Source organism: Pseudorasbora parva, chromosome 22 (genome assembly GCF_024679245.1).
Source record: "Pseudorasbora parva isolate DD20220531a chromosome 22, ASM2467924v1, whole genome shotgun sequence".
Classification (NCBI taxonomy): domain Eukaryota; kingdom Metazoa; phylum Chordata; class Actinopteri; order Cypriniformes; family Gobionidae; genus Pseudorasbora; species Pseudorasbora parva.
The window spans coordinates 2,302,624-2,374,712 of NC_090193.1; the positions used below are offsets into that span (position 1 = coordinate 2,302,624).

General features: G+C 40.9%; 2 protein-coding genes and 1 pseudogene across 3 annotated transcripts; all 3 read left to right on the top strand.

Moving 5' to 3' along the window:
* Positions 1 to 1,063: 1,063 nt before the first annotated feature.
* Positions 1,064 to 1,697, top strand: LOC137058850 (uncharacterized protein C1orf50 homolog pseudogene; annotated as a pseudogene).
* Positions 1,698 to 2,358: 661 nt separating this feature from the next.
* Positions 2,359 to 20,920, top strand: cdk4 (cyclin dependent kinase 4). Its single transcript, XM_067431588.1, has 8 exons — positions 2,359 to 2,574; positions 5,141 to 5,361; positions 9,668 to 9,803; positions 14,230 to 14,397; positions 14,472 to 14,581; positions 17,022 to 17,072; positions 17,152 to 17,287; positions 20,343 to 20,920. Exons 2-8 carry the CDS (start codon positions 5,144 to 5,146, stop codon positions 20,415 to 20,417), a joined length of 894 nt encoding a protein of 297 aa, XP_067287689.1. The 5' UTR covers positions 2,359 to 2,574; positions 5,141 to 5,143; the 3' UTR covers positions 20,418 to 20,920.
* A 15,733-nt stretch (positions 20,921 to 36,653) lies between these two features.
* Positions 36,654 to 46,215, top strand: LOC137057863 (uncharacterized). Of its 2 annotated transcripts, XM_067430959.1 has the most exons (8): positions 36,654 to 36,869; positions 39,001 to 39,058; positions 39,169 to 39,221; positions 39,662 to 39,795; positions 42,597 to 42,822; positions 43,418 to 43,552; positions 44,956 to 45,060; positions 45,166 to 45,297. In XM_067430959.1, the coding sequence occupies exons 1-7, from the start codon at positions 36,741 to 36,743 to the stop codon at positions 44,974 to 44,976; spliced, it is 756 nt and encodes a 251-aa protein (XP_067287060.1). In that variant the 5' UTR covers positions 36,654 to 36,740; the 3' UTR covers positions 44,977 to 45,060; positions 45,166 to 45,297. The 2 variants fall into 2 exon arrangements, with proteins under 2 accessions (XP_067287060.1, XP_067287061.1); XM_067430960.1 differs by lacking the exons at positions 36,654 to 36,869; positions 39,001 to 39,058; positions 39,169 to 39,221; ... (1 more) ...; positions 42,597 to 42,822; positions 43,418 to 43,552 and adding exons at positions 43,731 to 43,890; positions 45,417 to 45,601; positions 45,708 to 45,777; positions 45,877 to 46,215 and having other exon boundaries at positions 45,166 to 45,310.
* The last annotated feature ends 25,874 nt before the right edge of the window (positions 46,216 to 72,089 follow it).

Genomic DNA, 72,089 nt, shown 5'->3' on the forward strand with positions numbered 1-72,089 from the left:
CGGAGGCAGTGTGATGCTTTGGCCAATGTTCTGCTGGGAAACCTTGGGTCCTCCATCCATGTGGATGTTACTTTGACACGCTCCACCTACCTAAGCATTGCTGAGACCATGTTCAGCCTTTGATGGAAACGGTATTCTGGTGGCTGTGGCTCTTCCAGCAGGATAATGCTCCTGACACAAAGCACAAATGCTTCAGGAATGGTTTGAGGAGCACAACAACCAGTTTGAGGCGTCGACTCGGCCTCCAGATTCCCCAGATCTCAATCCAATCGAGCATCTGTGGGATGAGCTGAACAAACAAGTCCGATCCATGGAGGCCCCACCTCACAACTTACAGGACTTAAAGGATATGTTGCTTACATCTTCAGGGGTCTAGTGGAGTCCATCAGAGGTGGGTCAGCAAAAGAGGGACCAACACAATATTAGGAATAATGTTATGCCTAAAAAACTTTCAATATCAAATTGACTGACCCAGCAAATGTATAAAACCCAACAAGCTGGGTAAAAACAACTCAGCAAGTGTTCTGTCCAATATTTACCCAGCATTGGGTTGCCAATAAAAAGGTTTTTTTAACCCAGCATTTTTTTGGAGTGTATGAATGGAAGTCTTATTGGTTTGGAACGAGATGAAGGCCAGTAAATGATGACACAATTTTCATAAACTACTACAAAGCCTTTAAAGTCAGCATGAAATGGATGAACAAATTCAAACAAGAACAAATGTAGGGCGGGGCTTGATTTGGTCTGTGGGGAATTGATTGGATGGTTGTGGTTTGCCATTGGTGGATCTCATGTGAGTGACAGGTGGCCCCGCCCTCATCATCAGAGACGAGATGAGATGTCGCCGCAAGTTATTTGGATTCAAGATTACATGAATTTGAAGAACATGAAATATGATGAATTTATTATAAAATACTGCAATATTCCAATAAAAAAGAATAGAGTGGTGCAGGGATGATGTAAGTTTAAATGGGTTGGTGTTGTGCTAGACTATGTTTGGTAACACCGGTGAGATTACGTCTTGTGTTCATTTACTGAGAGTTGAGAAATAGTTTATTACAGAATGGATAAAACTGTCATTCTGCCACACCAACCCAACAAAACCACCACGGCAACATTGGTGAAAACCATCAGTAACCCAAGTGGAATAATGCTGGTGAGTCCCTACCAAACCAACCGGGTTGGCGATCCCATGGATCTAGTTTGTCTGGCACAGCAAGTACAGAAGGGAGATGACTTTATCAGAGCCAATGCTTGCAACAAACTTACAGTCATTGCTGACCAGATAAGATACCTTCAGGAGCAAGCAAGAAAGGCTTTGGAAGATGCCAAGAAAGATGCTGAGCTTCATCACGCCGCCTGCAATGAAACCAGGAAACATGTATTATCTTTACATGCGTGAATCTGCTCAGCAATACTTCTTGAATCTGTCTCCGCAGGAATGGGGTGCTAGTTGCCCTCACAAGTTCCTTGGCGGATACAAACTCCAACATGACATGTCTTGGACACAACAAGAGGAGGTTGAAAAGCGGGACACTGAAATTGGCATTATGGACAAACTGTTGAACAGGCAAATTGCTCTATCAGCCTGAACAGAGCCCCGACTTAGAGGGTATTCCACAATGAAAGGACACAGCTCACTCATGGACGGCCTTACTGAACTGGTCTTAAAATATACTAGGCTAATTGTTTGTTAGCATAAAGTGTAAATTGAATTAAAGTTTTGCAGACTATATTGCCTTGTCAGTACTGCTGAAACTTTAGGGTCAAATTTTCTATTTTAAGTGCTGCTTTCTCAAATCTTATCTTTTTGCCTTTTGGTTTTCATTAAATCATTCATTCAGTTATTCTGTGCCTTGAATTGATTTTGCATAAAGCAGCAACAAAGCACTGCTTACTGTCCATGAAACAGCATGACATGAGTTTATATATACTTTATTAAACACACAAGTTTAAATGGCTATCCGTAAGTTAGCATCACACGGATCCTGCTACCAAAACACAATGGGACTTTTTCATAAGCTTTTGGATTATCGCAAAAATAAATAAATAAAGTTCTGTGATCAACAAAAGTTTATGATACTATCATGTCTTGTCCATCAATATAATGTTCACTAATGAACACACCTTTTATGTTTTTTATTATTATATATTTTTTAAATCTTAAAAATATGCAGAGTAGAGAGAACAAAACTTGATGTGGCTATGCCTAAATGTTTTGCATTTAAAGTGTCAATAAACCGCAGAAGTTTCATGTTAAAGTCTGTTATTATTGAGTGATTTTAAGGATAAAGGAGTGATTTGATGGTTAAAGTGTGCGGTATTGGTTAAAGTGTGTGTGATGGGTCTGATCATGTCGCTCCGCCCTGAGATCAGACAGGAAGTGAATTGAAACAGACTGAGACCAGGCCAGAGTTTCACACACACTTTCATGAAATAAACTCATGAAACATCTCTGAACAACACACACATCTGACGCGCCGCAGACGTAGGAAACTCCGCGCGTGAGATGAGATGAGATGCTCGGACTCTTCTGAACTAGTTTAACCAGCTGTGCACACGAGGAGAAACGTGGTGAGTGTGTGTGTGTGTGTGTGTGTGTGTGTGTGTGTTTCATGAAGTGTGTGTTTGTGCGTGCGCTTCGTGTGATGTTCGATTTGAGGATGTGTTGTTTCTGACTGTAAGTTTAGTTAAACTCATAATGACTGGTGAGAGTGACGGATATCCTGAGAGAATGTGACTCAAACATTTACTCTATTTTACCATGGTAAGTCACTTTAGACAGCAGTACTAACAGTGTGACAAGTATAAAAGCATGGTCTTTAAGTTCCTAATCAGTGGACAATTATACCAGCACTTTTTTGTTGTTGTTGTTGTTGATGCAACTGATTTACTTCCTAAAATATAAAGCATGCTAAAGACTTACACTATCTTTAATATTAAAAGGTTCTAATCTGTCTATTAAGTGAACACTGTTTTATGTTATCTCTTAAAAGAATAAAAAAATAGTGTCTTTGTTACACACTATATGTAATTTCTATAGTAATTAATTACTATACATTATTTGTGGATAATTACATGCAAATACCCCTAACCCAAACCTAATCCTATAGTACATGTAGTTCATTAATATTAATATAATACTTGCATGAATAATTACACTGTAAAGAGGACACCATAGGGTTACAATGTATTTTGCAGTGTCCTTGTTACACATGTTACATATACTTACCATATTATACATAATTAATCCTTTAGTAAGTACATGCTGTTACTAAATATTGTATAATATTGTATACTATAAGGTTAAGTAACATGCTGTTACTTAACCTTATACTAAGTACATGCTGTTACTAAATATTACTCTGTACTTAAATATATAAATACACTATAACAACGACACCTTCAAATAAAGTGTAACCCACTATTTTAAGGTGTCCATGTTACAGTGTAACTACATGTACTTACTATAAGATAAGGGTTTGTTGCATGTAATATTGCAATAATTATGCATAATTTACAAAGTACATGTAACAAGGTCACTGTAAAATACAGTGTAACCGGATGCAGTCCCATTTTTATATTGTCTTTAACTACTACGTGAATTTGAATATTTGAATGAATCATTTGAGACAATGCACTTATTGTGTACATGCATGTTTTTAAACTATACGTGCTGTGTTTAAACTACATATCCACTGATGTGAACACTTTGGCCACTACTGATAACCTATAATTCTTTATATTTGATAACCGATATATTGGCTGATAAATCTAAATCCAAATTTGTATATAATTTTTGCGAGGCTGATTATAAAAACAAAAGTCCCACCATTAAATACATGTCCCACACACACATTTATGATGTTCTCATTATAATATTATGTAGCCAATATGACTATATGACCCTATATTTTTCTTTTTAAAGTGATTTCAATCATATTTCAAGCGATTTATAACCATAGTGGTGAACAGTGCACATCTGAAGGAAATAGTGCATTATTATCGGCTTTAATATATCGTGACGATTGTACTGTATTTAAAACTGTAAATAGTTTCTGTAATGAAATCTTTAATCCCACTGTTGACCCCTTAACCCACCTTTAAACCTGTCCTAAGCGTACCCGTATCCACCTCAATAGTGTTTTACTAAACATCTACAACACAATAAGTATTATTATTTTGATTTAAGTACACCAGACTGAATAATTAGAGATTTCATCTTTTTGAAACTGTTTAGAAAGGTTAAAGGGTTAGTTCACCCAAAAATGAAATGTCTGTCATTAACTCCTCTCCCTAATGTCGCTCCACACCCGTAAGACCTCCGTTCATCTTCACACACAGTTTAAGATATTTTATATTTAGTCCGAGAGCGTATGCAAGTGTATGCACACTATACTGTCCATGTCCAGAAAGGGAATAAAAACATCATCACAGTAGTCCATATGAGACATCAGTGGGTTTATTAGAGTCTCTTGAAGCATCCAAAATACATTTGGGTCCAAAAATAACAAAAACTACGACTTTATTCAGCATTGGCTTCTCTTCTGCGTTTGTTTTCACAACAAATAAAGTTTTTATGAGTTTTCAAACCTCAAATAAAGATTTGAACGGTTATGAATCAGCGTATTGATTCATGATTCGGATCGCGTGTAAAACTGCTGAAATCACGTGACATTGGCGATCCGAATCAATCAGTACGCTAATTCATAACCGTTCAAATCTTAAAACAAACCCGAAAGAGAAGCCAATGCTGAATAAAGTCGTAGTTTTTGTTATTTTTGGACCCAAATGTATTTTGGATGCTTCAAGAGACTCTAATTAACCCACTGATGTCTCATATGGACTACTGTGATGATGTTTTTATTCCCTTTCTGGACATGGACAGTATAGTGTGCATACACTTGCATACGCTCTCGGACTAAATATAAAATATCTTAAACTGTGTGTGAAGATGAACGGAGGTCTTACGGGTGTGGAGTGACATTAGGGCGAGGAGTTCATGACAGACATTTCATTTTTGGGTGAACTAACCAATGTCCCATTGTTCAATTGTTATTTTTTAACATTTACAGTAGAGAGCCAATCACAGTGGAGTTCTCCAGAGAGGCGTGTCCTAATAACACTCGGTTTTCTGCAGGTGATGGAGCAGGGGAGCGTGGTGCAGTACGAGCCGGTGGCGGAGATCGGCGGAGGCGCTTACGGTACGGTTTACAAGGCTCGGGATCGAGACAGCGGGCAGTTTGTGGCTCTGAAGAGTGTGAGAGTGCAGACCAATCAGGACGGCCTTCCTCTGTCCACGGTTCGAGAGGTGGCGCTGCTCAAGCGACTGGAGCAGTTTGACCATCCCAACATCGTCAGGTATTTGAACACGCATGTGCATGCTGACGTTATTTGCTATGCGAAACGGACCTCGGGTTCGGGCTTAACATGTGAATGTAATAGTCGGGTCGGGTTAAATGATCTCCGGTATGGACCGGGTTCAGGCTTCAGTTTAAAGCCCGTGCAGACCTCTAGAACACGCATGTGTATGCTGATCGACAGTCATGGCTGCTTTCAGGCATTAAAGGTGCAGTGAGCAATTTCTGACAAGCGCTGTTAAAAGTCGATGGGACCGAGTGCTACAACAAACTTGTAGCCAATCAGCCATAGAGGGCATGTCCATTAATGATGGGGAAGGAGAGAAAGAGAGAGTGAGCGAGAGGCAGATTTGAAGAAAGACTGTAGAAAGAGAGATGGCTGAGAGACATTACAAATGAGAAGCTCAGGGAAATATCAGAAGTGTTATGATCAGGCAAGAGCTTTAGGAGCCACATCAGTCTGAACTTCTGATATGTGGTTTCTCTGAGTGCACACACACACACACACACACCTGAAGCACACGCACAGAAAGCTGGACGTCAGACGGAGCGTCTGTGAGCATTAAACTAAGTTCTCTTTCACATCTTAATGCGCTTAAACTGTCAAACACACACAGTTCACATAAACACAGTCGGTTATGTCTGTGAATGTAAAGAAATGGCATGTGTGTATTAGATCTGTGTGTTAAAGTGACATCAGTGCAATGTACAGTACCTGCTGCTATATCTGCTGTTGATATGAATAGGGGAACGATCAGACAGTGCACTATATAGGGGATAGGGAATGATCAGACGGTGAACTATATAGGGGATAGGGAACAATCAGACAGTTCTCTATATAGGGGATAGGGAACGATCAGACAGTTCTCTATATAGGGGATAGGGAACGACCAGACAGGGCTCTATATAGGGGATAGGGAACGATCAGACAGTGCTCTATATAGGGGATAGGGAACGACCAGACAGTGCTCTATATAGGGGATAGGGAACGATCAGACAGTGCTCTATATAGGGGATAGGGAATGATCAGACGGTGAACTATATAGGGGATAGGGAACGACCAGACAGTGCTCTATATAGGGGATAGGGAACGATCAGACGGTGAACTATATAGGGGATAGGGAACGATCAGACAGGGCTCTATATAGGGGATAGGGAACGACCAGACAGTGCTCTATATAGGGGATAGGGAACGATCAGACAGTGCACTATATAGGGGATAGGGAACGACCAGACAGTGCTCTATATAGGGGATAGGGAACGACCAGACAGTGCACTATATAGGGGATAGGGAACGACCAGACAGTGCACTATATAGGGGATAGGGAACGACCAGACAGTGCTCTATATAGGGGATAGGGAACGATCAGACGGTGAACTATATAGGGGATAGGGAACGATCAGACAGGGCTCTATATAGGGGATAGGGAACGACCAGACAGTGCTCTATATAGGGGATAGGGAACGATCAGACAGTGCACTATATAGGGGATAGGGAACAATCAGACAGTGAATAGGGAACAATCAGACAGTGCCCTATATAGGGGATAGGGAACGATCAGACAGTGCACTATATAGGGGATAGGGAACGATCAGACAGTGCTCTATATAGGGGATAGGGAATGATCAGACAGTGCTCTATATAGGGGATAGGGAACGATCAGACAGTGCTCTATATAGGGGATAGGGAACGATCAGACAGTGCACTATATAGGGGATAGGGAACGATCAGACAGTGCACTATATAGGGGATAGGGAACGATCAGACAGTGCTCTATATAGGGGATAGGGAACGATCAGACAGTGCTCTATATAGGGGATAGGGAACGATCAGACAGTGCTCTATATAGGGGATAGGGAACGATAAGACAGTGCTCTATATAGGGGATAGGGAACGATCAGACAGTGCTCTATATAGGGGATAGGGAACGATCAGACAGTGCTCTATATAGGGGATAGGGAACGATCAGACAGTGCTCTATATAGGGGATAGGGAACGATCAGACAGTGCTCTATATAGGGGATAGGGAACGATCAGACAGTGCTCTATATAGGGGATAGGGAACGATCAGACAGTGCACTATATAGGGGATAGGGAACAATCAGACAGTGGATAGGGAACAATCAGACAGTGCCCTATATAGGGGATAGGGAACGATCAGACAGTGCACTATATAGGGGATAGGGAACGATCAGACAGTGCTCTATATAGGGGATAGGGAACGATCAGACCTTGCTCTATATAGGGGATAGGGAACGATCAGACAGTGCTCTATATAGGGGATAGGGAACGATCAGACAGTGCACTATATAGGGGATAGGGAACGATCAGAGTGCACTATATAGGGGATAGGGAACGATCAGGCAGTGCACTATATAGGGGATAGGGAACGATCAGACAGTTTTCTATATTGGGAACGATCAGTCAGTGCTCTATATAGGGGATAGGGAACGATCAGACAGTGCACTATATAGGGGATAGGGAACGATCAGACAGTGCACTATATAGGGGATAGGGAACGATCAGACAGTGCACTATATAGGGGATAGGGAACGATCAGGCAGTGCACTATATAGGGGATAGGGAACGATCAGACAGTGCTCTATATAGGGGATAGGGAACGATCAGACGGTGCACTATATAGGGGATAGGGAACGATCAGACAGTTTTCTATATTGGGAACGATCAGTCAGTGCTCTATATAGGGGATAGGGAACGATCAGACAGTTTTCTATATTGGGAACGATCAGTCAGTGCTCTATATAGGGGATAGGGAACGATCAGACGGTGCACTATATAGGGGATAGGGAACGATCAGACAGTGCTCTATATAGGGGATAGGGAACGATAAGACAGTGCTCTATATAGGGGATAGGGAACGATCAGACGGTGCACTATATAGGGGATAGGGAACGATCAGACAGTTTTCTATATTGGGATCGATCAGACAGTGCTCTATATAGGGGATAGGAAAGTTTGTTTGGCTTGATTTCAATATCAGCAGTGTTTCTTTGAATTGTTTACTGCACATTTAAGTCACAGTTTTCTTAACAAAAGCTGCTTCATTATTTGATCAATTAGGCCTTAGACACTCTTTCCAGTTGTAACTGTGTTCACAAAAGTCACCATGAAATTAGTCACACTAACATTTTCTTCACTATTGTGTCGTATATATTCGACTGAAACATTTCAGCGACAAGAACAAATGTAGGGCGGGGCTTTATTTTGTCCATGGGGAGTTGATTGAATGGTTGTGGTTTGCTATTGGTAGATCTCATATGAGTGACTGGCTGGGGGGGAGTTTTATAATAACCAATTATGCTACATATTTACTTAAAATAAGGCATTAGTTATTTCTGCATTAGAAATCACAACAACTTTAAAGTTCAATTCAGGCATAGCTTAATGAACTACACGCATGAATCACTAGTCTGGGACGGGGGAACAGTTTCTCATTTCCTGTGAAGTCTCAGTGAGCTTTATCCTGTTTCCGTTCACGCGCCAGCCAACCAGGATGAGGCTAACGTCAGGATAGTTCCTATTCAATAACAGCGCGAGACAAGATCGGAAAATACAGAGAGAAACATGCACACAGAGTCACAGACCAATCACAACACTAATACAAATGATACATTCCACATCAACGCGTCCAGGACGTAACAGGCGTGTGTGATCTGTTGTTGTGTTTGTGTGTGTGTGTAAGTGCTCTTGTTTATATTACATTTTGGGGACCAAATGTCCCCATAAGGAGAGTAAAACCTGAGATAACCAGCCAGCGGCCCCCACTTTTCAAAATGCTTATAAATCATACAGGATGAGTTTTTTTTGAGAAAGTAAAAATGCAGAATGTTTCCTGTGATCGGTAGGTTTAGGGGCTGTGTGTGTGTGTGTGTGTGACCTGGTAATCCCTACGTTATGGGGACAAAATGTCCCCACAAAGATGGCAATATCTGAAATCCTTGTCCTTGTGGGGACATTTTTAGGTCCCCATAAGGAAAACATCTTATAAATCACACAGGAGGAGTTTTTTTGAGAAAGTAAAAATGCAGAATGTTTCCGGTGATGGGTAGGTTTAGGGGCTGTGTGTGTGTGTGTGTGTGTGTGTGTGTGTGTGTGTGTGTGTGTGTGTGTGTGTGTGTGTGTGTGTGTGTGTGTGTGTGTGTGTGTGTGTGATAGGTAGGTTTAGGGGCAGGGGCAGTGTAGGGGGATAGAAAATACGGTTTGTACAGTATAAAAATATTACGTCTATGGAGAGTCTCCACAAAGATAGTGAACCAGACTTGTGTGTGTTTGTGTGATCGATCAGGCTCATGGATGTGTGTGCCACGCTGAGGACCGACCAGGAGACGAAAGTGACTCTAGTGTTTGAGCACGTGGATCAGGACCTCAGGACGTACCTGGAGAAAGTGCCGGCGCCCGGACTGCCCATCCACCAGATCAGAGTAAGACCCGCCCGAACGCTGTCTGAGCAATGAGGAGGTGCTGATCCAGATGTTTGTGTCATATTTCACCTCAAATGTTGCATGAAAGCAGAAGCGGAACCATCATAGACACACTGCAAAAAATGCATTTCTTACTTAGTATTTTTGTCTTGTTTCTTGTCAAAATATCTAACAATTCTTACATTAAGAAACATTTACTAGACAAGTAAAAATTATTGTCTTATGCAAAAAAATAACTCGAAATAAGAAAATATATTAAAATAAGCAAAATAATCTGCTAATGGGGTAAGAAAAATAATCTTCCTGTTTGAATTTAGATTATTTTTCTCACCCCATTGGCAGATTATTTATCTTATTTTAAGCAAAAACTCTCTTCATTTTGAGTTATTTTTCCCCAAAACAAGACAATTACTTTTGCTTGTCTAGTAAATACTTCTTGTTTTAAGAATTTTTATATATTTGGACTAGAAACCAGACAAAAATACTAAGTAAGAAAAGCAATTTTTGCAGTGCAGGGACTACGTTTACATGTTATGCACCAATAATGCAATTATTATTTGTAATAATCAGAATAAGGTTTTAATGGCAGTAAGATGTTTACATGACAAGAAGCAGAACTCCTCACTCAGTTTACATACACTTTCATTATTCAGATTATTCACTAATAAGCTATACTCCACTCAGATTGGCATGCAGTATGCATGTTACCGGCTGGATATTAATCAGCCCTGTGTTGAACATCGCAATGCCGGGTTTGCCTAACGTTACGCTGTCGTCACGTTCTTCTCGCCGTCTGGATGAAGATACGGAGCAGAGACTGCACTGCGGGTGGTGATGACTGAGTTCAGTGATTTAGTGAAGAAAATACTTGATAATAATGTCACAGAATTAATTCATGAAGTTGTGTGAACAACGGCATTATTGTGATTTAAGGTGCCTTTTTAATGCGATTAAAATACAATTTATTGTGTTCACATGAGGTAAAGTTTAAAATCCATCTATATTTTAGTTTAGATCTTTTTTTATTGGTATTTAACAAAACCGTACATAATTATACTTTCAATGAAAAATAATAGATCACATTGGCCCTCATTTATCAATCTTGCGTAGAAACGGGCGTATATGTTGGCGTAAGATTATGCTTACACTCCTCTCACCGCCTGATTTATGAAGCTGTGCGCACCTCTGCAATCCAGGTGTAGCAATACCTGCCCTTGATAAATGCGGCGGCTGAAAACGATCGTCATTAGAATAACACGCCCCTATATATTCAAGTCTCCGCCTCCCCCACGCCCTCATTTTATGCCATGGACACACGGAAGACGGCAAAGAAGCGAAACTTCTCCGACGTGGAGATCGGGCGCGTCTCAATCATCTCACTAGTCCACTAGTCAGGGCACAGACGCGCCCATCGAGATCACCAGGGAAGTGGAAAAAAAACCCGAAATTGTTTTATTTGAGAGTTTAAAGAGTGGGATTAAAGGCGTCCACAAAAACAAAATATGGACCCAAATATCGAGTACTGTTAATAGGGTGGGGGTTGAGAAGCGCACTCCAGCAGTTTAAATCGCTGTTTGGATGATAAATTACCATCACAATGCATTATTTTACAGCACGTTTTGAAAAAATTAGCATTTAATTTCGTATCACGGCACATGTATCGGGGTGTACGACAGTGATGATGATGTGATGTGGAGTAAGATTCATTCACATTAATAATTACATGACAATTTGTAAGATTCTTCTTCTTATTATTATGATTATTATTCTTAATGACGCTTGTTATTTAGAAGAAGAAGGTCATTTTTATTATTTTGTCAGTCTGAATTATTTTAGTCCCAGTCCGTGCGCAGCTGCCGGGCCAGACGGGCCTGAAACGTCAGATAAAGCGCACAGGCTCGCGACTGGAGGAATACATATGCCTACAAATCAAACGCTTTGGTAAAGTCACACAAATTAAACATTGACGTTCATGTTGCACAAAAATAAACACTGAATGCTGTTGTTGTGGTTTTTAACAGTGGGTCATATAGCATATCTTGTCAGTGTGTTTTGTGGTGTTAGGAATTGCTTTTCTGCATTTTCACACTAACTCAAACGTGCGTACACCACCTCCTGAGCTGGCGGAGGATTTGAGCGTGTGTGTGTGTGTGTGTGCGTACACCACCTCCTGAGCTAGCGTAGGTTTTGAGCGTGTGTGTGTGTGTGTGTGTGCGTACACCACCTCCTGAGCTGGCGTAGGATTGGAGCGTGCCGTACGCCAACGTCCATATTGATAAATCTCAAAGTCACCGTGGGTTTGGGTGTACGCTGGAAATTTGGTGTACGCACTTTTGATAAATGAGGGCCATTGTCTCTTTTTAAACCCCTTTTAGAATCCTCCCACCACAGAATTATACATGTAGTATAAAAGCAACCAGAAAATAAATAAGTAAATAAATAAAAATAATAATATTAACAAATAACTTAAAAATTAAATAAATAAAATGATAGTAAATAACTAGATAAAGATAAACATTCCTCTCTCTAGTATCAGTCTTTCCTCTTTCCAGTCAAAGTCAGTTATTGTGTATTAACGCTGGTATCTGGAGAACAGAGTAAACCTTTTATGTGGTTTAATACAGGTTCCCAAGTCTTATGAAAAGTTTGGAGGGATCCTGAAAGCAAAAATCTTAACTTCTCAAGCTTTATACAGCTAAAGATTTCTTGGATCCACCTTTCATGGGATGGAGGGGTGACATGTTTCCATTTAAGAAGAATGGCTCTTCTGGCGAGATGAAATAGTCAAGTCGGGTCTCAAGGAAATGCCAAAAAGAGCAGTCAAGGGGTTTGGTTCCAAATCTATATCAAGAGCGTTATTAAGCATATCAAAGACATTGGACCAATATGTCATCCGAGGACAGCTCCAGAACATATGAATGTATCCATCCAAATTTGAATCTCATTGGCCCTCATTTATCAAAAGTGTGTACACCAAATTTCCAGCGTACACCTTGCGTACACCCAAACCCACGGTGACTTTGAGATTTATCAATATGGACGTTGGCGTACGGCACGCTCCAATCCTACGCCAGCTCAGGAGGCGGTGTACGCACGTTTGAGTTAGTGGGAAAATGCAGAAAAACAATTCCTAACACCACAAAACTCACTGACAAGATCTGCTATATGACCCACTGTTAAAAACCACAACACCATAGTAATTATAAACTCCAGTGTTTATTTTTGTGCAACATGGACAACATATTTTAATGCAAATTAATTCAAATATTATTTGCAAATAGTTCAAAACTATTATTTCCAAAATTAGACCTATAATTTCCTTCACGATTCTGTTTCTATAAGCTTTATAAAATATAACTCCACTCGTTAGAAACGGGTGCACTACCACTCAGTAAGATTTTTTTTGTATTTTAAATAATTTTCAGAGAAATTAATACTTTTACTCAACAAGGACACGTTAATTGGATCAAAAGTGACAGTAAAGACGTTTCTAATGTTACAAAAGATTGAATTGTAAAAGTTGAAAAAATGCTGTTCTTTCTATTCATCAAATAATCCTGAAAAATTAAATATATCCATTTCCACAAAACAGTTTTCATCATTAATAACCATAAATGTTTCTTGAGCACCAATTCTTCATATCAGAATGATTTCTGAAGGTAATCATGTGACACTGAAGACTAAAAATTCAGCTTTGATCACAGGAATGAATTATACTTTACTATATATTCACTTTGAGAACAGCTGCTCTACACTGTACTTTTGATGTAATAAATGCAGCTTTGGTGACTTTCAGAAACATTACAAAATCTTACCGCCCCCAAATTTTGAACCATAGTGTGAGTTTTAAATCCCAGTCCAGATATTACTTCCTCAAAAAGTGTTAGTATAATGCCGCTAAAGGCTTACACAAAGAAAAAAGACATCATTGAGGCTTCAGTGTGTTTCCTCTGCCTTCTTAAAACGGACCTAAAAATATCCATCAACGGTTAGGATTCATTTATAAAGGTGTTCCTGAAACAACACAAACATGTGCTTGTGCACAGCTCAAACCCACGGACATGGAAAACAACCCACGGAAAAAAAACTTGGCAACACAGTGCAGTTGAGTTCTGTTGACATTTGACAACTAACGTTATGCGTCGCTCCGCTGCTCTGATTGGTTGTAGGTCTGTCCAATCGAGGTCTTTCCTGGTTGGTTTGAAACGCCCCATAATCACAGCCCAATGGAGCATCAGACTCATATTCTGACTAGAGCTGAGTTCAGGAACACTGACACTGATAGAGAGAAGAACTCCCGCTGAAGGGATTTAAACATCACACTGTAACGAAGACAGTACAATAAGGTGTGATGTTATCAGCAGATGTGTAACATTTGTGTGTGTGTGTGTGTGTGTGTGTGTGTGTGTGTGTGTGTGTGGTGCAGGACTTGATGCAGCAGCTGCTGTGTGGTTTGGCGTTCTTGCACTCGAATCGGGTTCTCCATCGGGATCTGAAGCCGGAAAACATCCTGGTGACCAGCAGAGGACAGGTGAAGCTGGCAGACTTCGGGTTGGCGCGGATCTACAGCTGTCACATGGCGCTCACACCAGTGGTAAGAGACACGCGGCCTGGTATCATCAGCACTGATCACACACACACACGTCTGATGTTTTTCTCTCCGCTCAGGTCGTGACGTTGTGGTATCGCTCTCCTGAAGTGCTGCTCCAGACCACATACGCCACACCTGTGGACATCTGGAGCACCGGCTGCATCTTCGCTGAGATGTTCAGACGCACGTGAGTCTAAGCAGAGAGAGGGAGTGAGAGTGAGTGTGAGAGAGAGAGTGAGTGCGTGCGAGAGGGGGCCTGCGTGCGAGAGGTGCGAGAGGGGGCGTGCGTGCGAAAGGGGGCGTGTGTGCGAAAGGGGGCGTGCGTGAGATGGTGCGAGAGGGGGCGTGCGTGCGAGAGGGGGCGTGCGTGCGAGAGATGGTGCGAGAGGGGGCGTGCGTGCGAGAGATGGTGCGAGAGGGGGCGTGCGTGCGAGAGAGGGGGCGTGCGTGCGAGAGATTGTGCGAGAGGGGGCGTGCGTGCGAGAGGGGGCGTGCGTGCGAGAGGGGGCGTGCGTGCGAGAGATGGTGCGAGAGGGGGCGTGCGTGCGAGAGGGGGCGTGCGTGCGAGAGATTGTGCGAGAGGGGGCGTGCGTGCGAGAGGGGGCGTGCGTGCGAGAGATGTGCGAGAGGGGGCGTGCGTGCGAGAGATGGTGCGAGAGGGGGCGTGCGTGCGAGAGATGGTGCGAGAGGGGGCGTGCGTGCGAGAGATGGTGCGAGAGGGGGCGTGCGTGCGAGAGGGGGCGTGCGTGCGAGAGGGGGCGTGCGTGCGAGAGATGGTGCGAGAGGGGGCGTGCGTGCGAGAGATGGTGCGAGAGGGGGCGTGCGTGCGAGAGGGGGCGTGCGTGCGAGAGATGGTGCGAGAGGGGGCGTGTGTGCGAGAGATGGTGCGAGAGGGGGCGTGCGTGAGATGGTGCTAGATAGGGCTGGGCGATATGACGAAATATATCGTCTGGACGATAGAAAATGTCTATCGTTTTATATAAGGCTCTATCGCTTACGCCACGATAAGGCGTTTATGGCAGAATTTTACGTCAAGATGCACCTCACGCCACGGCATGCCCATGCACGCTGCAATACATAAACAAACATGGAGGAAGACGGTAGTAGACGCGGTTCAGACCAGGGTAATTCTCAGAGTAATTATGCCAGAATAGTGGCATAAGCGCTCAAAACAAACTTCAGACACAGACGCTGCAACGGGCTTTTACGCGTGGCACACCATATAGCCATATATTGAAATATTTTAATGGCAGGTGTAGGGATGGCGAAAACTAAACATTTTCTTGACCGACCACCGAGCCTCATTAGCCGGTTGAAACCGGTTAACCGATTAGTTTAAAATATGCTGCGCTATTTGAAATAACAGCCGCGAGCCGCGCTCCCTCTGTCTCTCTCTCGCCCTCTCACTCACACACACACACGCGCTGCCGCCTCCCTTCCACTCACGTCACTTTTTTAAAATCCCCCACAGCGCGAAACACGAGTCCCGCAAACGCACCGCAGAGGAGCTTGTTTGTAATCAGAGGACAAATGGTTCCTTAGTTTTGAAATGGTTTGGGTACAAGGTGATCACGTTGAAAATAAAGGCGTTTGTCTAGCGTAAGAAGCTCATTTGAATCATTGCCGCGGCTCATTAAAGAAAATGACAGCTCTGAAGAGACGCTGCTTTAGTTCGAGGTAGTGCTAACAATAATAAAGAAAGACGATCAACACCTTATGTGTTACCACTGAAATGAAGATGTAATATATTTCCAAATGTAAGCCCATCTTAAGCGAAATGCACGCTTCATACTGTCGTCTGCCCTGGCTCTAACCTCGAGTGTTTACTTTTTGCAAACCTTGTGAGCGAGCAAACGCTGTGACCTCGCGTCAAATGTTTTTATTGGTTTATTAAGTAGCTACAAACAGGCAAGTTATGAAAAATTGAGTGCGAGGGATATGTTCAATCACACAAAAAGATTTTGGAATGAGACGGCCAACTGTAGTAGCGTTTAGTCCACTGTCTATAATAGCCTAATTTAGAGATCACTTTTTTATTTATTTTAACCGACAACTTTGATCGGTTAACGTTGATACGGTCAGCCATCGGTCAAACGTTCATCGGTTAACATCCCTAGGCAGGTGTTAACTTTACCAACAGTCTTGCTTTAAAAAAAGGTTCTAAATAAAATAAAAATGTAGTCCATACTACCTTTATTTGTTTTGTATATCATTTCAAACTGCATTTCCACATTGCAATTTTGTATAGACTATTTATAAACTGAATTAACAGAAAAATTGCTATATCGTTATGTATATCGTTATCGGGATATCAAATGAGTTATATCGGGATATGAAATTTTGGCCATATCGCCCAGCCCTAGTGCTAGAGGGGGCGTGCGTGCGAGAGGGGGGCGTGCGTGAGATGGTGCGAGAGGGGGCGTGCGTGCGAGAGGGGGCGTGCGGGACGCACATTTAACATTCTGTGTAGACACGGTTTCACACATTTCAAAATAAGAATTTCTGTGCGTTTCAAGTCCTGCATTACGCAGAAACCTTCCTTCCTTTAATGTTGACTTTTGTCCCATCATGTCTGTTGATTAGTCCATTCATTGTCATGATTTGTAATGTGGCGTCTGGTCTTTCAGACCTCTCTTCTGTGGAGATTCGGAGATGGACCAGCTGGGGAAGATTTTTGCGTAAGTAAAAACAGACACACTTGTGTTAGAGAGACACTGAGAGATCAGCATGTGAATAATGACGTGTGTTGATCAACAGGGTGATCGGCCTGCCGTCTGAAGACGAATGGCCGACGGATGTCACTCTGTCCCGTCAGAACTTCAGCCCTCAAAACCCTCGGCCAATCGCAGACTGTGTTCCTGAGATCAGTGAGAAGGGGGCAAAACTCTTATTGGTACATTTACATTCAATATCACTTCACATACAGCTACTGTATAAAAGCTGTTAAAGATGATATGAGACGAATATATATAAAATATATGTACACTCACCTAACGGATTATTAGGAACACCATACTAATACTGTGTTTTACGTGGCATTGATTCAACAAGCTGCTGAAAGCATTCTTTAGAAATGTTGGTCCATATTGATAGGAGAGCATCTTGCAGTTGATGGAGATTTGTGGGATGCACATCCAGGGCACGAAGCTCCCGTTCCACCACATCCCAAAGATGCTCTATTGGGTTGAGATCTGGGGACTGTGGCGGCCATTTTAGTACAGTCAACTCATTGTCATGTTCAAGAAACCAATTTGAAATGATTCAAGCTTTGTGACATGGTGCATTATCCTGCTGGAAGTAGCCATCAGAGGATGGGTACATGGTGGTCATAAAGGGATGGACATGGTCAGAAACAATGCTCAGGTAGGCCGTGGCATTTAAACGATGCCCAATTGGCACTAAGGGCCCTAAAGTGTGCCAAGAAAATATCCCCCACACCATTACACCACCACCACCAGCCCTCACAGTGGTAACAAGGCATGATGGATCCATGTTCTCATTCTGTTTACGCCAAATTCTGACTCTACCATCTGAATGTCTCAACAGAAATCGAGACTCATCAGGCAATATTTTTCCAGTCTTCAACTGTCCAATTTTGGTGAGCTCGTGCAAATTGTCGCCTCTTTTTCCTATTTGTAGTGGAGATGAGTGGTACCCGGTGGGGTCTTCTGCTGTTGTAGCCCATCCGCCTCAAGGTTGTGTGTGTTGTGGCTTCACAAATGCTTTGCTGCTTACCTCGGTTGTAACGAGTGGTTATTTCAGTCAAAGTTGCTCTTCTATCAGCTTGAATCAGTCGGCCCATTCTCCTCTGACCTCGAGCATCAACAAGGCATTTTCTCCCACAGGACTGCTGCATACTGGATGTTCTTCCCTTCCCTTCCCTTCCCTTCCCTTCCCTTCACACCATTCTTTGTAAACCCTAGAAATGGTTGTGTGTGAAAATCCCAGTAACTGAGCAGATTGTGAAATACTCAGACCTGGCACCAACAACCATGCCACGCTCAAAATGGCTTAAATCACCTTTCTTTCCCATTCTGACATTCAGGAGTTCAGGAGATTGTCTTGACCAGGACCACACCCTTACAGGCATTGAAGCAACTGCCATGGGATTGGTTGATTAGATCATTGCATTAATGAGAAACTGAACAGGTGTTCCTAATAATATATATATATATATATATATATATATATATATATATATATATATATATAATATATAAAAGTCAGCAAAAAAAGAAACGTCCTCTGACTTTCAACTGTTTTTACTTTCAGTAACCTTAATCCATGTAAATATTTGTATGAGCACTAAAAGAGTCAACACCATAAGACATAAACTAAAAATGTTTCACAGACATGTGACTAACAGAAATAGAATAATGTGTCCCTGAATGAAGGGAGGCTCAAAATCAAAAGTCCAGTCAGTATCTGGTGTGGCCACCAGCGGCTTGAAGTACTGCAGTGCATCTCCTCCTCTCCTCCTCATGGACTGGACCAGATTTGTCAGTTCTTGCTATGAGATGTTACCCCACTCTTCCACCAAGGCACTTGCAAGCTCTTGAACATTTCTGGGGGAAATGGCCCTAGCCCTCACCCTGCGATCCATCCGGTCCCAGACGTGCTCAATGGGATTGAGATCCGGGCTCTTCGCTGGCCATGGCAGAACACTGACATTGCTGTCCTTCAGAAACTCACGCACAGAACGAGTAGTATGGCTGATGGCATTGTCCTGCTGGAGGATCATGTCTGGATGAGCACGCATATAAGGGTACCACATGAGGGAGGCGGATGTCTGTACCGCAAGGCATTGAGATTGCCTGCAATGACAACAAGCTCAGTCTGATGGTGATGTGATATTCCGCCCCAGACCATGACGGACACGCCACCTCCGAATCGATCCCGCTCCAGGGTACAGGCCTCGGTGTTACGCTCATTCCTTCAACGATAAACTTCGATGATCAGCTGTCCTTCCTGTCTCCCTGTAGCGCTGTCTCAGGCGTCTCCCAGTGCGGACATGGCAGTTTATTGCCCTAGCCACATCAGCAGTCCTCATGCCTCCCTGCAGCATGCCTAATGCACGCTCACGCAGATGAGCAGGGACCCTGGGCATCTTTCTTTGGGTGTTTTTCACAGTCTGTAGACAAGTCTCTTTAGTGTCCTGCGTTTCTAGAACCGTGACCTTAAACGCCTTCTCTCTGTAAGCTGTTAAGGTCTTAACGACCATTCCACAGGTGCATGTTCATTAATTGATTATGGTTAATTGAACATGCATGGAAAACATTGTTTAAACCCTTTACAATGAAGATCTGTAAAGTTATTTGGATTTTACAACATTATTGATGAAATACAGTCCTGAAAAAGAGTTTATATTGATTTCTCTCTCTGAAAATCTATCTTTTCAAAATGGCCCCTGAAATCAAATAAGTTGCTACACTTCTAAATTTGACAATATAAGGGCTGTCAATCGATGAAACATTTTAATCGCACTTATCGTAAAATTAAGCATACGCCATTTATCTCATTATACCAGATGTAAAAAATATGGATGTTGTGTCCATGACATCATCGATAGGATTATGAAGAGAGTTTTGAAACGTAAATTAGAGACGAGCTTTACTCCCGGATAACAGAAAATGGGCAAAGAGGCGGGATGTGGGCGGAGCTTATGTGACGCGATGACTAATTGACAGCAGATAAATGGCTATCGACCTGTCACTTAAAGTGGCCACGCCCTTAATTATGCAGAACTTTAAGGCTTTATATAGTGTAAATGAATGAGTTATAAAATAATTCACAAACAAATAATTGAGTGTGTAGTCAATCTTTACCTCAAAACTGTAAAACATTATGTACATAAACTGTTTGTATACTATTACATTGAAACCTTGATATAACAATTTATAAATTTGTAATCCCCAAACAGCTGAGGTGATCTTCCTCTGTCTTCACAGGAAATGCTGACATTCGACCCGCTGAAGCGAATCTCTGCGCTGAACGCTTTGGAGCACGATTTCTTCACAGAATGAGCGATCATTCCCATCATCCTCTGCACCTGGGACCAGCAAGAGTGCCACATACTTAAGAACGACCTGTGTGTGTGTGTGTGTGTGTGTGTGTGTGTGTGTGTGTGTGTGTGTGTGTGTGTGTGTGTGTGTGTGTGTGTGTGTGTGTGTGTGTGTGTGTGTGTGTGTGTGTGTAAACGTGTTCGTCTGTGACTTCAGTGAGCGCTTTCGTAGCTACATGATGAGGAGGATCTGAGTGTCTGTGATGATAGACTTGAACTTTAAAGTGTCATATTTCTCTTTCTTTACAGTGGAGCATTATCTTTCCACTTTTAAGCGTCATCCAGCCTCTGATTCCACCGAGAAAATAAATAAACCGGCCCCTAAAACTCCCTCAAACCAGGAGCTGCTGACGTCTTCACTGCGTAACGTCTGACGCAAAACCAAACGCCCAAAAGCTGTTCACACCGACTTCCCCGTTTCTATTCTGTCCCACCCGACTGAAATAAAATGCTTTCATTTATAAATGTGTTTTTATTCATTTTTTCAATCAGATCCAGCTTTCAAATTATATTATCTTTGTTCACGCCATGTCGTAACTACCATAACTTATTGCGATTTTATCAAACAGAAGATACAAAAACACACAATCAATCTTTCAGACAATAAACAAGTTATGTCTCAGTCAACAAAAATGTTAGAATATTAAACAGCAGTTTTTTAGCTTTCTTGTTAAGACATTGACCCTGTGTTTAAAGATCCAGAACCATTGATGTTTAACTGCTGTAGATTGTATGCTTTGCTCTGAAACAGATTACACTTACACTCACCGTGTTCACTTTATCCTTCGAACTGCACAAATTTTGAATCGAAAATACGCCCAATGGAGACTTGTTAATTTTGCACAAACGCACATATATCACCAGGGTTTACGCTCGCATGAGGTGGTTTTTCAGGCAATTCGAAAAGGAAGTTTTCGCAAAACTGCAATGAAAACATTTACATGTCAACTGGCGCAAGTAAACGTTGATCATTCTTTACAGATGACGTGTGTTTGGGACAGTTCTTTATTAAACTCATAAAAGAAGAGAATTACAGGAATACTGGATTCTAGAAAGAAATGCCACAAATGATCATGAAAACCTTGAAGCAGATATGAGGGAGAAACACTACACTCTAAAAAATTCTGGGTAAAAAAACAACCCAATGTTGGGTTAAATATGGACTAACCCAGCAATTGGGTTGTCTTAAGCAAATATTCAACCCAACCGCAGGGTTTAAAAAACCTAATCGCTGGGTTAAAACAACCCAATTGCTGGCTTAGTCCATATTTGACCCAACATTGGGTTAAAACAACCCAGCATTTTTTAGACGGTGATATTAATGCATGCCATTAATTCTTGGATAACACGTCATGCACATCTCCCTCCTTTAATAAAAATGGCCACCAGTGGGTTAAAGGGGTACTTCAGCGCTGGGAAGATGAATCTGTATTTAAACTGGGTCATTAATGTAGTAGAAATGTGAAATTATTTTTTAATTTGGTGCCTTCTAGACTGAGAAAAGACAGAAAATGTATTTTTGTCTCATGGGGATGAAAGACTACAATTCCCAGAATGCTTCGCTGCCCTGTGAGGCCATTCCCAAAGCCACCAACTTGATTACTGTGACTGAGTTAGAGAAGACACTACAATTAAAAACTGAACGTGTGTGTTCAATATAATGAGTGAGTCGCCGCGAGTCTCACAGCACTGAGCACTAACTGCAGGAGTGAGATAAATGAGCTGATGAGCTCTCGTGATGAGAGCTGAGGTAATCGCGACTACACTCACGATATACATTCACAACGCCAGTTCAGTCTGGCGCGCTTCAGTTCATGCCTTAGGAAGCTTAACTTTCATAGAAATTAATTTGAGAAGTTAAAAGACTTCCATTGCTCACCATCGCTCCGTTTAAATGAGTGCCTGTAGCTGAGCTGAGCTGTGAGTGTGATCTCCATTCCTCATGCGCGGGTTCAAAACATGAGGAAATGGCTCCCTCTGCTGGCTGTAGTCTTTAGCCTTTGGCCAAACATTCCTCCGATGATGCAAATATCGTCAATTTGAATCACAGAATGAATTTTTCCAGAAAAAAAATGCATAAATCTCTTGTCTCAGGGGGATATGAGGGGGGATAGCACATTTATTTGAATATACTCCAGGGTTTCTACTGATACAAAGCCATAAGCTAATCGCTGAAGTAACCCTTTAACCCTAACTCATAGGATATAAATAAACCCAAAATACGTGGCATAATTTTTGGAATTACTTTTTGCGAGAGGAAAAAAATATGTTTTAGTCACATATCATTGGTTAATGGAAACAACATCATTCTACAATCGTTTTTAATCAACATTTTAAAAATATCGGCAATTTTTTGCATTAGTCTGTAATGGGAAAATGGCTAATGTTACACTCTAAAAAATTCTGGGTAAAAAACAACCCAAAGTTGGGTCAAATATGGACTAACACAGCGATTGGGTTGTCTTAAGCAAATATTTAACCCAACTGCAGGATTAAAACAACCCAATCGCTGGGTTAGTCCATATTTGACCCAACATTGGGTTAAAACAACCCAACATTTTTTAGAGTGTACAACAGCTTCTTGGTTCGGATTGCTTTCACAAGGCCACGACTGCTCCCCCAATCGCACGCTTCCCTACTAGGCTGTATATGTGTGTGTGACGTCACCGTGGCGAAAAGGCTGAGTGGCAACATTGGTATTCAGCGTAAATGTTGCACACAAAAAAACAGGCCCACACCGACCGATGGTTTGTCAGGATCAGACTCTATTCCTCTGGATCATCAGAGTCTCTGAAGCTCTTCCTCATTGATTTGGACCTTCAGCCGTTGGTTCCCATTGAAGTCCATTATGAGGAGAAAAATCCTGGAATGTTTTCCTCAAAAAAACTTAATTTTCTTTCCACTGAAGACAGAAAGACATGAAGATATGGGATGAGATGGGGCGAGGAAACTATCAGGACATTTTCAATTAGAAGTGAACTAATCCTTTAAACACAACCACATTAACCACTGTAAACTGTTACACTTAGAGATTTACAATCATATAAACAAACATGCACAAAAACAACTAGACATATACAGCAGTGCATTAGCGCACACACACTTGTGTGGAGCGGCTCTTTGCCAGTAGAAACCTTTTTTTTTTACATAGCCCACAAAACTGAACAGAACATTTGCACCAGTTCTCTGTTTGATTTCTCTCTTTATAGTCTTATCGCAGTCTTATACCAGTATTCAAATCTGTTTTTACACAGTTGTCTGTAGGCCTAGTAATGCTATCTAAGCTAGTGCTGTTGACTATGCATGCTGTGATAGGACCACACATTACATATATACAGTGACCTCCACTAATACTGGCACTCTTAGTAAATATGAGCAAAGGCGGCTGTGAAAATAAATCTGCATGGTTTCATATTTTGATCTTTCATTCAAAAAAATTAACTCGCATTATGAAATAAATATTTTTCTCCAATACATGTTGAACAAACTAGTTTTATTGTATTGCTTTTGTATTTTTTTAACATTTGATTTATGGTTGTTTTTAAATCTGCTTTATAAATAAATTGAATCATTAATTAGTGCAGTTGTCCACAAATAAAATATCTAAAAATTAATTATATTCCCATTTATATTTAAATTTAGTTTTTTTAGTTGAAGCACTGAAAATCTATCTTTTCAAAATGGCCCCTGAAACCAAATAAGTGGCTACTTCTAAATTTGAAAGTTTTTACATTTTATTAATTTCTTGCCCTGACATTTTTTATGTCCCTATTTTGTCATCTCCAAGATTGGAAGGAGTAAATAATTGACCACAAACGTTACACATGTATAATATTAAAAAAAGACCAAACACAATTCATGAACATTGTTTATTCTGTTGATCATTTCAGATAATGCTTTATAACTGTTATTTTACTTTGTATAGCATTACAAAAGGAGCAGCGACGCTTAAAGGTAAAGCAAAAACATACAGACACTTAAATGTTAGTCAGATGAGCCATATAATCTTTGATAGATGGCTTTAAAGCGGTGGTTCTGTGGGTTTTTTCTAGGCTTGGCTGTGTTTATTACAGTATAACATGTCTTACAGCGTAAAAAAAAAAATATATATATATATATATATATATATATATATATATATATATATATATATATATATATATATATACATATATATATTATTGTTCTAATATTCTCCCTTTATTCCACACCGCTGTCTCCACTGTGCTTTGAACGTCTCGTTTGCTTCCTGCTTCTATGAAGCCCATCCCTCCGAAAAACACAATGGTCTTAGATTGGTTAGATGGCCAAATGTAGTTTCCTGTATTTTTATTGGCTAAAGTGCCAAGCACAGGTAAAGGCCACGCCCCTTCCCATTACGGGCAGAAGTCACATCTGCGGAGACTAGTGAGGGTTTATGATGTCACCAACCCAGGAAGAAGCTCGTTGTAGTCCAAACCGGCCATTTTTGTAGGCAATAAACTGCCGTAACTTTAAAAGACAATATCTTCGTTTGCAGTGAACTTTCAGCGCTGTAACTTTGCAGATACTGTTTATGCTCAAGTAGCAACATTACACACTAACTAAAGTTAAAAAAAGTCAAATCGCATGCAAACACCCCTTTAAGTGCCACACAGTAGACCACATCTGGTTAATCCTTTCAGATCGATTACTTTTTTAGGGGCCAAGCACCGAAGGTGCGGAGGCACCTATTGAAATTGTTAGTGTTCCTATTATTAGGGGCCAAGCACCGAAGGTGCGGAGGCACCTATTGAAATCGTTAGTGTTCCTATTATTATTCTGCTTCTTCTTCTTTTTCCGCCATAGGAGTCTCTGGCAGCCCATAGAACCGTATGGTAAAAAGTTGTGAAATTTGGCACACTCATAGAGGCCAGTCTGAGCTGTCACTATAGCAAATTTGGTGCCTCTAACTCAATCCCTCTAGCGCCACCACCTGTCCAAAGTTTCACTCATATTTATGCTTATAACTTTTGACCCCTAAGGGCTAGAAACAAAATTCTTTTTTCATCGGATTCCTTGGCTCAAGCCGATTCGATTTCACCCTATGATGTCATTTTCCGGTATGCAAATTTTCCCGCCATTTTGAATTTTCTGAAAAACCTACTTTTTCGAACTCCTCCTAGGCCGTTGCTCCGATTTTCACGAAAATTGAAACAGATCATCTTCAGAGCATGTTGACAAAAAGTTATGGAATTCAAGTTGATTCGTCCAATCGTTTTCAATAAACGCACAAACAAATTTTACGTGGAGGTTGCAAAAACACACTAAAGGCTATATCTCCGCAACGCTTTATCGTATTCAAACCAACCTTGGTACATGTCATCACAAGCATGACTTGAAGCAACATGCAGCGTTTCGGCGCAGCGCCACCTACCTGTCCGGAGATACGAAAAATGCCTATTTTGGCTTATAACTTCTGAACCGTTTATCCAAAAATCATAAAATTGGTCTCATTAGATTCAGGGCGTCATGCCGAGTCGACTGATATCCAATTTTACCATGTCGGCCATTTTGGATGTCGGCCATTTTGAATTATGTGCAAAAATGCTGTATTTTATGAACGCATGAACAGATTGTTATGAAACTTGGTATGGGTCATCACCACGATGCCCTGAAGTAGCCTGAGAAGTTTCGAAACAGCGCCACCTAGTGGAGAATTTTTTTTTTCAAACGCTTATAACTTTGGGTGTGGTTGACATATTTTGATGGGAGTGTGTTTTTTGGTCTCCTGAATCCTTGCCGACTCCAACGATACCAGACTTGCCAGGTTTCGGCATATGGTTTGCGCAGAGTTGTAATTTAGTGCTTAAAAAACATTTGCTGATATCTTCGAAACCGCTAGTCCGATCGAGACGAAACCAGCCTCAGAAGTTCGGAAACATAGGTCGATAGCTATACGCTAATGCCCAAATCTCAAAATATTGATAGTAAGGGGTAGTAAAATCCAATCAAAGTCAGGTGTCAGTCCTTTTTTACGTGTTTTTTCATATAAATGTCTATAACTCCAAAACAAAATGAGATATTTTCACCAAACTTGACACACATATGTATGGGCTCACTATGAGGACACATAAAAAAATTGGTGGGATTGTGCCTCTTGGTGGCGCTATAATAAAACAAAACATGAAATTCCCATTGACTTCAATGCAGTATTATGGTTTAAAATGCTAATGCTATAATTTAAGAATGCATTAGCGTATCGTTACAAAACTCGGTATGTGTCTTCCGCTCCATGTCCTGAAGATACTCAAAAAGTTTCGGGGTAGCGCCACCTTGTGGTCAAAAGTTGTAATAAAATGTACAAAAATGCTAATAACTTTTGATTAAATTAACCCATTGTAATGAAACTGGTCATAATACAGTCAATGGCTCATGCCGAGAACATGGATACCAATTGTGCCATATTTTGCAAACCTATCTGTCCTCCGTCTTGTTATTTGTTAAAAACCTACTTTTTCAAACTCATCCTAGACCGTTTGTCCGATTTTCACCAAAATTGATCCGTATCGTCTTCAGACCATGCTGACAAATACTTATGGATTTCGGATTGATAGACAAAACAGTTTTCATATACCACTGCAACAGAGTTGAGCCATGATGCAAAAATTACTCTTGAGGCTGTATCTCTGCAATGCTTTGACATATTGACACCAAACTTTGCATGTGTCATTGTCATCTCAATCTGACTAAACCACATCAGTTTCGTAACAGTGACACCTATTGGTCGAAAGTGATAAACCATTAAACTATTATTATTGACTGTATTTAAAATTTGACTGCTATTTTGCCTAAAATCAACTTAATAGGTCCTTAATGGCTCATTGTTGCAGTTGGCTTGAGACTTCCAGCCATGCTGGCATGTCTTGTCTTCTTCTTTGCGCTTGGCCCCGATAATGGCTGCTTGCAGCTATATTTCTGTCTGAGTCTGGCAAGGGGACATAGGGGAAATTGATTGGAAATGAATATGGCGGTAGGAATTGATCAAGATAATAACGCACTGCCTTAAACACAGCCACAGTTCTCATAGATTTCAGGTTTTGAGAAAATGCAATAGAGTCAAAATACATTTTCTGTCACAAATAAGAAATGAGCAGCACCCTTGGTGTTTTCCGTGATGTCACCACAGCACACACACATCGATCTGTCGACTCTTCAGCTTCAAACCAATCAGCGCCAAGCTCCGCCCACTGCCTGTTTTCTTTATTATGAAAAAAATGGCAATACATGATTAATCAAATAGGTGTCAAGTTCGTAAATGCAGCACATTATTACGAAAAACGGCTTTTTGAAAAAGCAGTTTTAAAAAATGAAAATTTATTTTTAAACATAGTGTGTGTGTGGAAGAGGTAATTGTGAAATATATTAAACAATAAATGTTGCGTTTTCATGTAATTTTACTAAATAAATAGATCATTTATTTAATTATTTAATATTAAATTAATTATTTCAGAATAAACTTTAATTTTAAATTGTTGGTTTAATTGTTGTTTTATTATTTATTTAATTATTTCATTTTGAGTAATTTGGTCCTCCATACATCTGGTTAGAGTCTATGGTCCATTGTGCTGGTTCTTCAGTAAGAGGTCCATGTAGGCGCCATCTATCAGATCCTCCTCCTTCACCCCCAGCTCCAGCATCAGCTGGTTTGCGATGGTCACTCCTTCTTCTCTACTCTGGTGTTCTTTCATCACCACCTCGAGCTCCATGAAGTCCCCCAAGCCCTCCACAGTATCAACATGCACCCTGGTCTGTCCCACCATAAACAGCCTCCTCTCCTTCTTCACCTCCCCTACTTGCCCCAACGCATCCGTCAGAACCTTGACAAGCCCCTGCGGGTCGTTGGTAGGGGTAATGGAGTAGTTTGACAGCTTTGGTCCTTCTGTATCTGGCCTCTCATAGAAGATCAACTGCCCCGTGCCATCCTGTAAGTCCCTGAGTTTCAGCCGTCCTGCGGGCACTTTAAAAAACGTGTCTTTCTGACGGATCACAGTCCCGCCTGAACCGCTCAGCGCTTTTGCGCGCTGTATAAGATAACGCAGGTCACGCAAAACTGCTTTTATTTCTACATTTGACGGCATCTTCTAATGATGTCAACAGTGATACCAAAGCTCCGCAGCGTGTGTCTTCTTCTTCTTCTTCAATTTTATTGGCGGTTAACAAACAACGAAATGGTGTTTTACCGCCTCCGACTGGTGTGGAGTGTGGAAAAAAAATGACACGTCCTCCCTTATATTCGAGTCCATAAATTAGCCACTTTTAGATATTGAAAAAGAAAATTATAACATTCATTTCCTGAGTTATTTTGTAAAATATCTCCTACTATAAATCGCATTTTTATTCTTTCTAGATTTTGTAAACCCTTCTTTCAGTCTCATATTTCTGACAGTATGTTCCACTGTTTCTTCTGCCCACAAAATTCTTTGTTTATATATTGATATTTATAATATCAATATATAAACAAAGAATGAGTCAGTCGTAAAGTAGAACAAACAAACAAAACAAACGAACAAACAAAAAGAGGAAGGAGAAGAAAAAGAACAAAAATATTGCAAGACAGGGGTAGCCTATATAACTAATCAGAATAGATCACATCAAGGAAAATATTAAAAGACTCAGGCTACATATTTGAAATGTTTTTAAAGCCTTTTGATTACATGAGTTAGCGATAGTCCCAAAATAATGGTGTACTTCAACAAGCACAACATGAAATAGCCTATTAGCCTAGAAATCTAGACGCACCCTAGCGGCAGCAAATTTAATCTGCCCGTAAGTGTCGTCTAGGAACTCTCAATACCCTTCTGAGCTGTATTCCTCACAATCTGGACGGGCCAATCACATCGTGTATAGAGTCGGTGGGCGGGGCCATAATGACGACGGCCGAGTTGCGTTTGCGTGCTTCTAGTAAACACAGAAACTGGCGAACGGCGGTCTTTTGAATCAGCTTTGACCGCGACTCTGGAAGACTTGAGTTAAGCTTTTCTCTGAGAAAAGAACAAAGAACGGCACTGAAGTCATTCTTAAAAAGGGAAGATGTGTTCTGAGTTTAGCCGACCGGATACGGCGAATGTTTAATCTGTCAGCGAGCTCTGTTTCACCTTCGTTGCTCTGGTTGGTGTAGCGCTATCCTATCGCGTGCAGAGGGAGTTTGAAAGACAACCGTTTATCCGCCCCTCAGATTGAGCCGTCAATGGTGAGTTTCCAGACCAAACATCTTGATGTGGGACTGGCTTGTCAGGCTAATAGCCTATGGGTTTCTGACCTGAAAATTTACATTTATGTAGGCTATATCAAATTTTCTTAACAAAATAAAGAGATTAAGTATGTAAATTGTTTTTGTATGTGTGTGTGTGTGTGTGTGTGTGTGTGTGTGTGTGTGTGTGTGTGTGTGTGTGTGTGTGTGTGTGTGTGTGTGTGTGTAAATGCTTTGATGGTTTATTAATGCAATACATATGGTTAACCATTAAATTATAAATTATTCAATCATAAAAAAAATCATCAAGTGTAAATTATTTTATGAATTTTAGTATTTAGTATCTTTAACTCAGCTTTTAAGATAATGATCATGTGCGTTTAGCGCCATCACTCGACAGATTTTTTCATGAAAATTAGGTAGACCTATCAGCAGCAAAAGACAGGTAGAAACGTTGATCGCCACTCATCAACTCATCGCTAAGTTTGACTAATTCACACTGCGGGGGGGGGGGGGGGGGGGATTATTTAAGTTGTTACAGACTTAAATAATTTTAGATGTAAATATATTTAGAATAACCATTAGATGACCAGGTGTTGGACAAACCTGAGAATGAGACTCCTCAGAGAAGATGACCTGACTTCAGTCCTCCACAGTCCAATCCTTATGGTCTCTTGCAAACCTTTTTCACTTGATGTCATTCCCTTAAGTGACATTCAAATGAGTCTGCGGTCATTCCGGTCAGTCGTTTTCGCCCTCTGCTGGTCTGTAGCTTTGTTGTCCCCAGTGTCTGCTGCTTGACCGTGTTCTTATGAATCACCCTCTTTGAAATTTTAAGGATGGAAGCAACCCGACGCTCACTGTATCCCTCTGCCAGAAAAGCCAAAATTTAACCCTTCTTTTCCAAAACTTTCCTTTTCAACTTTTTTGCTATGGCTAATGGTTTTTTTATTGTTTTATTTATTAACTCATTAGAATGTCACTTAACAACCGTAGGATGGCAGCTGCAGTGAAGTGCACGGCGAGGGCGGTTGTAAACAGTCTCCTAGGGCCAGGGCTGAAGCTATGCTAAGCTGAAAAAGCCCTTCATCAATGAGAAGCAAAGAAGAGCCAGGCTGAGGTTTGCAGGAGACCGGACTGGACTGTGGAGGACTGAAGTCAGGTCATCTTCTCTGAGGAGTCCCATCCTCAGGTTTGTCCAACACCTGGTCATCTAATGGTTATTCTAAATATATTTACATCTAAAATTATTTAAAGCTACACTGTGTAACTTTTTTAGTTTATTTTTAGCTAAAATCACTTAGTTCTTTCAAAAATATATGTGCTCATTAATGTATATTTACTTCTTTTTTTAAGTAATAAAGTATTCTCGTAAGTTTATAATATGCCATTGAAAATACATACGGGTGAGGGGTTCGAATGCCGGTCGCCATGTTGCTCCTCCGTCTTGAAAGTACATTAGCCAAAGAGGGACATACCCGTAAATTCAAGCTTCGCCTTTCACGCTTCGCCTTTATCACTCTTAAATCCGTGTTCTATGACGGGGGAAAATATGTCTACACTGTGTGATATTTTCCCCCATCTAGCGGTGTAACGGTATATGACCATCCAGTGAATAATAGTTTCTGTTCCTCTCAATTCTGATTTCGTTTTAACTCCTACGGTGGCCGATTTAGTCCTGGCTTCCAGTTCGACCTCTTCGGTGAGAGTTGCTTCAAGTGATGAGGTTACTTTTGAAAACTATTATAATTTGCAGTTATTTAATTTGCCAAATGATCTATGATCAAATTAATCTATTTAAAATGAATAATAGTTTTACGTTTTTGTTATATTTTTATACCATTTCATTGCTAACATCAGCTATCAGGTTCCAGACGAATGCAAGCTAATCTTAGTAAAGTAACGTTTATCAGTGCTCTCGTTATTCTGTATATTGTACGACATCACTAGCGTAAGGCAAAGTTTACATTGTATATCATTTTCTCTAATGACCTACCAGCATTCATAAGTGTAGGCTAGTCATAATAAGGAAATATATTTACATCGTACAATAATACGTCTTTAATGAATACGATTACAGGACAGATGTAAAAGTAAAGGTGAAAGTCTCGCTTAGAAACAGCTAACTTACACTAGCATTATCAGATTAGACTACATTAATTGTGTATACAGTAAAATAAATGAAAAATAACAAAAATTTAATGTGCCCACATATATAGCCAACAAATTATAATGCAATTAAAATATTGATCTCATGTTATCCGTCATAGAACACGGATTTATGTTAAAGGTAAACAATATTTTTTCATCATTGACGCGAGGAAAACTATCCTAGACGTCGGTCTAGTGTTATGCACAGCACACCATGATATAATTAGCCAAGCAACAATAAAACTTCCAATATACACAAATAGGCTGAATTAATATTACCTGTTGAGAAGAAAGCAGGCAACGTCGGCGTCCTTTTTAAAATCGTTGCTCCTCATCTTTCCATCTTGGAAAGGCCGCTCCAATATTTACTTTTGTCTTGTTGATTTGCCCGTTGTGTTGCCGTCTTAACTCTCTTTTCCGCTTCCTTGGCGACTCTGGCAAATATCCTCGAGAATAAGAGTGATCCTCCATCATCATAGCAGCCTCAAGCAATCCCCCTCTTCACATTCGACACGGTGCCATCGAGTGTTAAACGCGAAAAGCGAAGCTTGAATTTACGGGTTTGTCCCTCTTTGGCTACTGTACTTTCAAGATGGAGGAGCAACATGGCGAGCGGCATTCGAACCCCTCACCCGTATGTATTTTCAATGGCATATTATAAACTTACCAGAATACTTTATTACTTGAAAGAAGTAAATATACATTAATGAGCACATATTTTTGAAAGAACTAAGTGTTTTTAGCTAAGAATAAACTAAAAAAGTTACACTGTGAAGCTTAAAAAATAAAAAAATAAAAAAAATTGTGTGTGTAATGGGTCCTGCACACTGTGCGATTTTTCAAAATCCTTTGTGAATGTCCCTTGTCAGACTGTACGAACATGATCCCCGTGTCACACTGTAAGATCTCAGTTGACATTAATGTCAGACTCCACGATAGTGAAGGCGCGCTAAAAACGGACGCGCACAAGAAATCTCACCCGGAGTTTTATATCATCAATGAATGTCGCGTTGGGTGACAGTGAGCTGCATTACACGCGGGGCTGAAATGCTGGCTACAAAGAAATCTCTAGCTCTCGTTTTGGTCATAGTTTGTCTTGAAAAACGGAGATATTTGACTGTCGTCGTAGGAGAAGTCACACTGCAGGATTGAGTGCCAAATCTTCTGACACTGCCAGAATTTCGTCTGAGGTAAAATTTGATCGCAGCGCTCATTAATCGGCTGCCAGTGAACATGTCAAACTTACGACCAAAGACGTCAGATTTTAGCCTAGGATCTGAGGAATCTTTTAGGATTTCCTAAATTTGTCTCAGACGGCCAAATCGTGGCCAAAATCGCACAGTGTGCATCCGGCTTAACTCAGTGTGCTCTAGTAGTGGTTCTCAAATGGGGGTACGTGAAGGCACTCCAGGGGCTACGTGAGATTTTAAAATATAGCCTACATGTATATATTTAAAAAGTAGCATCCATGCAAAAATACTTTAATTATTTCATAAATATTTATGTGAAATATAAGTATAAGTTCATAAAATCAATTTTATATTCAGAAGGCTATTCAATTTCATTATCTTACAAACCCAGAATCTCCCCATATGAGGATGGTTTGACCCAACCTGTCACTTGCCGCCTGGCATCACCTGCAATCGCTTGGATCAACGATTGTGTGACCAGACGTCCCGTTTCCCGGGGACAGTGCTGGTTTTTAATGTTTTGTCCCCGATTGGAGCTGGAAATGTTTTTACAGCTCATTCCAAACAACCCGTAGATATATTGGGGGAAATGCGCCAACACCATACAGCAGCCGCTGGTTTCAGGAGCAAGAGTTTAGTGATCTTCACCAGCAGGTGGCGCTGTGAGCTACGCTGACTCTGCTTGGTCGCGTGTGCGGCTACGACTTCATGAAGAACGTCGAGAGCAGACAGAACGGCATTATCGTCAAATATCACAAGAAACTTCGTTATCGCTTTCAAGGTAGAAACATACTAACTATTGGCTTTTATTATAAAGTAATATTGTTTGAATGTACTTTATAACAGAGCCTCAAAAAGGTGTTCATTGATTTGCCCGAAAAGTTCCACAGTCACAACGCAGTGATTATCATACCTCTGAAATATAACTTAAATACAGTACATGTGCAGAATACATATACTTTCTACCTAAAATAAGCCTAAAATGCAAAATAACATGACCAATTAAGGATACTAAGAATTATTTTCAAGCATAAACATAAAACTTTTGAAGTAAAACAGTAATTATAGTATAGCCTAAACTTAAATACAATTATACAACATTACAATATTTTTGAATAGTTTTATTTATCATTTTTGTGTTTTTGTTAAGTCATGTTACAATATTGTTTGAAACTGCTTATTCACAATGGTTAATAGCTTAACTGGTTTCATTGTTTTGTTTTAAATGTTTTTTATTGTATTAAATCCAGACCAAATATTCTAATAATCAAAATTAATCATAATGATTATTAATGTTAATAATAATATAGGGATTCCACAACAACAAAAAAATCATTTAAAATAATAATAATAATAATAATAATAATTTTAACTAAAATACAACAACAAATGAGATTTTAGTGATATTTTGACCACTGCAATAGGAAATGTCCCCGGTTTCCATCTCAGAACTATGGTCACTGTTTTCACTACATTAGTTTGAATCACTAAATTTAGTGATGATAAATATTTTCAATAAATTTAATCATGGATTATCATGATCTAAAGTGTTCGAAATAGTGAATTTTTTTCAAATGTTGTATGTGTTTATCTGTTTAATAAACCAGACACTGATAGCAGTGCTCTGTTTTAGGTCTTTTTTTAAACCAAAAATACTTTTCGCTGGTTAGGGGGTACTTGGCTGAAAACATATTTCACAGGGGGTACGTCACTGAAAAAAGGTTGAGAACCATAAATATTTTTCTGTCCAAGTACCATAATGACCAACATTTAAAAACAGTAGCGTAGTAGGCCTAACTATTTAGCTAAAGTTTAAAAACGAGGCAGTTTATTCCAAATAAGTCTATTTATTATTGTTAAACTGTAAATGCACAGTTTGGACATCATCCAGCCTTTTAAGACCATTCATAATCTTAAAAAGGTCTTAAAAAGTCTTAAATTTGACTTTGTGAAGCCTGCAGATACCCTGATTCAAAGTCCACCTTCAGCCCAAGAACAATGGTCTTAATCAGGGTATCTGCAGGCTTCACCAAGTCAAATTTAAGACTTTTTATGACCTTTTTAAGACCATTATGAATTAAATTTAAGACCTATATATATATATATATATATATATATATATATATATATATATATATACATACGATACATACATACATATACACACACATCCACACAAAATTATTTTTATTTTTATTTTGTGGTAGCCACAAATTTGCGAACATTTTAATTTTTTTCATAATTGATGCCACATTAACCATAACAATAGTCACACATGGCAATAAAACAAACAAAATGAATGAATCTTGTTTGGTATTACAAAAAACAAACAAAAAAGGCTGGTCCAGTTGTGTGCTATCTATCTTTATCGCTTGGGGTGGGAAATATGACTAAAATCTTACAAGTAAACCACAGCAATAAGCAATTGCTTAAAATAAGTAAAAAGTTTTCAAGTAATTAAGTAATCAAGTAAACTGGTCAGTAATACTAATAAAATATAAAGGGCCTACTTATTAACAAATGGCAATAGGCTATTGTCAGAATAGGACAAATTAATAAAACATAAAGATACATATCTACAAAGAGTGCTTTAAGTGTGCTATTTCCCCCGTTTGTGTTGTTATTAGGCCTTAGCTATATTAGTTTGCTTTCACTTTGATAACTTACTAATGCCCAGATCCAGAACTTACTCACACATCCCAAACTTTTCTACTCAAGTCAGATATAGACATGCATAATGTGTGTATTTGATCGTTCAAGAGTACGCTAATAAGCCAAAAAACAAACGAAAAAAACACATTCAATACACTCGCGCGAGCGCTGACAGACAGCAAACACACACAGTCTGACATCGGAGTTCGGCGTTTACATCACTGTTATTAACTCTTTTAGTGCAATCGGCTATATTATACTTTTATTTGGTCATTATGCAAGATGGTGAGAAAGATTCGCCTTTGCTTTCACTATCGCGGAACTGCAAGAACGCCGGTCAGCTGAAGAATAAAATCTGTTTTATGCGTCTGTGGGGTACGATCAGAAGGAGGTGCATCCCTTCAGACTTATTTGAATAAATCTGTCATACAACATGACAGACAAACTTCTTTTTTCCACTATTTTCTGTAATTTAGTGGAAACAGCCCAAACTGTCTGCAGGGTCCTAGAGCTCACAGGGCCTGAGTTACACACTTTCAAAAATTAATAATTTATAAAAGTCGAAAAGCGCCTACTTTTTTGGGGGGTTATTACAGTTTAGACAACATTTCCTTACATGTTTATCACTTTTAGCAGTGTTTTATGTAACTTCAAAGGGTCTCCTTTAAAATGACACCAAAAGTTTGAACCTAGACCACTGTGTGTGTGTGTGTATGGGAAGCTTTTCAATTTGGGTCGGCCAAATCCAGGCGGAAATCCCCAAAAATGGTCTTGAGTTTAAGTAGATAAATATATAGATGGATTTAAGGGGGTCCCCCATAAAGGTGCATCATATTTGAGGGTCGTTGGCATGGTAACGTTTGTAAACCCCTGCCATGCACTCATTCATCTTTATTAACAGTTTTTAAATCAAAACAATCTCCTGCAGTGACATCACAGGAGCGCGTTCCATCAGTGACATCACAGCGCTGGAGGCTTAAAGAGCGGACGCGCTTCTGCATCTGCAGCCACTGATCAGTGTCGGACTTCCTATCAGCATCTGATTGAGACTTTTTGCCAACTTGTGATTACAAAGTTAAGAATGTATAAATATAAATTTCGCAGATTTAGGCCTGCTCAGAGCGAACAGCCAGTGTGGACCCCAGACAAGCCTGGACTGCGGCCACAACCACCACCTAAAACTAACCTGGAAAAGATTCTGGTGGTGAAGGTAAGAAGGCTATCATACTATTGAATGTGTTGTTTTTTTCAACCATCATGGGTCATTATTAATATTAAGCCTGCGCTTATATGTCCACGGCTTGTGTGAGTCTTAAAATGATCTTAAATCAGAGCTGAAAGTCTTACATTCATAAAGTCATGGCATTAAATGTTGTGTGCATTGCAAAACTGATTGTCTTCCTCAGTATTTATGTCCTGTCCAATACAAATATCTAGACAAGTTTAAATCAAGATACATTTTAGGGATGAACTGTCAGAAAAAAAGGTACATTGCTGTCACTGGGGCGGTTCCCTAAGGTACAAAACCCAAAAGGTACACTCAAAAAAATGACTTGTTGAATTTACTTTCGAGAATATGTGGTACGAGGTTGCTCACAACTATACTGAGCAATTTTTACAAATAACAATTTAGTTATATGAACAAAAAAATTCAAGTAAAGCTGGCACAATTTCTTTGAGTAAATACAAATCATTTGGATTTGTCACTGTTATAATATTTATCTGTGCCGTTTACTTAATTATGTTATGTTAAGTTTATAAAAGTTTATTATGTAAGGTGAACACTGTTATCAACTTAATTTGCCTTTAAAAAAATAAAATTAACTCATTGGACAAACTAAAAATATTTAATTGAGAGCAGGAATTACATCCATTGAATTTGTATATAAGTGCCCACAGCCTACACACACACACACACACACACACACACACACACACACACACACACACACACACACACACACACACAAATGATAACCACACAATTACAGAAACTCCTCGATGTCCAACATAACTGAACATTAAACACATAAACTAATGACATCTTTCCTTTTACTGAAAAACACATAAAATATCACTTTAATCCATAAATCTTCTCTCCTAGCGCAGTCCCTTGCAAAGCATGCTGGGAACTACAGACCCACTGCCCAGTTAATTAGCACCCCAATATTTCATGTAGTTTTAACGCAAATTAATAAAGTAAACTTCAGTTTTAAATAGCCTATATTAGGCTGATTGAACACATTTCGACTCAACTTAAATTAATTAGGTAAAGTAAACATAATTTAAATGTGTCTTATCTATAAAGGGATCATTACTTATCCTGAATCAGTTTTTTGAGTGGACTATTGAATGTGTTTTTTCAACCATCATGGGTCATTATTAATATTAAGCCTATAAAAGGCCTTAAGATGATGTTAAATCAGAGCTGAAAGTCTTACATTCATAAAGTCATGGCATTATAAATGTTGCGTGCAGGACAAAAATGATTGTCTTCCTCAGTATTTATGTCCTGTCCTCCAATACAAATATCTAAACAAGTTTAAATCAAGATACGTTTTAGGGATGCAGTATATCAGCCATCATGTCGGTTTTGGACGATATCTGTTTATTTTTAATGTCGTCGTCAGTAACCCGAAGAGAATTTTTGTCATAACATCATAACTGTGTGTGGGCCATGACTTTAATGCTGAGACTTTTGTTTCTGTAATCAGGCTCTCAAAATGATATAAATATTTGGTTTTGATTTAACGGCCAATATATCGGTTATCAGCTTTCAAATATAAAGAGTTATCGGTTCAGCTCTAATGAATTGACTTGAGATGCAAATGTAAAATTAAGTCTTAAAAAAGAAATAAAATAAAGTGATTTATGCTTAAAACATCAAACATCTGTCAAAACTTCTAAATGAAGCTGATCTTTCTGAGCACATTGCAGATATTTTTTTTCCGGTTTTAGTCATAAACTTAATAAAACAAGATTTTATATTTCATGTCATTTTCTAACTGAAGTAAGTGTGTCTTGATTTATGAATCTTTAGATATTTGTGCTGGAAAAAGAGAAATCCCTTTCTGCAGTGTGATCAGAAGGAGCAGTAGAAGTTATTTCCTTATTGTAGTGGTTCTGAACAAAACCATTCAAGTTTGTTTTTAATAAAATGAATTAAAAAGTGACAGATATCTCAAACTCTGAAGTGTTTCTCCTTAAACATCTACATTTAGAGATCACATTTCAGTTACTTAACTCTTAACTCTTCTTTTACTCTTCAAAAGATCTGAAATGTTCCTTCATGAAAGCCCTGTATTAGTCTTAATGTGTGTATCCTCATTTATCATCAACAGGAGCTCAATCCGCTGGAGTCTGTCAAGCTTCCTCCCATCTTTGGCACTTACAAAACCGGTTTGTAGCGTTTGAATTCAAAACATATCACTTGAGTATGAAGTGACGTTAAGCATAAGTTCCTTCATGAGAATCATATTAACATGAAATAAATGTGATGTTTTATGCAGGACAGCATCCAGACCCATCAAAGTACGGTGCTTTAAAGCTATTCCACTATCAAGTAAGTGAATGTTATATATTCTGATTGTTCCGGTTATAATGAATATGATTTTTTTTTTAAATGTGACCCTGAACTATAGTATTATTTGATACATTTTTAAAGTTTTCATCACATTTTGGGAATGAAATCCTCGCTGAATCCACCCTTCTGATGGGATCAGTTTAATCCATATTTTCGGGATCAAAGTGATCCAAATCCTACAAAAAAGTTCTGAAAAACCCAAACGAAAGGTTTGATCCGGATCAAACCCCAGATTGGATTACGTGATCTAATCCGATTATGCAATCCGTTTTTTCTTTTGAAAAACACATTTTCAAGATTTGATCCAATCCGTTATTCAAAATCCTAGTGGATTACTTTTGAAAAACTGGGCCCAGGGTCTCGTATGAAATATCTACTGCTTGTAAAGTGTGTGCATTAAGTTTTTCATTTGTGTGTAGAATCTGTATCCACCGCATATGAAAGTGGCCCAGCATAAATATCTGGAGAAAAGTGCCGCATCCGAAAGAGGGCAGAAGGCAAAAAATGATCGGGCCAGTCGTGAGGCTGATCCCAGACTCCGTTCAAAAGAGAGGTATGTGTACATCTTTGTTAAATGTTGATTTGTTTCCGTTTATAGCTCGGGCTGCCAGACACTGGGCCCTATCATGTTCTGCTGGTTTCAGCTCGACCCGGTTCTCATGTTCACGTCCAGCTCCACGTTATAACAGTCCAGGCTATTGCAAACCAGGCCTGCTAAAGAAAATGACGGGGAAATCAATTTTGCACACTACCCTTTTTGATACAGTGTTCAGGGTATGCATACATCAACAAAAGACAACAAAAGGAAAATCTTTTGCAGCATATATTGAATCTTCTGGTGAAACAATTCACCCGTAAACCATCAAAGCTGATAACCACTCAAACATTAGATAAATCACACACAAATAATGCTGTAGATGGATGCATGTGAAACGTCCCATACAGTTGAAGAATAATGGGGCTTGTCAAAGCGAACAGTCTTTAGAAGGAACCGTCTCATCTGCAAAAAGGTATCGATGAAAGGAAATATTTATCCTTCTGGTTGTAACCCGTGAGGGTAGGAATAAAATCCTTGGGCTGCTGCACCAAAGCAAATTCCCAATCCAGCACTCAAGGGCAGGTAACAAAAATCCTGGTTGAGCAGCGAACCCAAAGTTTCTCAAACCAGGAGTATTAAGGAGAACAGATAGCATGTGGTTTCTCAAACTGAACCTACCACGTCTTCTTCTTCTTCATTTTTTTTACGGTTGACAAACAACGAAATGGTGTTTTACCGCCTCCGACTGGTATGGAGTGTGGGAAAAAAAATGACACGTCCTCCCTTTATATATTAAATTGCATTCAAGGTACACATTTTACATTTTGTCAATTCTTGCTCTCCCTGGGAATCGAACCCATGACCTTAGCGTTGCTAGCGCCATGCTCTACTGTTTGAGCTACAGGAAAGCCTGGTATGAAGTGTGGAACAAAATGACACGTCCTCCCTTATATTCGAGTCCATAAATTAGCCACTTTTAGATATTGAAAAAGAAAATTATAACATTCATTTCCTGAGTTATTTTGTAAAATATCTCCTAATATAAATCACATTTTTATTCTTTCTAGATTTTGTAAACCCTTCTTTCAGTCTCATATTTCTGACAGTATGTTCCACTGTTTCTTCTGCCCACAAAATTCACACTTTCCTGTATCATGTTTATTCACTTTATAAAGTGTACTATTTAGACTTATATTATTATCTCTTCTCTTCTGTTTTTCCCTGCACTTCTCATCTCTTCTCCTTTCCTTTGAATCCTGTAAAACCATCAACCTTTCTTCTCGTGATCCCATTGTTTTTGCCATCTTTCCTTCAACCTTTTCTTAATAATACTCTTGATTTCATTCTTTCTCAGATTAACTGATAAACTAATGTCTTTGAATCTACCACTCACCCTTTTACTTCCTCTTTTATTCATAAGGTATAGATGCTACTGGTGTCCCCTAGTGGATGGGATGAACATAGCACTGTCAATAAGAACAAGTGACAGACAGTGACTGTTACAACGTTTTTTAAATATCAAACTCACTACCGCATGTTATGTAAGGGATAATGTCCACCCAGCCGATTGTTATCGCAGAATAAACCCCGACAGAGTGATCAGGACCCCGAGGCGACGCGGAGCATCACTCTGAAGGGGTTTATTCTGAGATAACAACCGGCTGGGTGGACATTATCCCGCTTATTACACGGCTACTAGTCTCAAATAAATAATTATTACACACTAAATATTGTCTCGAGATTAAATATTTTATTAGCTCTTACGCAAAGCTTCCGCGAAGGAAAACATTTCCAACTGCTTTAAGCCTTTATCTATTGCTGCTAAATGTTGAGAATGAATGCTGAAAGGGTTAGTTCACCCAAAAATGAAACCAAGCCTATGATTTACTCACCCTCAAGTCATTATAGGTGTTTATGACATTCTTCTGTCAGACAAATACAATCAGAGTTATATTTAAAAAGTCCAGGCTAACGTTAATCCCAGCAGTAGTTGGAGCTGTTTTTGAAGTCCATAAAAAATGCAGCTGTCCGTCAAATAACGTGCTCCACACGACTCCGATGGGTTAATAGAGCCTTCTGATTCCAATCGATGCGTTTGTGTCAGAAAAATATCTATATTTAAAACTTTATAAAGGAAACCCGCCTTGAAGTCTTCCATTGTAGCCCACGGCTGTTTAAGCCACAAGATGGCGCCAGCGTTAAGCACAGAAGTAGAACCGGTCGAGATAACTCGCAGTACCCGGATGAGCGGGTGTTATCTGGAAATAACGTACCGCTGGAATGAGCGATTGACCAATCAGAATCAAGTATTTCACAGAGCCGTATAATAAGTAACAGTAACAGTCGTGTGCTCAGTCTATTTTCTGTTGTTATATGCTGACCTAAAACGTACACTTTTCACAATGTTGAAGAAGCCTATTAAAATCTTTCAGATATTACGTGCCATTGCGATATGTACATTTGTGATATTTCGATAATTTCGATATACTGCACAGTCCTAGCATATATACACTGTAAAAAATTATATGTTCAATAAGTTATGACAACATGTGTTTTTACATTGTTTTAACTCATCAAAATAAGTTAAGGAATGTTAAACTTTTTGTTTTATTAGTTATACAAGATGTAACTCATTTTTTAAAGTCAGTTTAACATAATTTAAGTTGAAATAACGTAAACATCCAAATTGATTGTACTGCCAAAGTTCAAAATTTGCCTTTATTTTTTACAGTGTATATATATATATTGCACATGCACAGTGAAGATTCTCCTTCTGACAACATTACTATTCATGACCATCTCTGTTACTGTTTCAGTGAAGTGTGTGACTCTGAAGTGTCTGAGGAAGAGGACAAGAAACCTGTTTGGAGGAGTGTGCATTTTCTGGAAGAGCAGAAAAAAGTGCAAGAAGAGCCGGAAGCAGACATAGAGGAAATGAAAAATTCCTTCAGAGAGTTACTTTTTCAGCTGAGGCGGTTAAAGTCTAGGGTCTCTGAGCAAAATCTGGAGAAACCGGCTTTATATAATCAAATCAGAGAATTGGTAAATACACACTTACAATTACATCGACAAAAAGACACACTGATGTCAGTTCTGTCTCTTAAAGGGTTAGTTCACCCAGAAATGTAAATTGTGTGATTAATTCCTCCTGTGGTTGGCCAGCCGTCAGACCTCCGCTCATCTTCACACACAGATGAAGATATTAGTGTTGAAATCCGATGGCTCAGAAAGGCCTTCATTGACACCAATGTCATTTCCTCTCTCAAGACCCATAAAGGCACTAAAGACGTCGCTACAAAGCCCATCTCACTACAGCGGCTCTACAATCATTTATGAAGAGGCCAGAATAGTTTTTGTGCACAAAAAAACTAAATAACGACTTATATAGCGATGGCCGATTTCAGAACAAAGTTTCGAACGGTTATGAATCAGTGAATCGATTCATGATTCGCATCGCGTGTCAAACTGATGAAATCACGTGACTTTGGCGATCCGATACAACACTAATATCTTCATCTGTGTGTGAAGATGAGCGGAGGTCTGACGGCTGTCCAACCACAGGAGGAATTAATCACACAATTTACATTTCTGGCTGAACTAACCCTTTAATATTTTCGACTATTCATGTGTTCTCCAGGAATTTCATGTTAGAGAAATGAAGCACGAGGTCCTCCAATATTCCTGCCTGACGGATTGGGTCCAGGAAATGTTTGAAAAGGTCTTGGACCGCAGACACGCTGAAATAAAAGACCCCATGAGACAGCTGGAAGTGGTGAATAATGCACAAATAATTCTGGCAATCTTGAAAGAATCTGTATTTGTTGTTATGATTTTTAAAATGAAAATAAGGCTCAGTAAAGTTGTAACGTCAGCACACAGCGATGTGTGATCAAATGCAACACGCAAGCAAGCTGATGGTTTGTAATTCTCCCTCCAGATTCAGGACTATTTTCAGTTTGAAAGAGCAGAGCTCAATGCAACCCCATTCACACATGCGCCCGAAGCCGCCATGACTTTGCATTATTCCAGCTCTAAAATCTGTGTGAAGTCTGAGGACCAGGAAAAGACTTCACCTGAAAGAGAGCCGATTGACCCGGAGGCCACAAAAGCGTAATTACTTTTACATCATTGTTAAAGGGATACTCCACTGCTTTTTCATATTAAACTGTTATTCCCTTAACTAAGACGAGTTGACACACACCTCTCTCATCTGAGTGTGTGCTCTTAATCTCTCTGACGCGCGGTGACGATCTGATAGCATTTAGCTTAGCCCACTAAGCCCAGTTCATTCACTATGGTACCAAATAGAGATCAAGTTAGAAGCGCCCAAACTCCTCCACGTTTCCCTATTTAAATACAGTTACACCGATAGCTGAACGATCACATATGGTGACACAAAATAAAACGAGACGCTTTTCTAAGTGGATTAAAAATGAACTATAATGTATGGCGGAATAGCACTTCTGAGAGTACTTCGGCTCGGCGCAGTAAAAAGTCCCGGCTGAAAAATCCTCCCTCACATCTCCTCCTCCGTCTCTCATTTCTGTCAATAGGAGGAGAGGATTTGTCAGGCATTACTTTTTACTGCGCCGAGTAAAAAATTAATAACGAGTATGGAAGAGATTCAAGCTGTGCTGCTTTTGCTGGTTATGTATAGGTTTACTAAAGAGGAAATTAACAACGACAGAAAAGAGCAGCATATTCAGAAAACTTGTAAAGCTAGATTTAAAATGACAATGTATATTATTATCAGCTATTACGGACATTGCACGTGAGATGGCTGAGACGAACGCGCGCCATCAGACAGAGAGAGCAAGACTGATATTTACTGAACGCAAGACTTTTAAAAATGCCGGATGAAATAAAATGCTAAACCAATCAGCATGTTCCGCGCCCAAGTCCCGCCTTTGAACTTTGAAAAAGTACTACCTCGTGAGCAGGGCCATTTGGAGGGGGAAATATTTACCCAGAACTTCATTTAGACCCTGTTCCTGCGGGCAAAACACACCGAATACCACCCAAAGTTCCTGGTTCCTGGGTCAAGTTCTTGTGGTGGAAACGCGGCTATAGTTTAATATGTAAAAGCGGTGGAGTATCCCTATAATGTTGATTTGTTTCAGTTTTGGTTGCCAGACACTGAGTTATTGTTTTTAATCATCTCCGTTACTGTTTCAGTCAAGTCTTCTGTGCCCATGATGACCATATAGCGGAGGAATCTATGAACTTCATATACGACCAGGAGCGGGTCCTCGAGAGCTATCAGGATGATAGGGAAAAGATGTATGTTTCTTGTGCACAACCATGTGTTTGATTTCTACACACTCTCAATCTGGGAAGACAGTAACTGTGTTTGACCATCTTTCTGTCTTGTGTGTTTTTGTGCAGAAAGGAGAAGATGGACGACTTTAGAGAGCAGATAGCCCAAATTAGAAAACTGGAAGTGATGAACAGTAAAGCCATAAGACAAATGAAAGAGCAACTTCATTACCTGCAGGGGTGCAAATATGACCCAGCCGCTATAAGAAAGAAGGTAAGACATCATGGCCCATCTAAAAGCATCACGGCACCACACACACACACACACACATCCAAATGTATTAAAAGACTGATCTTGTAAATTTGCTTTTTCTCACCAGACCAGAGAGTTATCTGAGAAGCTCTCAGAGTTTTACGAGGAGATCTTCGGCCGTTTCTGCAGCCCTTCCTATCCATTCGCAATGCTGGCAGATTTAGAAGAGTGGATTATAAAAATGACTGAAGACGTGCCACTTTTGATACGCCGCAGAAAACAACGGGAGCTTTTTGAAGCCTATGATCCCATGTAAGATATAAAAATACATGTCTTCATGACACACAGTGATGAAGCTACTGTGATGATCATCATTTTATGTTTTGTGTGACCTCTTGATAATCTCCCTCCTTTACAGTTTGAGGAAAAGGAAAGAAGCCAAGTTGAAAGCACTGGAAAGAGCTTTTGCTCCTCCTCCACTAGTGATAGTAAGTGCCACACAGAACCAGCACTACACACCCCGTGCTTTTGTCTTGTCAAATATTGTGACATGTGATGCTAACTAAAATATTGCGTCTCTTTTGCAGTTGAAAAAAAGGCCGATGCCACGCAGCCCGCCTCTACCGAAGATTATAAAGAGAAATAATATATGAGGGATCTCTGAGCAACCCAAACCTGCTCTGCTGCCTTCTCCAGACTCCAAGAAGAAAAAACAGCACCCAGGGTTATAGACGAGAGAAAAGGAGGAGATGGAAGGAGAAAAGAAGAAGAGAAGCGACAGAGAGTAAAATCCTGAACTCCTCCTCGCCTGGAAACCCTTCGATGGACAACTATCTATCTATCTATCTATCTATCTATCTATCTATCTATCTATCTATCTATCTATCTATCTATCTATCTATCTATCTATCTATCTATCTATCTATCTATCTATCCATCCATCCATCCATCCATCTATCTATCCTTCCATCTATCTATCTATCTATCTATCTATCTATCTATCTATCTATCTATCTATCTATCTATCTATCTGTCTGTCTGTCTGTCTGTCTGTCTGTCTGTCTATCCATCCATCCATCCATCCATCCATCCATCCATCCATCCATCCATCCATCCATCCTTCTATCTATCCTTCTATCTATCTATCTATCTATCTATCTATCTATCTATCTATCTATCTATCTATCTATCTATCTATCTATCTATCTATCTATCTATCTATCTATCTATCTATCTATCTATCCATCCACCTACCTCCCTCCCTCCCTCCCTCCCTCCCTCAATTTGTCCCAAATCTGTATGAGTTTCTTTCTTCTTTTAAACTCAAAAGAAAATATTTTAAAGGGGGGGTGAACACTCAGTTTCAGTCAATCTTATGTCAATCTTGAGTACCTATAGAGTAGTATTGCATCCTTCATATCATCGAAAAAGTCTTTAGTTTTATTATATTTATAAAAGAAATATAGGCTGTACCGAGTCTTTCCGAAAAAAAAACCGAGCGGCTGGAGGCGTATCGTGTAAGTGGAGCTAAAGAATGACGAGCGCGCAAAGCGGTGACGTCCTCAAGCGTGGAGAAGAAAACGTTACCCTAAATAAACCATGGCTATCAATCAGATTCAACGAATACAGATATGATCCAGATATGACATCACACTACGTCCAGCATGGTGAAAGAGTTGAGGGATACAACTACGGGCACTGGGCATGCGCACATCAATATCGCGTCATTTAATTACCGTATCTGCATTATTGTAAAGGGTGTGTTTTGGGTTGGGGTAGGTGTAGGCGTTAATAAAACACATCTGTTAAGTAGCAAATGTATTTATTGTTAGTTTATCGTGAGATTTTGTCTCACCTCCGACCACTGCTATACCCCTTCTAGCCACAACTCTTCTTCTCCGTTTTTAGTGTATTTCTGTGGCAGAATTACAGCGCCACACTCTGGCCTGGCATGCAAACTACATCGTTTTTAGTCCGTTTTCTTAATCTCGTGTGGACGCAGATATTTCTTGAAACGAGCGGCTGCCTGCACTGAAAGCATTATATTAGTAATGCTTGAGGGGAAAATGACGTTTACGGAGTTTCAGTGACGTTATTACATTAAACGACTATAATGTTGAATAAAATTATAATAATGCAAGGGGGGAATATTTGTGGGTCCTGATAATAATACACGAATAATAATAATAATAATAATAATAATATTTTAATAATAGTAAAATAAATAAAACTCTGTTCTTTATTTTGCCTTAAAATATCGGGATAGATATTGTATCGTGAATTCTGTATCGCTATTTAGAGACAGACAGATGGACGGACGGACGGACGGATAGATAGAAAGAAATATTACATGGATGGATGGACGGATGGATGGATGGATGGACGGACGGACGGACGGACGGACGGACGGACGGACGGACGGATGGATGGATGGATGGACGGATGGATGGATGGCTGGCTGGCTGGACGGATGGATGGATGGATGGCTGGACGGACGGATGGACGGATGGATGGCTGGACGGATGGATGGATGGATGGATGGATGGATGGATGGATGGACGGACGGACGGACGGATGGATGGATGGATGGATGGACGGACGGACGGACGGACGGATGGATGGATGGACGGACGGATGGATGGACGGACGGATGGATGGATGGATGGCTGGCTGGACGGATGGATGGATGGATGGATGGATGGCTGGACGGATGGATGGATGGATGGATGGATGGATGGATGGATGGATGGATGGATGGATGGATGGATGGATGGATAGAGTTGTCCATCGAAGGGTTTCCAGCGTCATCACCTAGAGGAGTTCACTCGGCTGGTGGAAGGTCGGATGGCAGTGCACTTTGGGAACCGCACTCTTCTTCTTTGCAAATGTATTTCCATTAAAAGCACAAAAAAAAGTCACATGTGCCTTTGCTCAATACTTTGTTGAAGCACCTTTGGCACCAATTACAGCCTCAAGTCTTTTTGAGTATGATGCTACAAGCAAAGCTCTTCTTTGCAGGACCTCTAAAGCTCCCTCAGGCTGGATGGGGAGCATCAGTGCACAGCGTCAGGGGATAACAGTTTAGGACCCAAGACCAGTAGCGGAAAATGAAGACCAGGAGTCAGGAGTGCAATTAATGAAAAACTTACTGAAGAATAGTTTGCATTTTCATCAGCAGAAGCCGCCTTCTGCTGATGAAGTCTCATGAGGAGTTTGTAGTCTCGTCTATTATACATACAATTGTTCCAATGGTTATACTGTTTTTAAAGTCTATCCACATCATTACTGCAAGGCGGATGATTATGATTGGCTCAGAAAAAATGCACAGTCATGGTAAATTTCCACACATTGTCAGTTAATCAGATTCACGTGTCCATAAATCACTTGTTGACACAGAATTAGGCCCATAGTGACCTTCCAGATCTGAAGAAGGTGCCAGAGTTGTCCCGTAGCCACTCCTTTGTTATCTTGGCTGTGTGCTTAGGGTTGTTGTCCTGTTGGAAGATGAACATTTGCCCCAGTCTGAGCACCAGAGCTGGACTCCAGTCAGTCCGATCAGCAGAAGCTCATTATAATATGCAAAACTTATCCTATCACAGCAGTGGGCCTTTACCTCCAACGTTTCAGTGCGGTATGCCCAATAAAACTGAGCGTTCAGGAGAGGGGCTCAAAACCAGGGGAGAAAATAGCCTATTACTTATTCATAAGGATGTTTTTGAATGTAAAAACCACACAAACAGTACAGACAGTATAAAACAGTATGAAAAACTACAGTAATTATAATATAACAATATAATGTTTTTTTAAAAGCAAGCTCATGACCCCTCTAAAGATGACTGACATCAGAAGTTACTGGTATTTTGCTGCTGATGTGTGAAAGGTAAAAAGCCAACGTGTTGCTTGTGTGAACAGCATATTTGTGTATTTACCAGTAAAGTCGTTCTGGTCATTTTATGGTAATTTACCATTGGTATTGCTGTGTGATAGGGGCTAATGACAATTTTCATTTTTTGGGTGAACTACCACTTTAAGGCTGCTCTAAAGCGGCTCTGAGTCTGCTCAAAATTCAGTGTACAGACCAAGGGGGTAATCTAGCGCTCGGAAAGCGTACCTCCCATAGGGGCGGCCATTGCTAACCAAGCCATCAGCTGCTGTTAGCATCCCATTGACTCCCATTCATTTTTGAGTCACTTTGACAGTGAATAACTTTACATCTGAGACGTTTAAAGACTCCATTTGTCCTTTGTTTATTTCTAAAGAAACACGACAATGCATAAAAGGCTCCGTTACCTTGTATCTTACACTATCGCCCCGCAGAAGCTGTTTTTGTAAAAATAGGCTAACTATTGCGTCATAACCAACGCGACTCTGTCGCACAGTTGAGAAATTACCGTATAGACTTTTTTTTTTTTTTTTATTAATTTTTTATTAATGCCATAACCAGAACAGTACAATAAGACATATACATTCAAATCAAAATTACAGAGTGATAAAGTAAAAATAAAAATAAAAAACAGTGCCAGAGGACAAGAACAAAATTATAATAAAGAAAAGGACAAGGGTGCTATTTTATACAATGTCATACCTGCTTGCCAAGTTATAAGTTCTGATTGCCTTTTTACTTGTGCAATTACACAAAATCGAACAATAAAGCTTGAATTCATTTTTAAAACAAGAAAAGTTAGGTTTGGAGTCCGACCATTTCATTTTATGAATGTGAAATTTTCCCATTAATATTAATAATTGTATGAAGTATGCCTTATCTTTCTCAATCCCATAATCATTTAAGTATATTAATATGTCAAATCCACTCAGCTGCAAATTAACATTCAATTTTTTTTTTAATTAAACGCTCCACATCAATCCAAAATATTTTTGTATATATGCAATGGAAAAATAAATGAAAAATAGTTTCCTTTTCACCATTACAGAAATTACAAGAGTAATCAATATCTAATTTAAAGCGTTCCAGCACATGTTTTACTGGATATATTCTATGCATTATTTTAAAAGACACTTCTTTTACTTTATTATTAATACAGAATTTATCTACTGTTCGCCAGGCTTTACGCCAATTCACATCTCCGAATACAGAAGACCAGAAAAATCTAGCCGGAGGATAAACAATATTATTAAGTATATTTCTAATATAATTATTTGAGACTCTACCTTGTAAAATATTTTTTTTATCACCAATAAATATTTTATCCTTGATATCATTAAAATTTAGATCTTCCTGTGATGTATTTCTCAGAAGGATCAAAACTTTTCTGGGGATTGCATCCATTATAACAGCAAATTCTTTGGGCCTGACTGGTATTTTAAATGTATTTAAAAATTCCTTATATGTTAATAAAATACCATCATTATCTAAAAGCTGACTAATTTATCCACATTTCAGGGGGAGGGATTTACACAGTAGAGGAGGAGACAATCTAAACAAAGGAATGCACATGTTGTTTAGGTAAAAGGGACACACCCCATACATTTCCAGGTCACCAGTCCTAATCCTATCAGCATAACAGTGCCAATCAAACCACCAATCCAAATCCTATCAGCATAACAGTACCAATCAGACGAATAGATGCAAATGTGATCACTCTGACAATGTTGCTTATAGATCAGGAAGTGCATAAAGACAAAAGACTGATTAGCTTGATCTCCTTAGAAATGTAGTCAGCCTGTAACTCCAAACTGTAAAGCATTATGTACATAACAAACTGTTAGTATACTATTACATTGGAACCTTGATATAACAATTTATAAATTTGTAATCCCACAGTCCCCCCTTTGAGAGTTCTAATAACTCTCACATAATACAAATTTAAACCTTTATAAGTCCATTCTATAGCTTATGTTTGTTAGCATAAGCCCCATCTTAAATTCATGTAACTTGAAAAAGTTACAGGCACATATCACTTGCTCTGTGTTGATTGTCTGTAGTGACGAGTGACATGCTGACACAGAAACAAACATGCCACTAGGGTCCGTGTAGTTCTTACGGGTAATGTTCTTTTGTGGTTGGAACAGTCCTTGTGAGTCATTTGTTAACCTTACAGGTTTCCGAACCATGAAGAATTATCTTCAGTCATCTGATGTAATTTTGCTTAAAGATCAAGAATGTCTTGTTGGATTTTGTTCAAGAGTACTTGACCACCATGTTTGTGCATAAGCGAGTCCTTGAATGCAGCCATCTTCTGGTTTGTGGTTGGAGCTGAATTATGTAGAAACCAGGGTGAACCTGCCGTTGAATTGACTGGGTAGGATGTTGTAGACCAGAAGTTCCTCCCATCATATGCCAGCCATGGGATTCTTGCTTCTCCGGAAGGTGGGTGTGGCATGCAGACATCTTTCCAGCAAACATGGCATTTCTTGACATATTCATAAGCTCTAAGAATAGGTTGTTTCTGGAGTCTACACTTTGTGCGATGTCCATGATGATTAGTAGCAAGGCAATCTTGATCATGTTGACAGATGACTGAAGTTCCCGTAGGTGATTCTCTGCGTTGTGTTTTTTTTTTTTTTTCATGACAATTGGCTCGGTAGTGGGTCTAGTTGTCCTCTAGAGGTTGTGGCTTCATACGCAGGTGAGGAAGTCGGTGCGTATAGATCTGGGGACAGCCATCAAGTGGTATCTGCACAGAGTAAGAAAGAAAACAAAAGACAGCAGAGCAGTATTTGTTCTAAAAGACTGCAAAGATTGGGGTTGTTTCCTCTGTTCAGTCTGAGTCTGCTATTGTGGTTCCTTCTTTCCCTATGTCTTAATTCCTGCGACACCTAAAGAACAGTGAGGTAAGGATGGACTAGTGGGTAGGGGAAAGCCTATGAGGGAATCTTCACCGCAGGATTGGCCCCCGATGCCTGTTGCATTCGGTTCTTTCCTGGGCTCCTCACTGGTCCGTGTGTCCTAACCTATCCCTGTCGGTGGAGGAACAACTTTACAGTGTGACACATGCGTCCAAGCTTTCCTTCCCTGACACAACACTGCAGCTGCTGTAATCAACATCACTTGATGTGGTCCATGCCACTTAGTCTCTAAGGGCTTGTTTTTGAATGACTTTATCATCACCCACTGACCTGGGATGACCGTGTGTCCACCTTCTGGTGGCGTCTGCCAACATGACTCAACTCTCTCTCTGGCACTCTGTACTGCCTTTGTGAGGTTTTCACAGTAAGTGATCAGGGCATCTGAGGCAATGTGAACATCAGCATTTCTAAGATCAATCACGCCTGGCATCTGCATTGGCCGTCCTGTAATAACCTCATGAGAGCTCAGTCCTACGGATCTGTTAGGTGACGCTCTCATACTACACAGAACTGCTGGCAGCGCCTCAACCCATGATACTCCTTCCTGATGCATTTTGCTTAGTCTGGTTTTGATTGTTCTGTTGGCACGTTCAACCTGTCCTGATGCTTGTGGCCTGTAGGGGCAGTGAAGATTCCACTTAACTTTCAACATTTTAGACACTTCCTTGACTACCTGTCCTGTGAAGTGTGTACCGTGATCTGAGTCAATGGAATCTGGTAATCCCCATCTAGGAATGAAATCAGTGACAAGACATTTAGCGGTATGTGCAGCTGTAGCACGCCCTGTTGGATAAGCTTCTATCCATCTTGAGAACTTGTCTATCACAACCAAAACATCAGTTTTACCCTTACAAGGAGGCAACGATATGTAATCAACTTGCAGGTGACGAAATGGTCCTGGTGGAGCTGGGGTATGTGTTGCTGCTGTAATTGCTCCTGGCACATCATTATTTTTCTGACATGTAACGCATCTTTTGACTGTTTCGTTAGCTACATTTCTGAATTTTGAATTCCACCATTGATTTGAGAACCTGTGATTCATTGCTGCTGGACCACTGTGACCCAAATTGTGTATTTGTTGAGCCAAATATGGAAGCAGTGATTCTGGGGCAACATACTTTCCCCCCTTGGTCCAGCAGCCAGATGAATCCACTGTGGCTCCTTTGTCTAACCATGTCCATGCTTCATATAGAGGAACATCTTTGTACAGGTCAATTATTGATTCAGGAGGCAGAATCGTCTTCTGTGCTGTACTACCTGAACAAACTTGTACAGTTGCATAGGAACAAGCTTGTTTAGCAGCTACATCAGCAAGAGCATTACCTTTAGCTTCCATAGTATTAGTTGTGAGATGTGCTTTCACTTTGATCACCGCTAATTTCTTTGGAAGTTTCATGGCAAACATTAGATCTTTTACTAATCCAGCATGCTTAATGGGGGATCCAGCAGAAGTTAGAAACTGTCTACTTTGCCAAATGACACCAAAATCATGAATTACCCCAAAAGCATACCTGGAATCAGTGTAGATATTTGCAACCGATCCTGAAGCTAGCGTGCATGCCCTAGTTAAGGCTACTAGTTCTGCAGCTTGAGCTGAAAAATGATCTGGAAGACGTCCTGAAGCTACCACTTCAGTGGTGGAAGTGACTGCATAACCTGCTCTTCTGTTACCTACAATCACTTGAGCTGAACCATCAACAAACAACTCCAAATCTGCATTCTCAATGGGAGTTTCTGCTATTTCACTTGTAGCTGCGTATGTAAGCGTAACACAACCGTGAGTCATTTCTCCTTCATCCTCTAACAAAACTTCAGTCATTGCAGACATCATACATGAGGATGGGTTTGTGACAGGTGCACGCTGTAAAACAATGTTCGGGGCTGTGAGGGTCATTAACCAATTTCCCCAACGAGAAGAGGTGACAGAGGTGACTTTTGCTTGATTCAATAGTGCACAATAGTCTTCAATAGACACTGCATGAGGGCATCTTACGTTTACAGTCTGTCCTAACACCATTCCGGATGAAGCCTGAAGGGCTGGATCATTGTTTAAACCTTCAGCCAATTTTGTAGGGATTACTGTAATTTCTGCACCTGTATCAAGCAAAAAGTCAATCTCTTTCTCTTGTTTGCTACCGTTCACAAAAATGTTATTGTCATTGTGACGAATTACAGGGGAACGGTAGCTACTCACAGCCCCAACAATTAGTTTTTTGCCTGTTCTTTTTGCGCTTTTAGAAGAGCCTGAGCAAGCTGTCCTAAAGTTTCAGTGTACCCTGGCGGAACTACTTCAGGATTGTAGGCTGGCTGAGAAGGAACAGAATTATGCATAGCATTTCTTTTACTATCTTGCAACTTCTTCCTACACTCTTTCTCCCAGTGACCTGATTTTTCACAGTAGTTACATTTGCCTTCTCTCTTAGGCCATCTGTTGTCTTTATTTCTTGTGCTAAACGTAGCTGCTGCTACTCTTACTTTTGCCTTAACATCAGCATCTCTTTCCCATGTAGCTAACCTTTCTAGGTTACTTCTGAGAGTATTGTTAGACCAAGTTAGATCTAGGAATGGCAATGCTTTTCTGTACTCGGCTAAAAGACCATCTGACCAGACACGAACAAAAGCTCCCTGGTCATCTAAAACACATTCAGAATCATCAACAATTCCACTGTAAGTTACAGCTGACTGACAAAATCTTTCAGTGTATTCGCTGACAGTTTCTTCTTTCCTTTGCACACAGTTAGTGATTTTGGACCAGTCTACTTTGGGTCCCATGATATTCTTTAGAATTTTCAAAACACCTTCTGTCATATCGCCTTTACTGACATGTCGTAGTTCAGAAGTAACAGCAGACTTAAACCTGTTGAATTCAGATTCAGTTAGAATTTGTGACATCAGCTGTGTGACTTCTGTTAACGACATGTCGTAGAGACGCATTTTTAATAACAATGTCCTTCTAAATTCAGAAAAATGTGTGCGTGCTGAGGGTAAGCTCTGGGATAATCTTTCTATGTCTTTAGGTGCTAGTCCTTTAGCTATAGTTTGTACTTGTTCAAAAGTTATGAGGAACACTTTCAATCCCAGATCTTTTCCTTGCACCACATACCTTCACTGAATTGTCAGGCACATCAGTTACTGTTTGGATAGCTACATCTGTTTCAAACAAAGTTTGTAAGTCAGGATAAGTGTTATCAGTCTGACTAACTTCATTCACATCAGTTTTCTCTGCAGCTTTGTTGCGGTTCAATTTCTTTGTCAAAGATGCTACCCTAGCACTGAACTCTTTGTTCTGTTTCTCTAGCTCTGAGATACGCTGAGACTGTTGTCTAGCTAGCGCTAAACCAAATTCTCTGTGACAACAAATAATGCCTTTCACATTGTTCTTGCGAATACATGCTCCTAAAACTTTTTTACATTCATCAATTGACCAAGTCTTGTCTGGATGGATCTCATATTTCTTTGTCAAATACAATCTGACTGACTCAGTCACAATTGAGTCCATGTGCTCTCCTAACAATGACTTAAAGGGTCATGAAACCCCAAAACACTTTTTTTGAGATGTAAACAGATATGTATAGGCTGCACATCATTGAAAACACTAAGGGTACTCATTAATGGTATTCATATGTGAAAATAGTTATTTTTGCATTTTTCAGGGCGATTTCTGTCTTCCGGTTTGAAAAGCTTAGTCGGAGCAACGTCACAAATGCTGACGTCGGCACGGCCTTTTCGGCCCAAGTATGGGCTGCTGGGCACATGCTGACGTCGACCGCTCCTCGATATATATTCATGACATAAAGCTCATTCAGTCCAATCCCTGCGCTGTAGTATGCATACAAGATAATTTAGTTAATATGCATGAGACAGTCACTTCTGTCAGGCTCGTCTTACATCATTATTGTAGAGATATGGTGGGGAAGTTTTGGAAGCAGCGTGCGGAAAAGTCACGGAGGAAAGCTAGGCGTTGTGCTGATACGAAGTAACGTAAAGCGCGCCGAGCGAGCTGTAACCGGCGCCGTCTGTGCAAGCGTTTGCTACAAAGGCTCGGTAAAGTAAAATTCACCTGAGGAATCGCACGCCGAACCTCCAAGCGTTGACTATCTATGTCAGGAGTGCAAAATAACCAATCTGTAATCTGTAGGCTAATGAACAAAAGCCACGTCCTCTCCGTTTTATTTGTGGTCACAGCCATGCACTAAACCGCATGTGTTCGGGCTCTAAGTGAAACAGCGTGCTGCATATTTGGACAAATATAGATTTAGCTGCCGAGTTACCGCGCGGATCGTCACGGCAACCCAGCGCGCGTCGCTCTGCTTCAGATGCGCGGTCGAGACTATGAACCCTCAAACCCCTTCGCTTTTACCCCGATCTAGAATTACACATCTCTATCGCATCGCATGTTGGGTGGTTCACGTTCTCTTATCATGTCGGCGCGTTGTTCATCTTGCCAAACAGCGTGCATATTAGGACAAATATAGTTTTATCACGTTTGCAAAATATTTCGTCATGCAGAATAACATTTATTTTCATTTCTCACTGAATTATGCTGGTTTGAACTTTGAAGAGCTGAATGATTTGCGATCTCTGCTGCACGCCACTCATAGCTCTCTCATTCGCTGTACTCATCGCTCATTTAATCTCACTGTGGTAAACAATGCCAACGTGAACCAAGAACATGTCTCAGAACCGCTGTCTGCTGCTGCTATATCTCTAATCTTAATGCACCTATACTGACAGACACTCCCCTATTTATGCAAACCATTCCCTCTTTCCACACAATACCATCCCACCTTTTCACAGTCGACCACTCCCCTTTTAACAAGCTTTTTCAAATCGAAGGTGTGGAAAAACACCGCTGCAGCAGGGGGGTTTCATGACCCTTTAAATTCACTATCTGACCACAAAGGCGTCGCAAGACCACCTTTTTCAATTGTGGAGAACAGTCTAGCATTCTTTCTAAACATGTTTCTTTGTAACCACACAATCAAAACACTAAAACTCTAGTTAACAGAGGGTATACTTGTTAACATAGATCAACTACTGTTAACCTTCCTTGGTAAAACAGAGGACAACACAAATATTAGCCTGCAATGCTAATCTTCCCTGCTGAAAAACAGAGGCTGAACAACTATTAGCTGGTGATGCTAATTCTTCCCTGTCTGGAACAGAGGCAAACCAATTCTTCCCTGCCTGAGAAACAGAGGCAAACCAATTCTTCCCTGCCTGAGAAACAGAGGCAAAACAATTCTTCCCTGCTTGAAACAGAGGCTTATAAACAATTCTTCCCTGCCTGAAACAGAGGCTTATAAACAATTCTTCCCTGCTTGAAACAGAGGCTTATAAACAATTCTTCCCTGCTTGAAAAACAGAGGCAAAACAATTCTTCCCTGCTTGAAACAGAGGCTTATAAACAATTCTTCCCTGCCTGAAACAGAGGCTTATAAACAATTCTTCCCTGCCAAAACAGAGGCTTACAAACTATTAGCTTGTGATGCTAACCTTCCCTGCCTGGAAAACAGAGGATAACTTTCATCTCTAAAACACATTTTTTAGAGGATAACTTAGTTAATCAAACCCTACAGCTGTCTGATAACTCTTCTCTGGCTGTGCAGAGGATAACAAATTTGTACTGGTCTTAATGGTTCTTTTGGATAGAGTGACTCACCAACCCTTGGTTGTACAGAACAATTCAGCTGGATTCAGTCTGGAACGAAGTCAGAATCTTTGTTGAGCTGGATTCAGTCTGGAACGTGGTCAGAATCTTTGCTGAGCTGGATTCAGTCTGGAATGTGGTCAGAATCTTTGTTGAGCTGGATTCAGGTGGAACAAAGTCAGAATCTTTGTTGAGCTGGATTCAGGTGAGGATCTCTATCCGGGTCACGGCACCAAAACTGTTGGAAACTCAGAAGTGAAGACCAGGAGAGCTTGGGTATATCTTTCGGGCAGACGTTCCTCTTTATTGAGAAACACACGTGCCGTCTGTGGCTGCAGTCGTCCAAGTCCCATTGGATTTTTTTATGGGCCATACAGGTGAGTTACAGGGACTGTTGGTTTTAGCTAGCACTCCTTGCTGCAACAACTTTTCTACAATAGGTTTGATTCCCTGTATAGCCTCCTTATTGATTGGATATTGTTTGGTTACAGGAGGTGGAGTTCCTGTCAAGTTGACTGGTTCTACGCCTGTCAAAAACCCACAATCATCCTTATCTTTAGCCCAAATTGGGTGATTCTGTAAGAAAGCATACTCAGGAGGGGTTGAACGTCTAAAATGTTGAAAGTTAAGTGGAATCTTCACTGCCCCTACAGGCCACAAGCATCAGGACAGGTTGAACGTGCCAACAGAACAATCAAAACCAGACTAAGCAAAATCCTATCAGCATAACAGTACCAATCAGACGAATAGATGCAAATGTGATCACTCTGACAATGTTGCTTATAGATCAGGAAGTGCATAAAGACAAAAGACTGATTAGCTTGATCTCCTTAGAAATGTAGTCAGCCTGTAACTCCAAACTGTAAAGCATTATGTACATAACAAACTGTTAGTATACTATTACATTGGAACCTTGATATAACAATTTATAAATTTGTAATCCCACACTGGAGAAGGATTATCTTTAAGGTTGCCAATACATTCTTTAACTTCCTCCAATTTCAAATCATCATCACAAAACAATTTAAAATCTTCATCAATAATTTTGGCCTTATCTAGAACATTGTCTAGGAAGTTGTTCAGATCAGAAGATATACAATTGGAAGTGTATAGGTCTTTGTGAAAATAAGTAACAAACTGTGATATCTTTTTATCATCCTCAATGACTGTATTATTAATTAACAATTTACTAATGGAGGTCAGTTCACCATTTCTTTTCTCCAAATTAAAAAAATACTTAGTATTTTCCCCCCCCTGTTCCAACCATTTATATCTTGATCTGATAAATGCACCTTCTGCTTTTTCTTGATAAATTGTATCCAGTTGTACTTGTGTCCTGGCCCTGCCAGTTGTATTAAGTCAAGTGACCTCTAAAGGCTATTTGGAATATAGCAGGAAGTTTGAGGAGTGTGACCTCATTAATGAGGGAGGATGATGTCATTATATTCAGACTCAATCTGACTGTGAGTCAGAGACACCATGAGGTTGCACATGTTGTGGGCTTCTTAGTCCAAGGACATTTTCTGTTTGGAGTTTGATGGGGCATTCTTTGTGAGTTTTGCTGATTTTGTTATCTTTAAGTTAAATGCATTTTGTATAGTGAAATTTGATGTATTATATTGTTTGAAATAGCCTGCTTGTTTTTCATGGTTTCATGTGACATTGCTTTACGTCTTTAATGATTTGTTTGTCAAAGCAGTTTTTGTTCACATGTATCAGTGCATATAATTTCTTCCTTTTGTATTTGTATTTTCAGTTTTACACCATTCATTCAGTAAACATTCTCAAACATCACTTCGTGGTTCCGGGAATTATTGTATGAAGGAGTTTAACTTGCTGGATAATTGAAAGTGGACTCAATGAGGCCAGTACAGTAAAAAAAAGAGCTACAATCAAGAATCTAAATGTCCTGACTGCCTTGTGTCTGATATTGCCTAGATGAATATGGCAACAGGAGTTACTAGTCTTGCTTGAGGGTGTTTGTACACATCACATCTATCAGAGATTCCAAGGCCAGCCACCCCAAAGTCTTCTGATTGATATGGAGGACTCCGATCTAGAGGTACGATCTGTTGCTTCCTGCTCAGCTAAGTCAACGTCAACCAGGTCCTCTTGTTCCAAGGCTTCAGTTACTTCAAATGCCAGCATGGTTGCAGCCAAGGCACGTGCAAAGGCTGAGGCTGCCTTGGCTCGTGCTTCATTCTCAAAGAAAGAAATTGAAATAAAAACAGAGAAAGCCCGTTTAGAAGCTACCTTGGATGCTCTTGAGAGAGAGCGTGAAGCAGAGGCAGCTCTGGCTACAGCTGCTGTAATGGAGGCTGTGGCTGTAAAATTTGAGGCAGAAAGTCAAGGCCTTGCTGAATTATAACAATGATAAATCCATTAGTTCCTGTGTATTCAAATTACCTTTACTGGACAGGCGCATTATTTCTTCAATAACACTATATTCATTTTGTCTTTTAACTGAAGCAATCGATTTCCCCATTGAAATAGCTAGATTCCTAGTTTTGTACTTCATAATTTCCCAATGTTCACCATAACAATGTGTTATTTTAGCCTGACAATTAACTTTGATACCATCATTTTAAACGTATGATTATCTAATAACTTTTTATTCAATTTCCAATAACCCCTTTTAAATTGAAAATCCGTTGGACCATGTATATTAATCGAGATTGATATACCTTTATGGTCAGTTAAAACTGACGGCTCAATAGAAACAATCTGGACACACTGTTCCAGTTCATCTGATATTAGGAAAAAATCAATGCGTGATTGTTTGGAATAATCTTTGTTGCTCCATGTATACATTCTTTTATCTGGATTTTTGAGTCGCCAGATGTCAACCAAACCTACACGGGTACATACATTTCTGATTTCACAACGAGTTTCATTGCTTCTTGATGGCCATCGATCCAGATCCTCGTCAAACACACTATTGAAATCACCTCCCCATACTATTTTTGCCAAGGAAAATTTAGTTTTAATTTGCTTCAATTTAATTTCAATATTTGTGAAAAACGTCTCATTAAGTTGTTTATTATTGGTGGCATATGAATTCACAAGAGTGTAATGAGTTTGATCAATGCTGACATGTACAATTACCAACCTTCCCAAACTATCAATTTCGTGGCTGAGTACCTGACCCTTAAAATGTCCTTTTAGTATAGCGACCCCTGCAGAGATAGTGCTGAAATGAGAGAACCATATGTCATTTCCTCATTGACTTTTCCAGAACTTTTCATCTTCTTTACAAGCATGTGTTTCTTGCACAAAATAAAAATCAACACCCTTTCCTTTACAATATAAAAATAAAGATTTCCTTTTCAAAAGATCACGTAAACCTCTGGCATTAATCGAAAAAACAGAAATAGACATCAAAATTTACACTTTTTAAAAATTTTTTTTTTAGAATTATTAGGGTCTTTGAAGTATTTGTTTGTTGCTTCAATATTATCTTCTATATGATTTTTGCAATATACAATAGAAATGTAACAACCTATAAATACAGATTGTATATTTACATTTGCATCTGAACACAAAATATGGTTTAGCAAATACCTTTTAAATGTAATGAATTGTATAGGTATACCTAACAATTACAACCTGGTATACAAACTACTCAAAAGAGAAAAAAATAAAAAACTTTGCTTGCTCCAAGCAATCTACATTTCAGTTAATGAAACGTTATGTAACTCTAACCTCTTTCTTATCTATGTGAGCCTTGTTACCTACAAAGTATGCTCTCTTTTTCCCTCTTTGCCTGCCTTTTCTACAAGTGGCCATAACTTAGTGCGTGCTTCTTTGTCTGTAGCAGTTAGATCCTCTTTGAAACGAAGATGCTTTCTTTGTAGATATTCATTTGCTTTAGCATTTCTCCAAACCAAGTCTCTCGCCGTCCATGAGAGAAACCTGATGATCACTGGTCGCGGTGTGACGTTGTTCTTCACCTCAGGAGGTTTCCCAATCCTGTGGACTACATCGATGGCTCCTGTCACAAAGGTGCGCTCAGCTTCTGGGAGGATTTCTGTGCATATTTCTTTCACAACCACTTTGATGACTTCTTCTGATCTCTCAGGGACTCCGTAAAGACGCAAGTTCCATCGTCTGTTGTATCGTTCAGAGTCATTCAGTTTCTGCTCCATTTCTTGAATCTTCTTTTGAGATTCCGCGCACTGTGTTTTAAGACGCGCACTTTCTTTCTTTAAATCAGCGACGTCTTGGTAACAGTTATCGAGTGACTTTTTGAGTCCTTCGATTTGTAGAGTATTTTGTTTGACTGCCGTGTCAATTTGATCCGCTCTTAGGTCGATTTTTGCCGTCAGAACGCGAATGATGTTCTCCTGCATCTCGGTCAAAGACGGTTCATTCCCTCCATCATTCTTTGCTTTCTTTGGTGGACGTTTCACTGGAGTGTTGGGATTGGAGCTACATGTACCTCCCTCAGTCTCTTTGCAAGCATAAGAGTGGAGATCCTAAATAGACCTTTTTTCTTTTGCAGATTCAGTCTCCATCTCCACAGAATCTTCCATCTTTCGCGCTATTAGATCAAACGACAAATAGCTGTTCGACCTTAAACCAGTTGTTAAAAGTCCCCAAAAGTGTTTTACAAATGCACTCCTTACTATATTAAGCAACTAATCAGTTTAAGTCATAGTAAATTAAGTTGACCCTATATTTCTTGAGCGGTGGGCCATCTTGAGCGCCCCACCGTATAGACCTGAGGAGACGCTCACAAGCAATCTTTTACTGTCTATGAGACAGTCGGGGGGGCGTGGAGACATAAAGTCTGAGAAAGTCAAGGGGGAAGAATGGGGAGAAGCCCATAGTGAGCCAAAAGCAACGGGAGAAAATATTTAAACAACGTCATTCAGCTTTTACTTTCCACAACTACTAGAAGACCTACAGCTGTCACGTCTCACAGACTCACGTCACATCTACGTCGTCAAGCTCAGTCTGAGCCTGCGCAGTTCACTCAGCCATCAGGACGTGAGTACTCCTATCCACAACTTTCCCGAACTCTGACCTTTCCCCTAATCGCTATGGCAACGTAGAACACGCCGGTATCGAACTTCCGGTTTACGTTAGTCTGTACTGTTATCAGCTAAACGCTTGGTTGTATTATGAGGATTCGGGAGTAGACTTTTACAACAACGCTTCAGGCAAAATGATCACATGTCCCAGATGGTCGCATGGATCTGACTATCTTACAGGAACTTACTAATATCTGCAGCACTAAGCGATTCACCCGAGTTTTGCGGTGCACACATTTTGCCACTGTGTGGTAGGCATGGCTGTTCCTATGATCCACGCAAGAATTACAGGTCCATGCGCCTGTAAATTGATTTTATTGTATTATAAATAAAGGTTTATTTGTTTCTAGTTATTTATTTTGTTGGATATTTCCACTTTGCGGGAGTCCCGCAAAATAATTTTATTTTCCCACACATCTTGCCACCCACATCTTGCCACCCACATCCGCATTCACCATCAAATATTACCCCACGCCCACTCGGTTGTGCTGGGTCCTGCGGAGTGCAGCAGGTCTCTATTTAACGTTAGGTTGTTAGAGCGGTCTTGCTACACAATAAATCTGTAAATTATTGAAAACAATAAACATACCCCTTGCAAAAAATTATACAGTTGCACTGCAGTATTTTAAACAGGCTAGGTTAAACTAATATATTATATAAACTCAATAATTAAATTTACAGCAATGAAATGTTAATTTTTATAACAATGCACTTAAATTAATTGAAGTTCATGCATTTATTTTCATGTTGATTAAAAAAAAGTCTACTGACAATGTCTGACATGATTTCAACAATTACAAATATTAAAATATAAATATTACTTCTACATCACAATTCTTGAGTTTATTTGAAGCTCGTTGGGTGCGTATGGTGCTAGGCAACATGTCAAACGGGTCCGTTTATGTTGCATGGTTTATGGAAGCAAGTAGGTTTCTGAGGTGAGAGGCCCAGGTGCTCAGCGCTCATTAACCCCAGAAAGAGCAGCCTCAACTCGGTGGTCCTTCTGACGACTGCCGCTGCCTGGCAGAAGCCCGTCCTATGATGCAAATTCTTGTCTGTTGTGTAGTGAATGAAGCGAATGGAGTCAAAATGTTCACGCGAATAGTGCTATTTATTCGTGTCACTCGCGTCTGATGAACGCAGCATAACTGTTAAAGGGGGGGTGAAACACTCAGTTTCAGTCAATCTCATGTCAATCTTGAGTACCTATAGAGTAGTATTGCATCCTTCATATCTCCGAAAAGTCTTTAGTTTTATCATATTTATAAAAGAAATATAGGCTGTACCGAGTCTTTCCGGAAAAAAACGAGCGCCTGGAGGCGTTTCGTGTGGGCGGAGCTAAAGAATGACGATCGAGCAAAGCGGTGACGTCCTCAAGCATGGAGAAACCCATGGCTATCTCAGCTAATACAGATAATAATCCACAATCAAATCTGAGGCAGAAATCAATTGAACAGGAGAAACGGCAACATCAGGACGTCGGTCTCTGTGGTATGTACTGTATTTAGGGGCCTGTCAACATTTCTGTGTCTTTACAAGCAGTTTATGAGTTTACTGATGTTTACTCACGCGACGAGCCCATAGCAGAGACATTTGAAGCAGATTTACTCACCGGCTGCTTCCAAAGCAGGACCGAACCTTTATCGCTGGGACCGCTCCGTCAAAAACACACTTCTTTGGTATGATTTGGTGAAGTCCTGTGACAGCAGTGAACGGTGGAAATCTACTTTGAGACGCGACTGAAGCGATGCTTTGAAGCTTCCCGTCATTTCTGCGTTCAAATCGGTTCAAATGCAGCGCTGCCTTCCCGGAATGCTGTGCTGAAGCGTTGAAGTCGCTCGACGTCACCCATAGGAATAAAGTGGAGCGTGGCGCGCGACATAAGTCTTCACGGAGGACTGGATCTGCACTGAGAGTGTTTACGGCGTGCATTTCCTCTCTCTCGCTCTAGTCACGCGCGCGCACCCTACCGGGAGAAGAGCCCGTACGGCCCATACAAGGACCTTCCGCTCTATTAACGTCAAGTAGACCCATACTCGAAAAAAACTCTCCGAAACTTGTGAGAAACCGGAAGGAGTATTTTTGACACAGAAATACCCAACATTAGTTTTTGAAACTTTGTCTATGTTTAGGATGGGAATCCAAGTCTTTAACAGTGTTAAAAGCTCAGTATGCATGAAACAGCATTTCACCCCCCCTTTAAGTGTGCTAAACCGGAACTGAGATACCGTCAACCGGAAGTATCGAGTGTCATGGCGACGGCCACTAAGACTCGCAGGAAAGTTGGGGATACTGACATCACATACCGCCGTTGACGTCAATGGGATAGCTCAGTCCATTTCTTTTACTGTCTATGGTACAGACCAAGCCTGCAGTCTCCCTCTCATTTACTGAAGCTTTCGCGCCTCGATCGCCCCCCGGTGGCCGGTCCCAGTATAGCCGCCCCTCTGTGTTTTCTAATGGACGCGAGGCAAACTAAATAATAAAATTACACTTCAAATATTTTTTCCCCAAAGTTAGTTTATGTCACTGAAGGCAGTTTTTATCACGATGATTTCATTTCAAGTGTTCGTTTTTAAAATAAGTTTAGTTTTAGTTAGTTATGATGCTATAAAAACATGTGACGTCATGATTGACAGCTGAGACTGACGGCTTCTCTGAGTGAAGTTGTCACTGAGGCACTAACTGACTTTTTTCGAAATTTTTGGGAGCAGATTGGAGCTTTAGCTTTAATTTCTACATTTCCATAACTGTTTATTTCACAGCAACATAATTAATTGTTCTGCATCTGCGAGAGTGTGGGCGGGCTTTTGATATTGCAGCTGTACTTCTTGCTCTACTTCCTGTGCTCTACTGCGCAACTCCGGTCCCGAAATCACTACTGCGCAGACTCGGTCCCAAGATGTCCGCGCCGTGCAGGCCGCTGTCATGACAAATCCTGTCCCCCTGTGAAATCGTGTCCGCTGGTAGCGGTTTTAAATGCCTGATTTAAAGTTGTTATACATGGTTCTGGACAATAAATTGTTTAAAAATAACTATATAATAAACAAATAAACTATGAATTCATTGCCATACTAAGTACACACGCAAAACATTTATTTGAATTGATTGCTATAATGGGAGCAAAGACATGTTCTGAACTATATAAGCACTTATAGCTTCAGTTATATACTACTAATATATGAAACATATGCTTTGTAAGACATTAAAGACTATTTTAACACAATTTAAACAGCAAAAATCAAAACGCGATTGTTCAAGAATTGTAATCAGGCTCTGAACAGATTACCTATTACATTTTTTTTCAGCCAATAGAATCGCTCTGGGGGTCCTTGCGGACACGATTTCACAGGGGGACAGGATTTGTCATGACACCGCCTAAAAGCTTCAAATCTGCCAAGCGGAAACGGATGATGTCGAGTCGTCCATATTTTTTTACAGTCTATGGTACAGACGCTATGCCACGTCAAATCAGACTTGAAATACGTCGGGTCTGACCAGCCTCAGCTCCAGTTTCAGGCGATTTTGAAACTGATTTCGATACATAAATATTTCTCACTGTCAGTCATCACAATTTCGAGTTATTCCTGCATATGCAGATGGGCCTATGTACTGAAGCGTTTGTGTCACAGTTCTATGAGAGAGGACTCAAATGTAGGAATGAGTCTTAAAGGATTAGTTCACCCAGAAATGTAAATTGTGTGATTAATTCCTTTCACCTTCTGCACTCATCAGTCTCACTATATAAACCGCTCTCTCACTGGCACCCATTGTCAGATTGTTACAGGCGTTTCTGGCGTGGCTGGCTTCGGCTTCTGTTCCCCTGGGGGATTATCTCTGTTCCTGGTCCAGGATTTCGGCCTCTGGTTGTCCGCTGCTTCCCTGCTCTGCCGTATCGTCTGCCTGACCGCCTGCACCTGATCTTCGCCGCAGTTCGCCTGCCTGTGCCCTGGAGCCTGTCTCTTTATACTTTTGCCTGTTATCTGAGCTTGGTTTATTGTTGACGCTTGCCATCCTGTGGAACAATAAACTTGTTTTTTGATTCGCTATTGGATCCTCTCTGTCTCTCATTACAGCCGTGACAGAACAATCTGACCATTATGGATCCAGCGAAGATGAACGAATTACAAGAGTATCTCAACGCGAACAGTCTGCGGATGGATCGCCAGGAGCAACAGGCGACTGCTACCACCCAGGCATTACAGGCGATGGCGGAGCAGGTGTCCGAGCTCTCCAACCAACTTCAACAGCTACGGATTCCCACTGCGCCCCCACCACCGCCGCCGTTTCCCCAGCCACCAGCTAACATCAACCCGCACGAGCCCCGGATTCCGACGCCCGAACGCTACGCTGGTGAGCCCGATCTTTGTAGATCCTTCCTAACAAGATGTTCATTGTTCTTTTCTCTGCAATCCACCACGTTCGCTTCAGAGACTTCCAAGGTGGCGTTGGTAATCAACCTGCTCACGGGCCGTGCGGCACGCTGGGGAACGGCGGTTTGGGAGAATCGCCATCCGTGTTGTTCCTCGTTACTCGCACTCACGGAGGAGATGAAACGGGTCTTTGACCGAGCCGCCGTGGGACGCGAGGCGGCCCGCAGGCTTTCCGATCTGCAACAAGGCAGTAGACCCGTTTTTGATTACATCATCGACTTTCGTACCCTGGCCGCTGAGTGTGGTTGGAACAAGGAAGCGCAGTGGGACCGTTTCCTGCATGGGCTGGCTGACCGTGTACAGCAAGAGGTGTACGCCTTGGATTTACCTACGGATCTCGATGGACTGATGACGTTAGCACTTCGAGTTGACTCACGCCTGGAATCCCGCTTTCATATGCGGAGGACATCTGAGTTTCGTGAGCCCAATGGCGCCTACACGGTCAGCCCCACCAACGATCCCGAGCCCATGCAGGTGGGTAGAGCTCAGCTTTCCCGGGAGGAGAGAGAGCGTCGCAGAGCGGGAGGTCTCTGTCTCTACTGTGGTGCGGCGGGGCATTTCCTCAACCAGTGTCCAGTAAAAGATCGAGCCCGGCAGTAGTAAGGAGGTTACTGTCGGGTGGAGCTGCGTTGGAGAAAGCCTCGTCCGCGACTCTCCTTCCGGGAAGATTGCAGTGGGCAGCCAGTTTTCACATCTGCCAAGCCCTCGTGGATTCTGGAGCAGAGGGTAATTTTATCGATCAGACTCTGGCACAACGACTCAGGATTCCCGTCACCCCCCTTTCCAGTACCATTTCTGTTCACGCCCTCAATGGCCAGACTTTACCCACCATCACCCACATCACTGAAAACATTACACTCACCATTTCTGGGAACCACACAGAGACTATCACATTCCTCCTCACTGACACTCCTCATGCACTGTTCACTTTCTACTCCTGAAAGGGAGGCCATGGAGAAATACATTTCTGATTCTCTAGCTTCCCAATTCATCCGTCCTTCCTCTTCTTCAGCGGGGGCGGGGTTCTTTTTCGTGGGTAAGAAGGATGGTTCTCTGCGACCTTGCATTGACTACCGGGGGCTGAATAACATCACGGTAAAGAATACCTATCCTTTGCCGTTGATGTCTTCAGCTTTCGAGAGGTTACAGGGAGCATCCATATTCACGAAATTGGATTTACGCAATGCCTATCATTTGGTGCGCATGAGGAAGGGGGATGAATGGAAGACTGCATTTAACACCCCCAGGGGGCACTTTGAATATTTGGTCATGCCCTTCGGGCTGTCCAACTCTCCCGCAGTCTTCCAGACACTGGTCAATGACGTGCTGGGAGACATGGTAGATCAGTTTCTTTATGTTTACCTGGATGACATACTGATTTTTTCTTCTTCTCTCCAGGAACATGTCCAGCACGTCAGACTAATGTTACAGAGGTTGCTAGAGAATGGGCTTTTTGTCAAGGCAGAGAAATGCGCGTTTCATGCACAGTCTGTACCATTTTTAGGTTACATCATCTCGTCCGAGGGAATGCGCATGGATCCCGATAAGGTTAGGGCTGTGATAGATTGGCCAAGTCCAGATTCCCGTAAGGCCCTACAGAGGTTTCTGGGGTTCGCCAATTTTTATCGGCGTTTTATTCGCAACTTCAGCCAGCTAGCCGCGCCTCTGACTGCCTTGACCTCCACCCGAACGGCGTTCAGGTGGTCGGTTGCAGCCGAGACTGCATTTACCAACCTGAAGAGCCGCTTTGTTTCGGCTCCCATTTTAGTGACCCCTGATCCATCACGCCAGTTTGTGGTGGAGGTCGACGCGTCAGAGGTGGGGGTAGGAGCGGTTCTATCCCAGCGCTCTTCCTCGGATGATAAGATGCACCCTTGCGCGTTTTTTTCTCATCGCTTGTCGCCAGCCGAACGCAATTATGACATTGGTAATAGAGAGCTGTTGGCAGTCAAACTGGCATTGGAGGAGTGGCGACATTGGCTAGAGGGGTCGGGGGTTCCTTTTATCGTTTGGACCGACCATAAGAATCTGGAATACATCAGATCTGCTAAGAGGCTCAACTCCAGGCAGGCTCGGTGGTCCCTTTTTTTCGGACGTTTTGACTTTTCTCTTTCGTACCGCCCGGGTTCAAAAAACATCAAACCCGATGCTTTGTCGCGCGTTTTTGACCGCTCCGAACGCCCGTCTACTCCCGAGTGCATTTTACCTGAGAGACTTAGAGTCTCCACACTCGTATGGGAGGTCGAATCGAAGGTCAGGACGGCCTTAGAAGGGGTAACGCCTCCGCACGGTGGACCACCGAACTGATTATTCGTTCCGGAGGGAGTTCGGTCCGACGTTGTTCGATGGGGACACTGCTCCAATGTCGCTTGTCATCCAGGAGTTAATAGAACCAAATTTTTGGTTAAGCAACGATTCTGGTGGCCCGGTATGGCTCGTGACATCCGAGATTTTGTTTTGGCCTGTTCAGTCTGTGCCATGGGGAAGACATCTAACCGCCCTCCCGATGGGCTCCTTCAACCGCTGTCTGTCCCTTCGAGACCCTGGTCCCATATCGCTCTAGATTTTATCACCGCCCTCCCGCCCTCCCAGGGCAAGTCGGTTGTTTTAACCGTCGTGGACTGATTCTCGAAGATGGTACATTTTGTTCCCTTGCCCAAATTACCTTCAGCCAAGGAGACAGCGGTAGCTGTCGTCGATCACGTCTTTCGTTTACATGGCCTTCCGATGGACGTGGTCTCCGACAGGGGACCCCAGTTCGTGTCCAAATTTTGGCGAGAATTTTGTAAATTATTAGGGGCGACGGTTAGTTTGTCTTCGGGGTTTCATCCTCAGAGCAATGGCCAGACAGAGCGGGCCAACCAGGACCTTGAGAGAGGGTTACGATGTTTGGCCTCCAGAAATCCTTCCTCCTGGAGTCAACTCATCTCATGGATTGAGTACGCACATAATTCATTACCAGTGTCAGGTACGGGCCTTTCGCCTTTTGAATGTAGTTTAGGGTACCAGCCACCTATCTTTCCCAGTCTGGAATCCGAGGTCGCGGTCCCCTCCGCGCACGCCTTCGTCCAGAGGTGTCGAGACACTTGGAGTAGAGCCCGTGAGACTCTGCTCCGGGTGGGTAGACGCACCAAGGCCCAAGCCGATCGCCACCGGTCTAAGCCTCCCGTCTACGTCGTGGGTCAAAAAGTGTGGCTTTCTTCTAAGAACATTCCTCTCCGCTCCGTGAGTAATAAGCTAGCCCCTAAATTCATTGGCCCGTTTACTGTCACCAAGATTCTTAGCCCGGTGACAGTCCGCCTCAAACTACCTCCCGCGTACGGGAGAATTCACCCCGTGTTTCATGTTTCCAAATTAAAGCCTGTTTTTCATGCTCCTATTAATCCGCCTACCCCGGTTCCCCCCCCCCCCCCCCCCCCCCCCCCCGGCCGCAACTCGTAGATGGGGAACCAACTTATACGGTCAATCGTATTCTGGACGCTAGACGGAGGGGACGCGGATTCCAGTACTTGGTGGACTGGGAAGGTTACGGTCCGGAGGAGAGAAGTTGGGTTCCTGCTAGGGACATACTGGATCACTCCCTTATCGATGATTACAATCGACAGGTAGGTCCTCCTGGGAGCTCCAGGAGGCGCTCCTAGGGGGAGGGGTACTGTCACGGTTTATGAATTCATTGTCTCCTTCTTTGTGTCTTGTGAGGTTGTGTTGGAGGCGTGGCCACTGATTATGGGACTCATCACTTTCACCTGCTGCACTCATCAGTCTCACTATATAAACCGCTCTCTCACTGGCACCCATTGTCAGATTGTTACAGGCGTTTCTGGCGTGGATGGCTTCGGCTTCTGTTCGGCTCTGGGGGATTATCTCTGTTCCTGGTCCAGGATTTCGGCCTCTGGTTGTCCGCTGCTTCCCTGCTCTGCCGTATCGTCTGCCTGACCGCCTGCACCTGATCTTCGCCGCAGTTCGCCTGCCTGTGCCCTGGAGCCTGTCTCTTTATACTTTTGCCTGTTATCTGAGCTTGGTTTATTGTTGACGCTTGCCGTCCTGTGGAACAATAAACTTGTTTTTTGATTCGCTATTGGATCCTCTCTGTCTCTCATTACAGCCGTGACACACTGTGCAGGATTTTCCTGTTCTAATCGGCGAACCATCGCAGGTAGGGCTCGCGGGATTACTTTTCACAAGTAAGATTTAACATTGCTATCGTACTATTGGTTGTAGTTTGTCCTTAAATCTAGATAATTGAGAAGGAGCAAGGATCTATGATGGTATGAAATCGTAGCTAGCTAATGTTAGCTAAGCTATCTCCCTCAACTCAAGTGTTTTCCACATAACTTAAGTTACTATTCAGATCAAAAAAATGTTAGAAAGCACTTGTTAGATGCACAAAACTTACTTTTAGCGTTTGGTAACATTGAGTGCCTATTGGTACCAACAAAATCCAATCTGAAGTTACTACATGCATTGCTGACCGGGCATAAGTTAACTGTCGTTGTGTTGCAGATGAAGGCGAACAGAACAATCCCAATCCCAAAGGCTGATGCCGGAACTTTATCAGAATATTATATATTTAGTGTGTGTGTGTGTGTGTGTGTGTGTGTGTGTGTGTGTGAGAGAGAGAGAGAGCGAGAGAGAGAGAGAATATGTCACAAATCATTATAAATTGTTTCAACTTATTAAAAGATCTTATTTTACTTCAACTATCTGTTTCTGCTTCTTTATCATATTTATATTGTGTGGTTTTATAAATCACCGTATGTCCTACATCACATATTTTGATTTTGGACGTCTGGTCACTTTTATAAACGTTCTTTCACTTTTATAAACTTTATTGTCTGCTGTAAAAATGTCATATGCTTGGAATAAAAAGAATTTAA

What these genes read in the sequence shown, in the direction of transcription:
- LOC137057863 (XM_067430959.1), top strand. Translation starts at nt 36,741, where the DNA reads ATGTATAAATATAAATTTCGCAGATTTAGGCCTGCTCAGAGCGAACAG. An exon ending in AAAAGATTCTGGTGGTGAAG is followed by an intron (nt 36,870 to 39,000) that starts GTAAGAAGGCTA and finishes TATCATCAACAG; the next exon opens with GAGCTCAATCCGCTGGAGTC. An exon ending in AGACTCCGTTCAAAAGAGAG is followed by an intron (nt 39,796 to 42,596) that starts GTATGTGTACAT and finishes TTACTGTTTCAG; the next exon opens with TGAAGTGTGTGACTCTGAAG.
- cdk4 (XM_067431588.1), top strand. Translation starts at nt 5,144, where the DNA reads ATGGAGCAGGGGAGCGTGGTGCAGTACGAGCCGGTGGCGGAGATCGGC. An exon ending in GACCATCCCAACATCGTCAG is followed by an intron (nt 5,362 to 9,667) that starts GTATTTGAACAC and finishes GTGATCGATCAG; the next exon opens with GCTCATGGATGTGTGTGCCA. An exon ending in ACATGGCGCTCACACCAGTG is followed by an intron (nt 14,398 to 14,471) that starts GTAAGAGACACG and finishes CTCTCCGCTCAG; the next exon opens with GTCGTGACGTTGTGGTATCG.